The 53417-nt window shown below is 32.8% G+C and overlaps 4 protein-coding genes and 1 pseudogene across 4 annotated transcripts; 1 reads left to right on the top strand and 4 right to left on the bottom strand.

Annotated features, from left to right (window-relative positions):
* Positions 1 to 11447: 11447 nt before the first annotated feature.
* On the bottom strand, positions 11448 to 12968 carry LOC114744020 (receptor-like protein EIX1). Its single transcript, XM_028932202.1, has 2 exons — positions 12274 to 12968; positions 11448 to 11688 (listed from the first exon to the last, which is right to left on the bottom strand). Exon 1 carries the CDS (start codon positions 12920 to 12922, stop codon positions 12281 to 12283), a length of 642 nt encoding a protein of 213 aa, XP_028788035.1. The 5' UTR covers positions 12923 to 12968; the 3' UTR covers positions 11448 to 11688; positions 12274 to 12280.
* A 437-nt stretch (positions 12969 to 13405) lies between these two features.
* On the bottom strand, positions 13406 to 15592 carry LOC114744014 (receptor-like protein EIX1). Its single transcript, XM_028932195.1, has one exon. It carries the CDS (start codon positions 15590 to 15592, stop codon positions 13406 to 13408), a length of 2187 nt encoding a protein of 728 aa, XP_028788028.1.
* An 8210-nt stretch (positions 15593 to 23802) lies between these two features.
* LOC114744012 (uncharacterized) lies at positions 23803 to 24550 on the bottom strand. Its single transcript, XM_028932194.1, has 2 exons — positions 24326 to 24550; positions 23803 to 24242 (listed from the first exon to the last, which is right to left on the bottom strand). The coding sequence occupies exons 1-2, from the start codon at positions 24453 to 24455 to the stop codon at positions 23803 to 23805; spliced, it is 570 nt and encodes a 189-aa protein (XP_028788027.1). The 5' UTR covers positions 24456 to 24550.
* Positions 24551 to 25286: 736 nt separating this feature from the next.
* On the bottom strand, positions 25287 to 25859 carry LOC114744011 (uncharacterized). Its single transcript, XM_028932193.1, has one exon. It carries the CDS (start codon positions 25857 to 25859, stop codon positions 25287 to 25289), a length of 573 nt encoding a protein of 190 aa, XP_028788026.1.
* A 9409-nt stretch (positions 25860 to 35268) lies between these two features.
* On the top strand, positions 35269 to 40943 carry LOC114744010 (uncharacterized; annotated as a pseudogene).
* Positions 40944 to 53417: the final 12474 nt, after the last annotated feature.

The following is a 53417-nucleotide window of genomic DNA, read 5'->3' as shown; positions in this document are numbered from 1 at the left end:
ATTTTTATCACAAAAAAAAAAAACTAATTTTTAAAACTTAGAACGGCTTCATGAAGTTATGTACATTTATAGTGATGGTTATTTATTTCTGGAAAATATCCTTAAAGAACTTCATTAAAACATCATTTCTTGAGACAATTAATTATTTTACAAAAATATCATTTTTTTATGACTATTATGATCTTTACTATGTAAGATTCTGTCTGTTTATTCTCAGATTTAATAAATAATAAATGAGGGAGAGAGAAAAATCATAGAAATAACAATCATCTTAATGAGCACCCAAACTAATTCCTTTTTATTCAAATTCGGATCAAAATATCCTACCTTTAGGGGAATTTTATTATCGATCATTTATCCCAATCACTTAGGAAGGAATTTTATTATAGTGAGAATTAATTATCAAAATGTACAGAGCACTATTTAAGGCTTGTTTGGTATGAAGGAAATGGAGTGAAGGGGAGGGGGCAAAATTTTAAGATTTAAAAAATTAAAAAATTGGGGTTTTAAAGTTTTAATAAAGAAAAGATGTAATATAAAAACAGTAATAAGAATTAATTAAAAGCTTCTAACCCCATTTTTTTTTAAAAAATTGAGCTGATTAAAATTTTTTCTCTCATTTCTTTTTTTTTTTTTATCAAACGCACCCTAAATATATGGAGATCATATTACTAAAACTATTAACTAGGTTTATACGTCTCGACCACTTTTAATTTTGCTAAAACTAAATGCAAGGTTGTCTAACAAGTTTAGCACAGGGAATAGGGCAACCATACCACCAGCATCGAGCTATCTATTCCCTGTTAGTACACAATTTGATATGAAATTTTTATAATGAATGTAATTGTAAGCAAGGTACAACCTCTGTTTCTAAATATAATACTCCTCCGGTCCTTAATATAGGACCCAATTGCTGAGTTAGTTTTGGTCCTAAATATAAGGCCTATTTCTCATATTTATCAATTTTCTCTAAATTACCCTTATGGATACTCCCTCAACCATAATCAAGTAGAAGATGAAGATGGGGTATTAAGAAAGATGATTATGGTATTTTGGGAAAAACATGCCATATTTTTTATAATTAACTAACTTACCTAACTTCCTTAATCTAATCAAATTAGTTAAATGGGTCTTATATTAAGGACCGGAGGAGTATTTAGTTTGCAGTACAAATGATCTGACATAGTATATTTCAAAGCATAACCTAAATTTGTCCAACAAACCCTCATTTCTGGGAACATTAGTTCATCCTAACACCAAATCGAAGGAGTAACAGATCCTGCAAGAAACAAAGTAGCATGTTAAGAGAATTCCATAAATATGATTACTTGATTGTTGTTATCTTAGTTTTCCCATAATAAATTAGTCAAGAGCCTAAAATATCATACTCAAAAAATATTTATACAACTACGAATTGAGATTTTTATGTGGACCTAATTGCTAGTCAAAATGTTTGTCTACATTGACTCTAACTCTTACTATTTTATTATCACGTGGTAATTTATAAATAAGAACATAATGAATTAAAAAAGAGCAAGAGAAATTAAATGTTATCTTTTAACTAGTCTCTCCTGGTAAGGTACCTAGCCACATAAATTGCCATCATGGCATGGACTCTGTTTGTCACTTAGAAACCTACAATAGGTTTGTCTCCAAGTATGGTTGAAGAGCATGGGTCCTACAAACGTCCAAAATCCAACAAAAAATCCTAATCCTATGCTCAAATATAATTCTTGAGAGAATAGTGAAGCATCTTCTTCATTGTGATTATCTTCTTGATATGTAGATGATTTATCTTCTGGGCACTTTTTGCTAAGCAGCAATCCACAAAGATCAAAATTTCCTTAATAACATGAGGCATTAAAACTTTGTAACTGCATTCCTATTGGGATTTTTCCATGAAAAGTATTGTTTGACAAATCTAACACAATGAGGCAATTACTATGAGCAAGACTTGGAGGAATTGGCCCTGATAAATTATTTTTTGACAAATCAAGAAATTTAAGTGATTTTAGATTTCCAATATCCTTGGGTATTTTTCCACTCAATTTGTTACTTGACAAATTCAAGGAAACCAATCCCAACAAAGACACAAGTTATCGTGGTATTTAAGTATTTTTCTTGATAGAGAGCATTGCTAGAGAGATCAATGCTTTTAAGAAGGAATCTTGGCCTCATAAACATGTAATCCTCACCTTTCCACATCAATGTTATATAGAATTCCAAACTATCAAAGATATTATAATACCAAGTTATACTGATGGTGTAATAATGATAGCTCTTACTTAAGTTGATGTGCTCTTGTGCCATAAGAGTAAAATTTTGCAAGCAAGATGGAATTTCATTGGACAAGTTATTACGAGAGAGATCCTAGAGTTGAATTTGTGTCAAGTGACAAAGATGCACAGGTAGATTTGCGTATAAATGATTCATCTGTAACCTTAGAATTTCAAACTATCCAAGGCTTGTCCCAAATGAAGGTACTAGTCCTAACAACTTGAGGTGGAGACATATTATCTTTTGGGCACATTTTGTTGAGTGGCAATCCGCAAAGATCAAGGATTCTTTCATAAGACGAGACATTAAAGCTCTGCAACTGTGTTCCTCTCGGGATATTTCCACAGAGACGATTGTGTCACAATAACTTCAACCACAGCGGCAGCATGCCACATTCCACATGCAACAGCTATTGTTCTTAACACTGACAATGCTTGTACTTCTCTTGGATATGAAACATTCTCCCTATCTCCATGACCTAGGACACCAAATGTTCCATCACCAAATGTGAAGAGTTGCCCAGTTGAAGTTATCAAGGCTGTGTGCCATGGACCACAAGTGACAACAGCAACATGAAGTCCCTCTAGTAGACCTGAAATTCCTTTCGGTATCCAATGACTTACGTCAGTGCCATGACTAAGAAGACTGGCATTATGAGTTCCATCACCCCAAGTATATAGTTCTCCTACCACCATAACAGCGCAGGTGTGAAACTCCCCACAAGCAACAAAACCAACAGTTGTAGAAGCCAAAGCTTCAACTAGACGAGGTTGAACCACTTTCTTTTCAACACCATGGCCTAGACGTCCTCCAGATTCTTCGCCCCAAATAAATACTTCGCCTTGCCTTGTGACTAGTGCAGCATGTTTAACACCACATGCTATACGATGCAAGTCTAAAACTACACTAGACGCTAGTGGCCTGGGCAAAAGCACATCTACCCTTGGACTGAACTGATTGAAAATTTTATCTACACTAACTCCCATAACATTCTCAGTAATAACCTCCCCCCATATGTATACATCACCCAGAGCATCACAGTCATCTGGTGCGGATCCATGACTTGATATGCTGGGAGCAATCCAAACACTAACTGGAAGGGCATCTGCACCAGATCCTCTTGCTTGCATATTTGAAGGGTCTAATGGTGAATTTGATCTTTCAAAATTCACAGACTTCAACAGTCCAAAGGGCTTTGAAGCAGTCTTAGTATTAGAATTCACAGAAGCATCAGGAAATTTAATATCTAGTGTACTAACTGAACTTTCACTTGGACAACTTGATGTCAAGTCTCTGGTATCCTGAAAGTAATTCAGCCAGAAAGAATTATATATAGGTTACCATCTATTACAACATGGAAGCAATAGGCAGACTAATGCCACCAGTAGAAATACATGTAATTTGGTAAGCTTTTAATCACAAAAATTCATATAACTGTAGAAAAGATAAAAGAGACTAATCAGAACAATCAATTGCTCATAAATCATGACAAAGAATTGCATGAGAAAGTGAACAGCATTTGGGTTGAGACAAACCGTCCTGTACATCCTTTCAGAGAATACCAGATAATTCAAAATATGAAGGCAGTATCTTAAAGGAAACAGTACATTCATCTAATCATCACAAAAGTCGTAAGTTCTCTCCCTTCATCCATCTAAGACTTTAATCCCAGGGAAAATGGTGGAATACTCCATCATTTCCAAGAAAAAGATCTATCTTCTCCCCCAGCTTGTAAGTCTTGGTAAAAGAGACGTGACACAAGTAGAATGATATTGAACTACACAAAGGTGGATTTACATCAAAAACTGATTATTGTTTTTTTTCTTTTTAAAAAAATCAACTAAAAACAAATTGTTAAATAAGTTTTTTGTCGTTTTATTTTTAAAAATAAAAAATTGTTTTCAAAACAAAAAACCAAAAAAGTCTATAATTTCTGTTGTCAGACGTCTACTTAATTTCCAATTTGATTCCGATAGTATGAATTTCTTTTCACATCTATCCCAAAGATGGAGTGAAAGACTGGGACGAGGACCGAATTCTTATTTTCGCTGAAAAGGAAAAGATTTTCGAAACCCGGCGGTAGTTTTTTCTTAAATTTTTTTAGAAACTAAATAAATGTTGGGGATGGAAGCACGCAGGCGCGCAGGTGACAATGCAGGGAGGGCGGTTTTAGTAATTTGAGGGGAGCAGGTTAACGCTTTTAATAAAGAGAGAACTATGATGAGATTTTAAAGAATAAATTTAATTTTTAATGAATGTTGTTATTCTTTATTCTTAAAATTTATCATGGCAAACTCTTCAATTTTTAATATACTTCAAGATAATTAAATTTTTTCTTAAAAACTGATTGTAATTTTTCCATTTATATATAATATATACTTAATTTCTTATTTATAATTAATTTTGGTTACAATTTAGAGAAAGTTAGTATCATTTCTATATTTAATCTTTTTTATGATTTAATTAAATATTTAAAAGAAATAGTGATAAAAATATTATGTGTATTTATTATATTTTTTATAAGAGAGATTAACTAATTCGATTCTAATTCAATTCTTAAATTTTAAGTCTTTTCAACTCAATATCTATAATTTTACCTCCATATAATTCAAAGCACAGGTTAAGAGCGTGATTAGCAGCGTGCACACGCACATTGTGTAAGCTGTTACTAGAGTTACCCAATATTTCTAACAAAAAGAAAAGAAAACTTATATAATCTTGAGACACTACTACTTTTTCCATTTTAAATACAAGTCTTAAATTTTACTTGTTTTTTTTCCTCAATATTTGTTATAATACTAACTTTTTTAAGTATAATTAGTGCGTGCTTGTCTCCAAAAGTAACAATTGTAGATATAATTAGTACTAATTTTTAAGCTAATTTAAAATGCAAAAACTAATTTTTACATGATACATTATTGATTTAAGTATTTTTTTAATTAGATGGTGTGTTTTCCAATATTATATAATCCGGAGGGTTAATCTGAAGGAGTGATTGGGACCAAATAAGATACTGGTGTTGCCCTTAGACCCTACAGCTTGGCAGATGACTTGGGATGAACAACACAAGAGGCAGTAAAGGACTACAGGGAGAATAATAAGGGTACAGTAGCTTTGGTTAAAGCATTAATAAATTAAAATACCATCACTTTCTAGTCTTGGTCCTTATTTATTACCCAACCAATTGGTTGTGCTACGTCTTAGACTCTTAGCCACATCCCATCGCCCAATTTATGCTTTAATACATCTGAGTTTGATTTTCTCATCAAAGAATAATTTTGATATTAAATTTTTTTTTCTTGAAATACCCATGTCTTTAACTCCATTGCTTCATCCAGTGTTACTAACAGAGTTGGACGTTAACCCTACGGACTACCGTGTCAGTGTGTGTGTGTATCATTAACTATGGCTGATTAAATGTATACACTTCATATTGCTTATCGTACCCCTCAAACTATTAGTATCCCTCGAATTTTTAATATGAAAGTTAGAAAGGATAGTGAATTTAATCTCACATATATAAAATCTTAATTTATCTTATCTCATATATTTATAATTTTTCCCAAACTAACTTAGTTGATAACTTATAAAATGATATGTAAGATAATAAAATGTAAGTTATCTTAAGTTAAGATGATCATATCACGTTTTCTATAATATACTTAAATTAGTTAAATATTTCTTATGTTAAGAATCAAATGAAGTATATTTCTTATAAAATGCATTTATATAATACTTTTTGGATTTTTAATATAGAATTTAATTGGAGAGTTGATATTTGATCTTATATAAAACTTAATTCATATATTTATTAATTTTTTTCTAAATTAATCTTATTGATATTTTTCTAACAATAATCAAGTCGAAAAAAGAGAGAATAATTAAAAAATATATTTAATTAATTTAACTAATATCTTTAGTCTATTTAAATTAGTTAGTTAGTTTTTATGTTAAAAATTGAAGGAATATATTATATAGCTGATAAAATACACTCAAATCAGCTGTGATTTGACGATGTTGAGGAGAAGTACGTACAGTGGCCTTTATTTCAATATCATTATATCATGATTTAATAATTAATACTACTTCCAGTTTTTAATATAAAATTTTATTTGATTTTTATTTTGGTCCTACATAAAAACCCCAATCTACTTTGTCTCTTGTATTTATATATTTTTTTCAATGCAATCCTTCTAATAGTAATAGTTCCAGTCAATACAATTGATTAGCAATGATATTTTAAAAAAGACAACACATATTTATGATAAATAACTAACTTAACGTATTTTCTTAATCTCCTCAAATTAGTCAACTAGCTTTTATAATTAGGACCAGAGGTAGTACTACTCCCAATCCTTAGTATAAGAGCTTATTTGACTTTTATTTTGTTCCTAATTATAAGACTCCAATCCACTTTATCACTCATATTTATCTATTTTTTAAAGTAATCCTTGTAATAATAATAATTCTAGTCAATATACTTAACTAGCAAGGATATTTTAGAAAAAACACTACATATTCATTACAAATAACTAACTTAACAAGTCTTCTTAATTTATTCAAATTAGTCAACCAGCTCTTATATTAAGAATTGGAGGTAATGTATCTCAATTGAAAAATCCAAATCCATCATATTAAACAATATAGTATTACCTCTGGTCCTTAATATAAGACCTTGTTTGACTTTTATTTGGTTCTAAATAATACCCTAATCCACTTTGTTTCTCATATTTTTATATTTTTTTTCTCAAAGTAGTCCTTCTAACAATGATAGTTCTAGCCAATACAGTTGATTAGTAAAAATATTTTAGGAAAAATAATACCTATTTATTACAAATAACTAACTTAACTTCTTTTTTTAATCTCCTCAAATAAACTAACTAGCTCTTATAATTAAGACGGGAGGTAGTATTATCTTACCTCGGATTTTAAATCATTTGAGGTCAATTGCCAAAAGATCAACCTAACATTCACCTGACTCGGCGCCGGCTTCAATTTTTTCTCCGGAAATGCTTGGGATCACGTCCGAATTATTATTTTGATTATATTTAAATGGTTTCAGTTTTACTCTGTTTTTTTTTTTACATATTTTTTCATTTAATTTTCTAATATCATACTCCTAGACTGGATTTAAGCATTACCAGGGCTAAGTTAGGATAGCTTCCTCGTGGTTGTTCTTATCTTTCTATTTACGATCATCATCGGCATCTTTACTTTGTCTTTAAAAATAGTTTTACAACGAAAATGCACACACACACACAATAAATAATTTAAATTTATAATAGTAAATTGTAGTTTCTTTTATTGTGACTATAAGGTATGGGACTTGTAATCCATCATCCACTAATAATAAAATGCCGACAAATTGAATAAAGAATGTTCAGTCCATAGATGTGGTGTTTTGGACAATGTTAAATGTCTAAAATGACAATCATTTATGATACGGCAATATAGATTTTGGTATTTCTTTATTTATTTTTTTGCATTTATCATCTCATCAGAAAAGGTGTAATGATAAGAATTATATTTATAAGTTTGATATAGACATCAAACAATAATTCTTCCTCCCAGCCAATAGCTTTTTCTTCACTCTAAATTTATTAAATTAAATAAGCCTCAAGCCCCTTTCGAGCTTATCCAACCATTCATATCTTTCCGTTGGGAAATAGTTAGCTACGCTTTATTTCCAATGTTATCATTATTATTGTTATTAAAATGAGGAAAGAAATTTAATCACAGGAAAATGAATATTGTAGATATGATAAGAGAAAATTGATTTTCCAAAAAATAAAAAATAATTGTTAAATAATAATTTAAGTATTATTAATTTCTTATTTAATCTATGTCTTTCTTGATTAAATTAATCAACTTAACGATAGAAATAATGGTGAAAATATCTAAATAGATGAAAATATGAGGCCCGAAACGGGTCAATTAATCAATAAATACGCATTTTTCGTAAAAAAAAAATCCAGAAATGCAAGTTAAAAAAGGCTTGTAATATGAAATAAAGAGGGTATTTCCATACAAAAAAAGTTATGAATACAAGTAAATAATAATGAAGGAAATTGTTAGGAAAAAATAAGAAAAAAATGTAAAAAAAAATCTTAAAGTAAAAAAATTATAAACAAGGACCGTTACAATATTGGTTTTCACAATAATTGGTGATCAAGTGGTAATAATTTTTATGAACAGGTACTTGAATGCGATTTTCTCAAAAGATAATGAAGGAAATAATAATAATAATAATAATAATAATAGTAATAGTAATAATAATAAGGCCACGCAGAATTTGGTATGATATTCGAGGAGTAGGTGGCGAAAAAGTGAGTGAAATTCTCGATACAGGAGGAAAAGAAAAGGAAAAATTTCGATTAAGGATCGCAGTTAAGAATTTATTTCACGTAGCCCCTGAAATATTCTGAAATGTCACTCCAGGACCAAAAGACTAAACTGAAATTAAAATTAAGAATAAGATTACAATAATACCCCTTATTTTTATTTTTTAAAAAATAAATATTAATGGTCGTTGGAGTTCTGGCTACCGGCACTCAGGTGATTGCCATCGGAGGTTGGAGCTCCAGTGGTCGCTACTGTAGCTTAGACGGCTAGAAGATTTTTTTTTTAAAAAATAAGGTGGGCAAAGAAAGATTTGAACCCATGACCCATTGGCACACTAAAAATAATATGACCACTAAGCCAACCAAACCATTTAATCATATAATGCAAATAAAAATATATATAACAAAATAAATGCAAGTGTCCAAGTGCAAGTGAACAAGTGAAATTCGATAATTTACAAGTGAAATTCAGCAATTTACAACAAAAATTTGACGATTTACAAATAACATAATGAAATTTACGACCCCAAATGCAAGTTTTTAAGTATAAATGAGTATGTGAAATTTGAAGATTCACAACAAAAGTTCATGAATTTACAATCCAAATTTGGCGATTCACAAGAAACAAAAAACAACTCACCCAACATGTAAATGTTTGAGTGTGAATGAATAAGTGAAATTTAGCAATTTACAACAACAATTAAGATATTTACAATCCAAATTCAACGATTCATAAGAAACATGAATACTTGTATTTGAAATTGTGAATTCTCTTATTAGTTTTGTCATGTTTATGTTTCTTATGAATCACTAAATTTAGGTTGTAAATAATTGAATTTTATGTGTTCATTTACACTCAAACACTTACATTTGGATTGTAAATTTTCTTATGTTTCTTGTTAATAGACGAACTTATGTTATAAATCCATAAACTTTTGCTGTAAATCTTCAAATTTCACTTACTCATTTACACTTAAACATTTGTATTTGAAGTTATGAATTCCATTATGTTATTTGTAGATCGTCAAATTTTTGTTGTAAATTACTGAATTTCACTTGTAAATTGTCGAATTTTACTTGTTCACTTATACTTGGACACTTGCGTTTGTTTTGTTATATATATTTTTATTTGCATCATATGATTAAATAGTTTGGTTGGCTTGATAGTTACATCAGTTTTGGTGTACCAATAAGTTATTGGTTCAAACCTTCCTTGGCCATCTTATTTAAAAAAAAACATCTTCCGGCCACTGGAGTTACAGTAGTGACCACCAAAGCTCCAACTTTCAACGGCGGCCACCTGAGCACTGGTGGCCAGACCTTTGACTTTCAGTGGCTGAAACTCTGGTGATCATTAATATTTTTTTTTTTAAAAATAAAAATAAAGAGTATTATTATAATTTTATTCTTAATTTTAATTTTAATTTGGTCATTTAGTCTTGTAGCGACATTTCAAAGGCTTGCTTTGCAGAGAAGAAGCCAAAATTGCGTGGAGAACCACACAATCACGATCCTTTCCATGTTTGTGTGCTCCATCCTTTTCTTTTCCTATATAAAAGCACTGCAACACACACATGCAGACACAATCTTAGTGGTTATTAAATCGTTGACAACCATCCTTTTAATTCAATGACATCTTGCACCTTGAGGCGTGGATTTTATACCTCAAAGTAGTAAAAAATGGAGCGTGTGGAACCCTCTTATGAGAAAATGTTTCAAATTGCTCATACCAAAAAAATTTATTGTTGAATTAATGTTATTTAATATTTTATGCATGAGTGTGAATAACAAAACTTGCCATAAATTTTGTTTTTTGATATATTGATGATGATCCTATTATATTAGAATCAATACTTATATCATGGGATTTGGGGTTACTAGGTGTGAATGCGGATTTGAGTAATTCCACTAAATCTCTTTGGTTGTAGCATTAGTGTTAAACATTTTTTAAAAAAAAATTAGCTATTTTTTGAGAACAAATGTTGAGAAAAATCAAACTACTTTTTAAAATTAATAATTTCTTTATGAAGTTATCTATACTTAAGAGTCGAACTTATGTAATTTGGGGGAATATTCTTAAAGAACATGCATTAGAGCATCATCTTTTGAGTTGTGCTAACCTAGAAATTTTAATTTCTATGACTTTGTATGGTGAAATTTCTATGAAATATGGGGTTATCCTTGAATATAATTTTAAAAAATAACAAATAAAACAAGTGAAGAGAGAGAGAAAGCACACGATCATTTATACTGGTTCAGACCAATATGTCTTATGTCCAGTCCCTAAGCACAAAGCAAGGGATTTTTATCATAAGGGGCAATTATTATAACATACAAAGCAGCCTAAACATTGACTTTGTTTATCTATGTCACTTTTTATTGTTGTTTTCTGTAAGCTTCCTAAAGCTAAAAATTCAAGGCTCTCTAACATGTCTAGATCCCAAGTTCTACAACTTTTCTCTTCAATATTATGCGGTTTAAGCAGAGGAAGAGTATCTCAAATACAAAAGAGAACTCACGCGCGCAGAACAATCTGCACATCAAAATATAATAGCTTTGAAATATTTAACTTCATTGTTCTGGATATTCATCCCTTAGAGAGTGTTAAAACTGTTGGACAAGACCTTCCTTTGGATGCACTGATTTGTTCACCGATCAAAGATATCTATCTTCAATGCTTTGCCACAACTCAATCAAACTAATGTATAAGTTCTACTTCATGAAATTATGGACCTCAGATTTTGTTCTTCAGCGGAATTATTTGATCAATAGCTTCACATAATCATACCAATACAAAGCCAACAGATAGAGAATTCAAACGAAATATCATTTCGGAACTTATGATGTTATGCTAGAGTTATATACATATATATATATATCTCCCCAGTTAGCATGCAACAGAAAAGATTTAAAAGGCCACAAGCAAAAACATAACCAGTTTGATAAAATGCTAGCGGAGAACATTATTAGAAGTACGATATCTTTCAAATCATGACATAAATCCGTGCAACAAACCATCATTGCTTGGATCATAACTTCATCTAGTGCCAAATTGTAGGAGAAACAGATCCTGTAAGAAATAGAGTAGCATGTTAAGCATTCCCAAGTAACTCTATAGACAAGATTACTTTATTGTTGTTATCTTGGTTTTCCCAATTTAGTCAAAAGCCCAATGTTTCGTTTGGTAAGAAGCATTAAAAATGAGGGATAAGGATTATGATTAAGATAGGAAAAACTATTAAAGAGTGTTTACTATGAGTACTTTTTTGTTATATAGGATTAAGTAGTCTCATGTAGGTGGTATTAGGGAATATTACCTCTCCTCATGGTATCTCTCAATCCCACATATATAGATTTGTCCAATCTCAAATAACAAGTAATAACTCATGCTAAAGACTCTTTTAACAATTTTTTTCACTTCCAATCATAATTCTTATCTCTCATTTTTAATGCCTCATACCATATGGAACCTAAATATTATAGCTTAAAAATACTTGTACAAGGTCCAAATGTGATTTTGATTTGAGCATCACTACTAAGTGAAAAATGTTTGTCTACATTAACATATAGACTCTAGTAATTTACTATCACATGGTTATTATAAGTAAGAGTTGAATGGGGTAATAACAGGAAGAGGAAAAATATAAATCATTACCTCGTGGCTAGTCTCTAATGGTGAGGTATTTAACCACATAAACTGCAACTATGACATGGACTTTGTCTGTTACTGTGTTCACAAACTTGTAATAGGCTTGTCTCCAAGTTTGGTTGAAGAGCAACGGCCCCACAAAGGCCCAAAATCCAACAATGAATCCCAAACCCATGCTCAGGTAAAATTCTCGAGAGAATAATGAGGCATCTTCTTCTTCATCCTGATTAACTTCTTGAGGTGGCAGCATATTATCTTCTGGGCACTTTTTGCTCAATGGCAATCCACAAAGATCAAGGTTTCCTTCATAACACGAGGCATTAAAGCTTTGCAACTGTGTTCCTGTTGGGATTTTTCCATAGAGATTATTGTTTGACAAATCTAACACACTGAGACGATCAATATGAGCAAGACTTGGAGGAATTGGCCCTGATAAATTATTTTTTGACAAATCAAGAAATTCAAGTGATTTTAGATTTCCAATCTCCTTGGGTATTTTTCCACTCAATTGGTTTCTTGACAAATTCAAGGAAACCAATCCCAACAAAGATACAAGTTCTCTTGGTATTTTTCCTGATAGAGCATTGCTAGAGAGATCAATACTTTTAAGAAGGAATTCTGGCCTCATAAACATGTAATCCTGCCCTTTCCACATCAATGTTATGTAGAATTCCAAACTATCAAAGATATTATAAAACCATGTTGTATTGATGGTATAATAATGATAGCTGTTACTTAAGTTGATGTACTCTTGTGCCATAGTAGTAAAATTTTGAAGGCAGGATGGAATTTCATTGGACAAGTTATTACAAGAAAGATCCAGGAGTCGAATTTGTGTCAAGTGGCAAAGATGCACAGGTAGACTTCCATATAAATGATTCATCCGTAAGCTTAAAATTTTCAATTGTCCAAGGCTTGTCCCAATCCATGAAGGTATTGATCCGAACAACTTATTCATTGACACATCCAATAATAATAGCTTGGAGCAATTCACCAAAGACAAAGGAAGTTCTCCAGTCAAGCTATTGTTTCTTAATACCAAAGCTTCTATATTCATAAGGCATCCTATAGAGGATGGGATCTCTCCCAACAAATTATTGTTGCTCAAATCAACAAATTGTAATGAGTTCAGTCGGCTCTAGCAATTAGGTAGATGCCCCTTTAATTGATTGTTTGATATGTCCAAAATGAGAATGCCTCCATCCTCAGTTTGGCTACATGCAAGCAACATCAAATTTGAGAACTTATTTTTGGAAAGATGAAGTTCTGATGCTTGCCCAAAAAAGGATGGAACTGCACCTTCAAAGTTGTTTGAAGTTAAAATAATGATTGGTCGATGATTGAACTCCAATGGTAAATTCGAGATTTGACCAGAAAAATTGTTGGATGAGATGTTCATGTAATCTAAATCTTTCAATAGTTGCCAAAACCATTCTGGTATAAAACCAGAAAGACTACCATTAGAAATATCCAAAGAGTATAATTCATGTTGATTACGAAGCCAATGTGGAAAATTAGGACCTATCATGCAAGAAGCCATGAGCAAATGATATAATTGGAAAGGAGGAATCCAACTACTGCTAATGTTCAAGGCCAACGGATTGTAAGACAATGATAGAACCAACAAATTAGAAAGATTTCTAAAATGAGATTCGGTAATTGCACCTCCCAAATCATTATCATTCAACCGCAAATATTTCAATTGAGATTGTGATCCTAAGCTTTCAGGTATTTTTCCTTTTAATTTGTTGTGAGAGAGATCCAAATCTTGCAAAAAGAAAAAAGCCGAAAGATCAGGTAACATGCCCGTCAATCGATTTCCTGGAAAATATAAACTTTGCAATGGATGTCTATCACACCGTGATGTATTAGAAATGAAACTTTGAAGGTCCCCACTCAAGTTATTGTAGCCAAGTGTTAAGCTCTTCAATGTGCATATATTCCCTAGTGATGTTGGGACTTCACCTTGGAGATAATTAGAGTTGAGATCAAGAACTTTAAGAGAGTTCATTGTGTTTCCAAAACTCTCAGGAATGGAACTGCCAAGCAAGTTATTATTGAGGTACACTTCATAAAGATTGAAGGTGAAGTTGGAAATCCAATGGAATATGGTTGATGATGTGAAATGATTAAAAGACATGTCAAGATGGAGAAGAGAAGTAAGGTTGGGATCGAAAGATGTGACGATAAGATTATTTGATGAAAGGCTACAATTGATCAAATAAAGCTCTTGAAGAGTGGAGCCAAAGTTCAACTTCATTACTGACATCAAGTCATTATAAGAGAGATCAAGAACAGTGAGGGAAGAAAAATGAAAATGAGAAAATAGAAAGGAAGGATCATTAGTTGAAAGACTACAGTTTCTTAGATAAAGCTCTTGAAGGTTGGAGCTGAAGTTGAAGGGCCACTTAAATAATGATGAGCTCAAGTTGTTAAAGGAGAGATCAAGAACGACCAGAGAAGAAGAATAGTTGGAAGGAAGGTCATGTGCATAAGTGATGCCACATCCTGTTAATTGCAGTTCTCTCAGTTGAGGCAAAAGTTTGCCAATAATTTGGAGCCAGAGATGAGAATAGCCAACATCACTGACATTATTCAACCCAAGATTTGTTATTGAAGAGAGCTTAGATATCCAATCTACATCACGATTGTTTTTGTCGGCCACTGTGAGGTTAGAATCATAACCACCAAGTTGCAGTGTGTGCAGCATGGAGAGATTCCCAAGTTGATAAGGAATCACTCCATCAAGATCATTTCCTCCAAGATGAAGGTACTGCAACTTGGAAAGATTTCCGATTTGCCAAGGGATAGCTCCATCCAAGTAATTGTTACTCAGATCAACATATTGTAAGTTTGAAACCTTTCCCAATTCATTGGGAATACTCCCAACAAAAAGAGAATGAGAGAGGTTGAGATATCTCAAGTTCGTGAATGACTCTATGGACTTAGGGATGTCACTTGGATATAAATAATTGCAACTGAGATCCAAATGTTTCAGATCATGCAAATCATTCAATAAAGTAATATTAATGACACCAACCAAATAAAGTGAGTTTGAACCGTGGAGATCAAGAATTTGAACGTGACCTGTTTCCTTGCTACAATAAACTCTTTCCCAGTTGCAACAATCTTCATCATCTCCGTCCCTCCATGTGGACAGCATAGTAGCAGAGTCAGCATAGATGCCTTGTTTGAACGAGAGAAGAGCCTTCCTCTCCCTCCCTATGCACTTCTTCATTGATTCACTATTAACGGCCTCACTGAGACTTGAACGCAACAACAGCAGCATCAATAATGCATAGAAATATTTCAACATAAAGCCCATCGTATAGATGAAATAGCTTCAATACAATACAAGTTCAAAAGTGAAAAAACTAGAGAGGTTTATGGCACAAAATTCTTTGATAACGGTGGTTCATTGTGGGGGGCTATATGTAGACGTTTTTGGTGAAGAAAAGTCACAATAGAGAGAGAACACGTTAGTTCAACAGCTTTTGTTTTAAAAATAAAAAATCAACACCATTTTGTTTTAAAAATAAAAAAATCAATACCATTATTAGTTCCTTTTAGTTTTATTTTCAAATCATAGGTTTTACTTTCTATAACCTAAAACATTGCTCTTTATATACACATAATTAAAACGAATATTTTAGAAAAGAGAACATGTACTTATTATATATAACCAATCTAACTAATTTTCCTAATATTCACAAATTAGTTATCTAGCTTTTATATTAAGCATTGGAGGTAGTATTAGACTGAATCTATATATATGATCTGTGTGTGTGTAGAACATATATTTAGACTTATTAGTAGTTGAGTAATGTTTGAGAGGAAATCACTCACATTTTGACAAAGTCCATAGATTTAAAAGAGGCAGATGAACAGTTGCTATCAATTTAGCGTATGCTTAACTCCTGTAATACATCAACATTATATTGAATGACCGTAAAAGTTGTTATTATTATCAATGGCAGAAAAAGGTTATTATCATTATCGCAGCGTTGAACATTTTAATGGTACAGTTTCATTTGGACTAATGAAGAGCATTAATTTGTCACGCGTAATAAACACAAAGTAGACTTTAGGTGCTAGAGTTGTCATCAATTTATCATCTCGTCAGCCATCTTGTATTAGAAAAATATATTAGATTTATTAGTGATAGTGTTTCATATGGGCTAATTAGTCAATGAGAGGCAAAGTCTGTAAACTAGAAAAAGTGATAGCGTTTCTATCATTTTTTTGTCTCCAACGTACAGGATGCATTAAACTTGCGTTGATTAATTAGTTTTAAACTCTCATGTACATGTAAAAGGACTATGTTTGTCAACGGCAATATCACTTGTGTGTTTGAATGAATTTCCTAATTTGAGCTCGGTATTGATATGTTTGTGTGCATGTATATGTTTAAATAATGTTTAAAATAAAAAAAAAAAGTATGGTCTACGGCAAGTTGCTCAAGCGCCAAGACCATCCGTCACTCTTGGATGGGTTTTTGTAACATTTTGGACCGTCAGATTATGCCTTAGTTTTCTAAACCATTATTTATTGATCTAGTTCAATTTTAACAATAATTTGCGTCAAATCAGTATAAATGAACATTAATCATAGGGTTTAAATAAATTTCACTATTATCATAACACTTCTCATAGTTTATAATATATTTTTTAAATTTTTTTCAGCATTCTCTACAAATTTCATTAGACTACGTAATCAACATAAGATCTGAAGAGTATTAAAAAAAAAATCAGTATAATTTAAAGCAGTTTCCAAGTTATTATCTCTTTTATGCGTCGAATGAGCTTAAAAAAGAATCCAGTGAAAATAAATTGGCACTCAACTTTTTCAATTTTCAAAGAGGTCCCAGTGAAGTCATGAGTCCTCCAGTGCATTTATTGGGGAAATATATAGGGAGAATTATAATAAGGTCTGAAAAAAGAGATAATTACAAAACAAGCATAACAAGTTATCATTTTCTATTTTTAAACTTTGTCATTAAAAACTGTTGATGCTGTTATTAAAATTTTTGAATAATTTTTTTTGAAACTTTATTGTAATTCTACCGATTATATAGGTTTTGGGTCTGAAATCAAAGGTCTAAGAATATGGTGGGCCTAATATTAAGTTCATAACATATATAATTGGACATACTAAAGGGTCAATTGTTACTGGGCTATCCAATTGACATCCATTGGGCCAGAAAGAATTAACCAGTGAGCCTTATAATATGACACAAGGAGTAACACGGTATGATCCGGTAAGACCATAACGTCTATATTTACACCGGTCAAACCATTCCATTAATCTCAAGTCTCAACTTACTTCAACTTTTAACACTGCCCCATCTTTCCATCAAGTAGGCGGCACCGCATCAAATCAGCATCCACAATGAGTCTTTTAAATTGACTATTTCTATCCGTAACATAACAACTATATTTATGTCTTTTTTTAAAATCAAATTTCACTTCGTTTTAGTTTTCATTCTTATAAAAATATTTCAAAAACGCCCTATGTTGGAATACACAATACAAGCTGTCAGTAGAACTCTTCAAAGTTTTTTATCAGCATGTTCTAAGATATCCACCATAGTCCATATACAATTAAAAAAAAAAAAGCTTAATTCTTGGGATTGCTTATTTTATAATCTTCAGTCATGTGTTTAAAGCATTCATTGCCTTCCCATGCCCTACCTCAGGCTGCGAGAATGGTATCAAAAGAAAGGGAATTAAATTTTGACGGAGAGTTCTCGTTAAATTTTTTTAATGAATATTTGAAGGAAAAAAAAGAGTATGTTGATAAGTTAAGAATATCAACGTTTGAATAATTTTCTTGGATAGGTTTTTTTCCTCCTATACATATGAAAAAAAAAAGACTCATTTTACCAATAGGATTCGAATCTTCACTCATAAAAGTATTCATATTGAGTACCACTCTGTTCCTTATTATAGGTTATTTGTACCCCAAAAGTTTGTTTTAAAATATAAGTCACTTGTAGTATAATTAATAATCTTTTTCCAATTTTACTCCTATTAATTTAATTAAAAATTTATTAATCTCTCTCTCAACTTTTCATTTCCTATGTAATTAAGTAAATCTTAATTTAAGACCAGAGGTAATATTATTTTGACAAGTTTTTGATAAATTATGTTCTTAGTGTTAGAAATATTAAAGGGAAAGGAATATTAAGTACAAATATGATGGAAGCCCATTTTGATCATTTACAAATGATGGAATATAAATAGAAACAAAAAATGTGTACCGCACCAGCATTCACGCAGAGTGGTACAACGGTGTGGAGAGGAAGTCAGAAAACTTGATGATTGGGGTGTAGAAAAATAAACTGAGACACCTCCTATTTATAGAACTACAGTAACCACTATTTTAGAAAAATTGCAATTTCACTCATTTATTATAGGATAATATTTTGATTTACAGTCAACAATTAATATCTGATTGATTTTTTTTTTCAGTCAATCAATCAAATCCATAATGTGTGATTGAATATTCTTTAATCAATCATTACTTTTGATTGGTGATTAATTTTCTTTTAATCAAAGAGATTCTCCTCTTATGAATCCAATAGTCCAGCCAATCAAGCCCAAACTAGTTTCTGTTTCTTGTTCATTTTGATGATGTTTGCGATCGTACGTGGTGTGCATGCAGCCGACACAGCTAATTAACACAAATCAAACTGCACCCACAACTCAGCGATCGACGACATGACTTATTTAATTAGGCCCCAAAGCTCCTCCTAAATTTAGAGCTGGAAAACGGGCCGAGCCCGTCAGGCCGGCCTTTTTAGGCCCTGAAATTATGAGGGTCGGGTTTGATATTTTTCTCTTAAAATGAGAAATAAGCCCTGGAGGGCCGAGGGCTTAAAAGGGCCAGCCCTGGAGGGCCGCGGGCCGGCCCTTTTAAGTCCTTTTATAAATTTTTTTATTTTTTAAATTTTTTTATATAATATTAATGTTATTAATTTTTTACATTGTTAATAATATTTCAAATATTTAGTTATTATTATCATTTTAAAATTAAATTTAGTTTTAGACAATAATTTATCCAATTAAATTTTTAAAAAATGGGTTAATTTGAACTTTAATAATAATTTGATTTATATTATATGCGTTGATATTTTTAAACTATATATATTTGATAATAGAATATTTTTATACTTATATAACTTGTGATTCTATAATTTGAATTAGAAATTCATGAGTTTCAACAATAATGTTTCTCACATTAAAGTAAAATAATAGTTAGATTGCAAAATTTAAAAATAAAATTCTTATAAAGAAGAAAAACTTGATATTTTTGTTATGAAAGAAAAGCATACTTATGAAGAAAAATAATTAATTATAGTGATAATGAAGTTTCAAAAGATTAATGATAGTGTTTATTTATTGCACAATTGCATTATAGATAAAACTTTTAGATGTTGATATCTTGTTAATGAATGTTTTAGATGTTCTCAGATGTTGATGAATATTTATATATGATAATATTTTATATTTGTGACTTAATTTTATTCATATTTATATCTTTTATTAATAATTTTATTGGTTTATTTTTATATTTTTATAAAAAAAATATGATAAATATAAAAAATAATATTTTTTCTAAACGGGCCAAAAGCCCGCAGGCCGGCCCTGGCCCTGTAGTTTAAGGGCCGGGCCTAGCAAATTGGGGTATTTTTAAAATTTCAGCCCTGGAGGGCCGGCCCTTTTAAGCCCGCCAGCCCTGAAGGGCCGGCCCTGATTCCCGGCTCTACTCCTAATATTCTAGTACTAATATTATTTTAACATTAACACAAATTATTTATTATTTGATCCAACGATTGAGATGAAATTCTGATAAGAAAATGAAAAAGAATGATTTTGAGAGGATCCAAACGCCTCTCTCGGGTGATCATTGGTGGTCTTCTCCTTTGAAACTCCGATTGCTCCCTTCAGGTTCCTCATTGTTCTCTCCCACCCATACTTTTTTGTTTTTGGTAGTTTCTATCATGATAATGATGATCAAGAATAAAAATTCTATGAGGCATTTAGGTGATTTTGAAAACCTTCGCTGGTTTGGGTTGTTCATTTCTATCCTAGATATCATAATTCATTGTGGGATTTGCTTTGTTGGTCTCATTTTATTTCCTTTGCTAAACAATGGTTCTTACGGTTATTTCATTAATGATCCAACAGTAGTAATTTTCTTCCGGGGATGTTTCAATTGTGAATTTGAAATCAATTACTCCTACATTTGGTGAGTTGTTGTAATTCAAAAATATAAAATTCCTTAGCTGTAAAAACTTCATTGGCGTCATATATGCATTTACACGTCGCTCACTAGTGAAATACAGAACTTGGGCAGCTAGCAACATGTTGAGAATCTGTAATGCCTCCCAAGAGTAAGAACTTGATCTTTGGCTTTATGCAGAGGATATTTAATAACTGCTCTAAAAGTTTAGGAACCTGAGTTTCAAATTAGCCAAAGTCCTTTGGAGTGGAGCTGGACAATTTGGTTAGCCTTCAAATCTTGTGAGTACTAAACTTTGAAATGTTTTTAAGACTCAGAGCTTAGCTAAGACACTACCAAAAAAATATCTGATTAGTGACGGAATTTACTGACGGAATTTTTATTTAGCGACGGAATCAAATTACCGGTGGAATTGGTTCCGTTGCTAATTTTTTCGTCACTAATTGGATTACAAATTCTATAGGTAATTGCCGACGAAATTCGGTAATTACTGATGGAATTTTTCCGTCGATAATTATTGACGGAATTTCAATTCCGTCGCTAATATATTTTTTTTAAAAAAAGTTAAAATGCCACCTCACCTTAGCCGCCACATGTCACCACTTCATTTTCACGTGTCGCTGCCTCTTCACCTCCTCCGCCACGTGTCAGTGCCCCCTCACCTTCTTTGCCACGTGCCATTGCCACCTCATCTCCACATGTCGCTGCCACCTCAACTCTGCCGTCACGTGTCACGACCTCATCTCCAGGTGTCCCTACCACCTCACTTCTGCCGTCACGTGTTACGCTATCTCACATGCCACCTTGTATTGCCACATGTCGCCATCATATAATTCCTCTTCAAAGTGACTTCTCCACGGCTCAAACCAAAGACCTCGCTTGTACACGCGCGCAACTTCACCAGTTGAGCTGCAATGAACTTACTAACTTATTATGCAAAATTAAATATATATATATAATATTCGCTTACACAAATAATTATTTATACATATATATATATTATTAGAAACTAAAAATAAACTATATGATAATTTTAATTGTAACTATTTTTGTAACAAAATAATTTTTAGATATTCGTTTTACTATTTATTTTATAATGCTTTATTTTTTAAAAAAATTATTTTAAATATAATATTAATTTCCAATGACACTAATTTTGAATTTTAAATAGTCAATAATTTTTCATAAATATATTTTTTAAATTTAATTCTTTTATTTAATATTTATAAGATATATAATTTAATTATATATTTATTATATTATATTATATTATAGCCACGAAATTAGCCATGGAAATTAGATTAGCGACGGAATAATTTTCCATGGCTAATTCCATGACTAAATTAGCCATGGATAAGTATTCTGTCGTAAATCATAATTATAAAACTTTAGTCACTGAATTAGCCACGGAATTTTCTGACGGAAAAAATTCCGTGGCTAATTTTAATTATAAAAGTTTAGCCATAGAATTTTCTGACGGAAAAAATTCTGTGGCTAATTAGTTATGGATTAAATTTCATCACTAATTCCGTGGCTAAGTTACGTTTAGCGACGGAATTTTCGTGGCTAATCCATCAAAAATTAGCGACGGAAATTATTCTATCACTAATTCCGTCACTAATTCCGTCGGTAATTAGCTGTTTTTTTGTAGTGATAATACAGAAGCTTGAACTCTAGAATAATCATACTGTTATGATTATAAGCTTAAATTGTTAAGTGAAGTTCTTGGTTTGAAGGTTTAAGAAACGAAGTTAAAGTCCATTAATAGTTCCAGGAATAATATACTTTTAACTATAATATTCTCTTGTCAAAATATTCTATCTCAAAAATGATATTGCAGATGCAAAGTGATATATTAATCTTACATTCATTTTCTTTTTCACTGCATGAGCACAAACTTGCAAAACAATAGGCTCCAGGGATTGTTCCTGGTAGCTTGGGAGGGTTAGAATACCTCCACTTTCTACATGTTTAATTAGCATCAGAAAAGAAACATGTCATAAAATCATATGACAGTACTTTTATTTCTATCTGTTTTTCTGTGCATCATTCTTTGCTTCGCACAATATATTAATTTCGATTGGCAAAAAGATAATTTTTTATTTTCCGGATATGTTCTCAGTTTTATTAAAAAAAAAGTATGCAACTATAATTTCAAAATAGGCTGAAAAACCATTTTATAAATTTAAATTCTATTTGGCCAAAATACATAAGAAGTATAAAATTAATTATCCTTAAGAGACTTCTACAACAATAATTGTTTCACATATAACGGTAGAGAATCGAATTCCGAACTGCTTACCTAAGGCACAGAAAAAGTCTTCACCACTCATATGTTAAGTTGAGTTATCCAAGTTTATTTTACGGACCAACCTGTATTTTCTCACTTACTTTTTATAATGAATAAAAAGTATGTGTAATTAAACTTGCACTTTCAAGAGAATAGAATAATGCATTTTATACAATTTTTCTAGGGATTCAAAACATCATCAATGTTGCTCAAAGGATCAATTTTTTACATAAGCTTTAAAAACTAATTTTAAAAAGTAAAACATATATCTAATTTTTTATGCATGTTGTGTTGCTAGAAAACATATAAACTTTTAACTGTTTTTCGCTTTTTCGCCTATAAATAATATGAATGCTAGTTCATAAAATCAAACTTTAAAGTTGGATCTTGATTTTCTTAAGACCATAGTTTTATGTCATGGTCCTTTAGGGGGTGTTTGGATGAGGCAAAACTATGGTTTGGAGAATAGCTTCTGGAGAATAGATTTTGAAAGAATAGCTTTTCTGAAAAAGTGATTCTGATAAAGTGAGAGTGTTTGGATAATTATTGTCAGAAGTGCTTTTTGATATGTAGAAATTATTAAAAAGAACATAAGTTTAAATGATAATTACATATAAGATATATTTCATGATATATGTTTATTTGAAGTAATAAATTTGTTAATAATATATATTTTGGCAACATAATAAATAAGACATAAATAATATAAATAGTAAAAAATTAATGTGTATATATATTAATAATATAATTAAATATGTTTTGAGGAAAATGATTTATTTTGCCAAAAAAAATATTATTATTTCTTAAAGATGAAATCCCATAATTTTTTTTTCACAAAATTAAATAAGCACACAAAAAAATTTCATATGAATTGTCTTAATAATAAAGGTTGCAACGAAATATATTTGTCCAAGTAGTTTTTTTTTAACAACACATTACATTATCTAAAAAGAAAAAAGGAAATAAGAAAGACATGGCTATTCTTGTATATAGTGAACAATTTAATCTCTTATGGAGTCACGAAGTCGAGCCATGTGAGATGAAGATTCTATTGATGAAGGTATATGTGAAGACCCAACTCCATCATCATCATTATTTTCTTCTGCATAAGAACCTTCTTGTTCAAACTGAATGAAACCAGGATCAGAAATGGATGTTGATCTAATGAAGTTATTTATGGCCATCGTTGCACAAACAATTTGAACCTGTGTTGGAAAGTCATAGCTCGGCATGTTTCCTAAAATTGCAAACTTACTCTTCCAAACTCCAAAAGTTCTTTCAATAGTGCTCCGTAGACTTGAGTGCAAATAATTGAACGCCTCATTCTCATTTTCAAATGCAGATGACCTTCGAAAATCAGGGAGATGGTAGCGTTCACGTCTGTAGGGACCAAGATATCCCATGGGTGTCGGATAGCCAGCATCGACCAAATAATATTTGCCTACATGAAATATATGATTGGTGTTAATAAACTTTGTTTTCTAACAGTTAAGCATAAATAAATTGTAGCAATTTAAAATATACCTTGAGGCGGATGGGGGAAGTTCATGGAAGGAGTTATGAGGGCGTGGTCAAATATACGAGCATCATGCGCACTACCTTCCCATCCAGCCAATACAAAAGTGAAGCACATGTCCCAATCACAAACCGCCATTACATTTTGCGTCACTCTTCCTTTTCGGTTAATAAATTTTGTTTGCTCAGTTGCATCAACAATGCATGAAATATGTGTTCCATCAATTGCTCCAATAGCATGTTTAAAAAAGGGCCAGTATCGACCACCGGGCCGTATTTTTGTATGCAAATGCTGAAATGTTGGATCTTTTGGTTTGATATTGGACATAGCAAGTCTACAGCATGCCAATAAGACATTATGGAAATGTCTACTAATTGTCTCCCCTGAATGTTGGAATCTTTCTTGCTGCATCCTACTACTAAGCGCATGGCCAACGGTATTTAAAAACATTGCAACCATTTCATGTATCCCAACATTTCTAGTTTCCCTTAGACCGTGTTGTTGCAATTTTGTGCAAAGACTAAAGAACACTTCCCTTTCCATCCTAAACATGTTATAACAACGGGTGGAATGGCCTTGTAAAACATCCCTTACCCATGCCTTGCTTGTATAAATACTTGTATGCTGGGGCTCTTTACACAAATGAAGAGAAGCATATCCACCAACCGCTACTGCAACTTGATTAACCCGTTTGTTCCGTCGTTTACGATACTTTTCCGCAATTTTAATTTCATCAGCCATTTTTTGTCTTGTCCTGTGCACATAGACATAAAATTTAGAAACCCTGATATGAAATTACTAAACATTTAACAAGAAAATAAGTTCTTTAATTCCTACAGAAATTTGGAAGTCACATAATACAATAGTGCTGGTTACATAATTCCTAAAAATATACATAAATTATCACAGTCATCTTCTAAGCAACACAAAAAGTAGTCAAATACTATAATAAGCAACACAAATGAAGTCTCAATCCTTGGTTGCATGCTTCAAGAAGATCAGGAGTTTTTCCCTCTTGTTCTTCAGAGCCACATACATCTCCCTTGCAGCTGGCTTGTCCATGAGGAGTGTTGTGCACCGGCCAAACAGATCAGGATCATCAGTAACTTCATCAACTTCATTAAGGTGCTCCATGACTCCAGCAATTGACGTCTCATAAGCACGTGCTTCTTCTTCTAGCTTCCTAGCACGTGCTTCTGAAATCTCTTCATGTTCACGCTGAGAGTCATTTTCATTTGCTTGAGCTATCCTGCTTAGTGCATCTGCTATTTTCATAGTGGTAGTGGGTTTCTTCTTCATAGATTCACCTTTTTTTCTAACCCCTAATGAGTTACTAGGTCGACTGCCCCCTGTGCTTCTACCCCCACGAATGGTTTCCTGTCTCATCCCAGTGTTGCCTCCACTTCCTCCACTATTGTCATTGAATGTGACCGAATTAAACTCCCCGCTTATGCCAGTTGGTGCTCCTAAAAGTTCATCACTATCTCCAGACCCTTCTTCCATATCATCTTCAGGAACTCCTTCGCTTGGACGAAGTGTCATGGAAGAAGGTGCCCATGAATGTGGTCCAGTTGCAGCTATAGACCCAAAGAGTTGAGTCAATTCAGCCCGAAACTGAAGCCCTCTTTCTCTAAATTTCTCGTAGCCAGGAACTTCCTGCGCATTCAACACCAAAAATATAATACATTATACAAAAAACGTTAACATGTGAGAAAATACAAGCTCAAATAAAGTTAAACCATTACCACTATTTTCTTCTCCCACCAATCATCAGGGGCACTAACAGTATTCCTTTCGGCATCCCATCCCAAACCTGTCTCACGGAGCAGCCTATCCCATAACTGCCACTCCTTTCGCAGGATATCATATTTGTTTTTCAATTGGATTCTCGTATAGACTCTCCCAGTCTTTGCAGTGAAGCTGTCCACAACACTTGTCCAAACAGGTTTTGTCAAGCTAGTTCCTTTTCTTCCCCCTTTTTCAACTTCTTCAATGCACAGGTCAATAAAAACTTTTGTGGTTCTTATATCCCATGAAGCTTTTCCAGTTTGTTTACTCATTATACTATAGACCAATTATAATACTTCAGTCATCACAAGGTCAACCCAAAAAGCATGCCATTCAATCCAGGAGATATGATATAATAGGTATAGTATTTAACAAGTATAGTCGCATGTTCTTTTGCCATTCACAAACAAAAACACAGAAGCATAACTTAAATTATGAAGTAAAGAGACTAGCCAAGAATTTTGGTATACCGCTACTTCTACTTCCTCAATACTAATTTCTTTCAAGCAAACCTATAATATCTCAAGAGTGGCATTAATTACTTTCGGAATAGAAATGGCGTTTCATATTTAGCTACATTATTTTCTAACAGAGAGGGGAACCAAAATATCTTTGACCATAAAAATAATCCTCATGTTCTCATTTCAAAAATATCATTATAAAAGGTAAATAGACAATTTCAAGGTTGAGTTTTGATCATCATAATTGACATGTTAACACTAGAGATGTACTGATCATTTCCTACTTGAAAAATAATAACAAATTAGATATCACCATATTCATAGTATAATTTAGTGTTTGTTTTGTGTAATCGATCACTCTCTTTTCCTTTGGGCATGAGTTTATGATTTTGTTCATTATTGCAGAAAAACGAGGCCCAAGATGACTCTTCCCATATTCTTGACGACATTGGTGCTTGGTTTCCTTGAGTAAGCCCTGTTCATTGTTCATACTGCACCCCTACTTCTTTCTAATTAACTTTGTTTTTTGTTAAATTTCTCTTCAAATACATGCATGCATGCCCACACACTCTCTCGGCTTGTGGCTCCAACTTTTGATCGACACCCTAATGATGCTCCCTACATGATTCATTCCTCGGTTTTATTTTTTAATTAATAAGGAGAATATATTCTGATTAATTAATCCATCACATGCATACTCTAGACGAAATTTATCATCACCATACGTATTTATTACATGCATACTCTAAACGAAATAAGTGATTTTTAGGATCATTGAAGCATGTTTAGCCCGTACAAAAATGGATCAAAGAAAAAGCTTGCGAATGGTGAGGTTTTCCTCAAGAATTACAATTTGTACCTTCTGAATATGCTTTACCCAAAACAAATCCAAGTTCTGCAGCCACCAAACTTGGCATAATTCCATCATAGAACTAAGAAAGAATCAGATGAAGATACAATGGGGTTTTAAAACTATTGACTTGTAAAGTTAGAAACTTGAATATCCAATACAGGGGATCCCATTCTACTCTCACATACCCACGCAAGCAAAGATGGATTCAGAGGGCAATATGGATGACTTCTATCGGTGTTATTTGCGAGTGAAGAAAGAAAAAAAGAAAATTTTCATTTTTAGATCGAGCTCAACTGAAACTCAACATTGTTTCTGGTTTCTCAATAACATCATTTTCTGTCATAGCTGATCGGTGTCAAGCAAGCAACCAACAAAATCAGTAGCTATAAGTGAACGTAGCATAGGCAACCGGTGAAACCAACATCTGTGTCGGAAAAAAAAAAAACGACGCTGGACGGAACCTCTGTTTCGGGGAAAAAAAACGACGCTAGACGGAATTTCATAATGCACCACATCTTCAGCCACCTCCAACAAGGAAGAAGACAGCTCACCTGAAACGTTGGATCTAACTGACGGAAGAAGACACGGCGACCAGAGCAATCGATGACCCGACGAACTGAACACCGGAGATAGCAAAAATCTGTGAATGGATCTTCTATTGGCAAGCCTCACCAGCGCTGAAAGTCACGGCTCAACGACCTCATCGGTGGCAAGAAGACCCGTCGAGCTTCAGAAGGGGCGACGGCGGAAGAATGATATGCGCTTGTGTTCTTGGCTGAGTGATGGAACCGAACATAGCGACTTGAGATGGACTAACTGGCGACGATACCGGATATGGAAGGCTTGGATCAGGCAACCCAATACGCAATCTTCTTCTCAAAGGCCGAGAAACACCTCGCCGGCACTGAAATTCCTTAGCAGTTCACGATCTCACCGGTGGGATGAAGAGGCGACGGCACAAGAGAAGACAAATCTTTAGAAGCGGCGACGGCACAGGAGAACTGAATTCTTCAGCAAGGGCGACGGCATAGGAGAAGGGAAATCTTCAGAGAAATGGGAGAAGGGGCGACGGAATGGGAGAGAAGATTCTTCTGAAGGGGCGACGAAACGGGAGAACTTCAGAGAAACTGGAGGCTCGCCTTCGAACGAGAGAAGAGGGATTTTCACCGTTGGAAGCTACTGAGGGACCAATAATTACTCCAACGACTATTTTGACTCCTCAGAAGACTCCTCAGAAGCGGGTGGCGTGCAACTTCAACCGAAACCAAGGTTTCCAGCTCAAAACCATGGTTTTGCTGGAAACCATGGTTTTTAAAATTTTAAGGGTGCTTGGCAAATTTTTTGCCAAACCATGGTTTGGCAAAAAACCCAAACACCCCCTAATCTATTCTTTGAAGAACTTATATGACCCATGCTATGCACAGAAATTGAAGCAGAGTTATTAAAATATCTCTTCATTATTTTAATGTATTTTTAGGCCATTCTCTCCTCTCATCTTCACGGATTATGTTGATATAAATGGCTTACACAGATGATAAAGAGAAAAGGATATTGGGACTATTAATTATGCGCCCAACTTCTCGTTTAACTAATTTTGAACGAAACAACATTTTAATTTTTTTTTATTTTCAACTTGTAAATTAAAATCATCCCTGAACATTTCTCAACTATGGCTTTCACTCTATTGAGAAATCTTGTAGGAAAAGATGGCAAAGAAGAGTATAGTATGATCCCTCAAAATGAATGGCCAAATCTCCATGGTGAACATTCAACAACAAACCACCATTTTCACTCTAATTTAATTTCCACGCGTCAGACAAAAGTATCCGTCCCAGGCTTCAGGATGCAGTTTCGTGGAAAGCTCCATTCAATTACTATAAGAAAAAATTTATGGAGAATAAAAAATTTATGAGACCTTAATGCCAGAAACGAAACAAAATGGATTCAAGAAAAAAGAAAAAAATCATTGAAAAAAATAGTTATTGTCATCAAGAAATTAAATACCTTTGTCCAATTATTGGTTTCACAAAGGAGACCCTTAAAGAGTTTAACGAAGGAAATTCGAACAAAGAAAACGTATCTCAGAAAAGGATTCATAACAACTCACTAACTATTTCCTAGCAATTTCTTGAGACGTTTAAATTAAACCAACTTATTTTCAAGTGTCAAAACCACTCCCATAAATATAAAATATAAATTTTATAACAACTTTACATTTTCAATATCTTTATGTCTCACTATGAATTAATTGCATGTGGATGGACTAGAAATATTGATATATGCATATTTCGAGTTGTAACGGAGTGTCAACACTCAAGCTTGTTGTTTAATTTACAATGATATATTAAAGTTTTAAATATTTGTCTATAACAGTAAAAATAAATTGCTAGGGGAAAAACAGATTGTGTTGGCGGGAAAAAGCAAGGTACCTGCCATTACTTAGCAAATTTTTCACAGGAGCTTTGATCCCTTTAGTTTCAGAGGGGAGACTTTGACTTTTGTTGTGAAGAAAAAATGAATAGGGAAAATTTATTTGATCATAAGCCTTACGGTTATTATATTATAGAGTTATGAGTCAATTAAAGTCTTTCTCTCACATTTTCCAGATCTCCCTCAATAAGGCAGAATATATTCCCATCCATGGGTCAAGCTTCACAATTATTAATACATATTTTATATTATATCTAGTCTTTAATATAAAAACTAATTGATTAATTTGAGTAGATTAAAAAAACTAGTTAAGTTAATTATTTGTAATAAATATGTGTTTTTTTCCTAAAATATTCTTACTAATTAAATGTATTAGTCAGAATTATCATTATTATGAGGGCTATATTGAGAAAAATAAATATTTGAGGGGGAAGGGGAATAGATTGGGTTGGTGGGGAAAAATTAGCAAAATTTTCACAGAGCTTCGATCCCTTTGGTTTGAAAAAGGAGACTTTGACGTTTGTTGTCAAGAGAAAACGAGTGGAGAAAAATTATTGAGTAAAATACCTGAAATCTCTTGTATTTTGTTCTAATTATATCAGCCTCCCATTTGTTTTGAAAATATATACTCAAATTTAAACTGTTGACTCCGTTAAAATATTTTAAAAAGTACTTTTTTAATTAAAATTTATATTAAGATACTTTTATTTACTAATCTAAATATTGACTAAAATTCTTTTGAGGAATTTAAAATTTTTTCCTTAATTTTATTTTTTATTTTTACAAATAGTTAAAACCTTAAATGAAAATTTGATTAATTCTTTAAATAAATATATAATAGATTAAATACGTTATAATGTTTCTAACAAAGTTTTTATTTCAAAATTTTAAATTATAAATTTAAATAATTTTTATAGTCTATCAAACTTAGACAATTTATACTATAAGATCAAAAAAATATTTATTTAATATATTTTCTAGTCATTTAAAAGAAATCTAAATAAATAAGTTTCATTATGCAGTGAAAAATTAAAATTATAAAATTTTATTGCATATTAAAAATTTGAAAATACGTGTTAAAATTGTTTTATATTGTATCAAAAATTGTTTTTTGACAAATACAAATGTTTCAATAACTTTTCTATTAATGACAAGTATTTTAGTCAAAATAGAAGTTTAAAGTCAAATTTAACAGTTACCTAATGTTGGATGAATATAAATGAAATCTTAAATATATAAAGAAGGTCTGTGTAATATGCATTTTAATTTTAAGGAAGGTTTATATACATTTTTATAATAGAAAAAATTTCTGTAATTTAAATAAAATAGAAGGGTAGTTAGAGTATTTTATTTAAAATTATTTGAACATAAGCCCTATGGGTATTAAATTGTAGAGTTATGAGTCAACTAAAATCTTACTATAAAGTCTGCTCATATGTATCATTTCTGGTTATTGTTTTCTTGCTTTGGAGATAAGGGCATAAAACTGAAGTAGAATTATTAAAATATCTTTTCATTATTTTAATGTATTTTAGGCCACTCTCTCCTCACATCGTCACGGATTATGTTGACATAAATGGCTTACACAAGTGATAAAGAGAAAAGGATATTTAGACTATTAATTATGCGCCAAACTTCTTGTTTAACTATTGTATCTTAGTTGTTTTGAACGAAACAACATTTTAATTTTTTTTATTTTCAACTTGTAAATTAAAATTTCGTTTTAAATAAATTAAACTTGTGGATGATGGTTTCTTGTCAATCACACCCGTCGTCTTTGGCGAAAATAAAAATCATCCCTGGACTTTTCTCAACTATTGCTTTCACTCTATTCAGAAATCTTGCAGGAAAAGATGGCAAAGAAAAGTATAATCTGATCCCTCAAAATGAATGGCCTAGGCTCCATGGTGAACGTTCAATAAGGAGCCACCATTTTCACTCTAATTTAATTTCCACACGTCAGACAAAAGTATCCATCACGGGCTTCAGGATTAACTATCATCTATGCTTTAATTTCAAATTGATGCAGTTTCATGGAAAGCTCCATTCAACTACTATAAGAAAATATTTATGAAGAATAAAAAATTTTCTATGAGAACTTAATGCCAGAAACGAAGCAAAATGCATTCAAGAAAAAAAAATCATTGGAAACAATTAGTATTTGTCATCAAGAAATTAAATACCTTTGTCCAATTGTTGATGTCATAAGACCCTTAAAGAGTTTATCAAAGTAAATTCGAGCAAAGAAAAGGTATCACAGAAAAGGATGGATTGATAACAACTCTCTAACTATTTCCTAGCAATTTCTTGAGATGTTTAAATTAAACCAACTTATTTTCAAGTATCAAAACCACTCCCATAAATTTAAAATATAAATTTTATAACAACTTTACATTTACAGTATCTTTATGTCTCACTATGAATTAATTGTATGTGGATGGACCAGAAATATTGATATATGCATATTTCGAGTTGTAACGGAGTGTGAACGCTCAAGCTTGTTGTTTAAATGATACACTAAAGTTTTAAATATTTGTCTATAGCATTTAAAATAAATTATTGGGGGGAAAGCAGATTGGGCTGGTGGGGAAAAACAAGGTAGCTGACATTACTTAGCAAATTTTTCACAGGAGCTTTGATCCCTTTAGTTTCAGAGGGGAGACTTTGACTTTTGCTGTGAAGAAAAAATGAATGGGGGAAAATTTATTTCAACATAAGCCTTATGGCTATTATATTATAGAGTCACGAGTCAACTATAGTCTTTCTTGTTTTGGTCTCAAATGTTCCAGATCTCCCTCAACAAGGAAGAATATATTCCCATCCATGGGTCAAGCTTCACAATTATTAATAAATTATTTTTTTGACAAATCAAGAAATTCAAGTGATTTTAGATTTCCAATCTCCTTGGGTATTTCTCCACTCAATAGGTTCCTTGACAAATTCAAGGAAACCAATCCCAACAAGGATACAAGTTCTCTTGGTATTTCTCTTGATAGAGCATTGCTAGAGAGATCAATGCTTTTAAGAAGGAATTCTGACCTCATAACCATGTAGTCCTCCTCTTTCCAAGTCAAAGTTATGTAGAATTCCAAACTATCAAAGATATTATAATACCATGTTGTATTGATGGTATAATAATGATACTCTTACTTAAGTTGATGTGCTTTTGTTCCGTAATAGTAAAATTTTGAAGGTAGGATGGAATTTAATTGGATAAGTTATTATGAGAAAGATTCAAGAGTCGAATTTGTGTAAAGTGGCAAAGATGCATAGGTGGACTTCCATATAAATTATTCATCCATAAGCTTAGAATTTCCAACTGTCCAAGGTTTATCCCAATCTATGAAGGTATTAGTCTTGACAACTAATTCATTGACACATCCAATAATAATAAATTGGAGCAATCCACCAAAGACAAAGGAAGTTCTCTGGTCAAGCTATTGTTTCTTAATACCAAAGCTTCCATATTCACAAGGAGGCCTACAGAAGATGGGATCTCTCCCCACAAATTATTATTGCTCAAATCAACAAATTGTAATGAGTCTAGTTGGCTCTAGCAATTAGGTAGATGCCCCTTTAATTGATTGTTTGATATGTCCAAAATGAGAATGCCTCCATCTTCAGTTTGGCTACATACAAGTGGCATCAAATTTGAGAATTTATTTTTAGAAAGATGAAGTTTTGATGCTTGCCCAAAAAAGGATGGAACCACACCTTTAAAGTTCTTCGAAATCAAACCCTTGGTTGGCCGATGATTGAACTTGAGTGGTAAATTTAAGATTTGACCACAAAATTGTTGAATGAGATGTTCATGTAATCTAAATCTTTCAATAGTTGCCAAAACCATTCTGGTGTAAAATCAAAAAGACTACCATTAGAAATATCTAAAGAGTATAATTCATGTTGATTACCAAGCCAATATGAAAAATTAGGACCTATCATGCAAGAAACCATAAGCCTATCTTGTAATTGGAAAGGAGGAATCCAACTATTGCTAATTTTCAAGGTAATGGATTGCGAGAAAATGATAGAACCCACAAATTAGAAAGATTTTTGAAATGAGATCTAGTAATTGTCGATCCCAAGTCATTATCATTGAACCGCAAATATTTCAATTGAGATTGTGATCCTAAGCTTTTGGGTATTTTTCCTTTTAATTCATTGTAAGAGAGATTCAAATGTTGCAAAAAGGAAAAAGCCGAAAGATTAGGTAACATGCCCGTCAATCAATTTCCTGGAAAATACAAACTTTGTAATGAATGTCTATCACGCCATAATGTATTAGAAATCAAATTTAAAGGTCCCCACTCAAGTTATTGTAGCCAAGTGTTAAGCTCTTCAATGCACATATATTCCCTAGTGATGTTGGGACTTCACCTTGGAGATCATTAGAGTTGAGATCAAGAATTTTAAGAGAGTTCATTGTGTTTCCAAAACTTTGAGGAAGGGAACCGCCAAGCAAGTTACTATTTAGGTGCACTTCATGAAGATTAAAGGTAAAGTTGGAAATCCAATAGAATATGGTTGATGATGTGAAATGATTAAGAGACATATCAAGATGGATAAGAGAAGTAAGGTTGGGATTGAAAGATGTGAAGATAAGATTATTTGATGAAAGGCTACAATTTGTCAAATAATGTTATTGAAGAGTGAAGCCAAAGTTCAGTTTTATTACTGACATCAAGTCATTATAAGACAAATCAAAAACAATGAGGGAAGAAAAACGAGAATGAGAAAATAGATAGTAAGGATCATTAGCTGAAAGACTGCAATTTCTTAGATAAAGCTCTTGAAGGTTGGAGCTGAAGTTGAGGCGCCATTGAAATAATGATGAGCTCAAGTTGTTAAAGGAGAGATCAGGAATGACAAGAGAAGAAGAATAGTTGGAAGGAAGGTTATGGGCATAAGTGATGCCACATTCTGTTAATCATAGTTCTCTTGGTTGTGGCAAAAGTTTGCCAATCATTTAGAGCCAAAGATGAGAATAAGGTACTTTCCTAATAACTTGTCTTTCCCTTTACTCTTCTCCCCAACCAAGTCATCCCAAGCATAATATTTGATTTAGGGGAGGCAAAGTTTTAATAAACTTGAAACCGAATGGAGTCGTGCAGTCTTTATCTACTATCGGATTAAAAATAACTTTGTAAATTTTCCCAATATTTTCATTCTATCCTTCAAGTCTAATAACTAAGTCGGCACTGGCCACTGATTTATCTACAGTCATCGTCACTGGCTGCTGCGAATACATTAACCACTCGCATTTTTTGGCGGTCCCAATGATCACTTGTCTTCTCGGCCATGTCTTCCTCTTTATAAAAACCTAACCTCGTTACCAATTTTCAACGCTCTCTTAACCCAATAAAAACTATAACAAAACCACCTCATACTGCTTTGTTGATATAATCTTCTTCATTTAAGCATGCCTGCCACTGGTGGTTCCAAAGCTTTATGGCGACGGTGTTTGGCCTCAGCAATCCGAACCGCCTTAGCCTGTACCATCGTTGGTGGCATCACCCTTTTCGGTCCTTTCTCAATTCAACAGACGATCACCTTCCCTGCATTCTCCTACATCACAGTTATTCTCATTGTAAACGATGCCACCTTGGGTGACACCTTGCGTGGTTGCTGGCTTGCGCTTTACACCACAGTTCAAAGCTTAGGTCCTGCGATATTGAGCTTGTGGTTTATAGGGCCGAGCCGACTGACGAAGGAAACTACATCGTTGGCGGTGGCGCTGGCCGCATTTATGGTGGTGGCTTTGTCGGCTGAGTGGACTCATTTGATTGCTACACGCATAGCACTGGGCGAGATAGTGATTGTGTACGTCATGGCTTATGTTAATGGTGCCCATGCCGATCCTGTCATGCACCCTCTCCGCCTGGCTGCCAGTTGCGCCATTGGAGTCTTGGCTTGTATTCTCGCATTGCTCATACCCTTCCCACGTCTTGCGTGTCTTGAGGTAAATTCTCTGTGACTATTTGCTTTAACCTAGTGTTTTATAGAGTATTTTGAAGATAGGATGAACGTCCAGAAAATTTATCATTCACTATAGTACAAAAAAATTGATTTTCAGCGGTGATAAAAACCACCACTAAAAGTTTTTGACGGTAACAAAAAGTCGTCACTGAGTCCTTACCGTAGCAACTGTGGTTGATATTTGTCAGTGGGAACAAAAAAATTCACTGTTGAAAGTATAGTTTCAGGGATGACTTTTGTCATTACTATAACTAAAAAATGTTGACACTAAAAATTAAGTCGCTATAAAAAAATATACGTTCAGCAGCTGAAGGTAACAATTAAGTTGATTTGAAATTTGATTATATAATTTATCATTTTAATGCCAAGTATGATTTTTTACAATAACAGTTTTCTTTATTATTTATTACAGGGGTGACTTTTGTCACTACTATAACTAAAAAAGTCAGCCACTGAAGGAAGCAATTAAGTGGATTTGAAATTTGATTATATAATTTAATTTATCAGCATATGTCAAAAATAAATAATAAACAAAACTGTTATTGTAAAAAATCATACTTAGCATTAAAATGATAAATTATATAATCAAATTTCAAATCAACTTAATTATGGCCATATAATATATAAAATAAAATTCAGCAAAAATATATATATAATAAAATAAATCGAAAAAATTGCAAATAAAGACCCCAATACCTAAAATTGCGATTTGTTATTCTAAATTTGAAAAATAGCAAATACGGACTCGGTCTCATTTTTGTAAATATGAAATATGGGTGAAATGTTTGAAATGCCCTCAGCCAAATTGTGATTTGGTCTACTGAAGTTGTCATTCGCTAAAGTGAACTTGTTATTTCTCATAGTCAACTCATCATTTGGCATACTCTTAGCTAAATTATGATTTGGTCTACTGAAGTTGTCATTCGTTAAAGTGAACTTGTCATTTCTTATAGTCAACTTGTCATTTGGCTGAGAGGCATTTTAGACATTTTACCACGATTTCATATTTGCAAAAATGAGACTGAGCTCTTATTTGCTATTTTCCAAATTGAAGGTCCCAAATCACAATTTTACATATTTGGGGGGTCTTTATTTATAATTTTTCCAAATAAATATCTAAATTTTAAATCGTTGGCAAAATATATATAAATATATAATCTATGGTTAAATGAGATATATTTGAGATATAGTAGTATTTTACTATTTCTGGTCCTTAATATAAGAACTAGTTGACTAATTTGAATAGATTAAGAAAATTCGTTAAGTTGGTTATTTGTAATAAATATGTGTTGTCTTTCATAAAATATCCTTGCTAATTAAGTGTATTGACTAGAACTACTGTTATTACAAGGACTATCTTGAAAAAAAATGAATAAATATAGAAGACCAAGTGAATTGGGGTCTTATATTTAAAACCAAAATAAAAGTTAAATGAGTTCTTATATTAAGGACCGAATGTGGTATTTTACTAAGATTAGAAAAGGTGAAATTTTTTATTATGTATTTGATAATTTTTTATTAAGTAGCTGCGTTGATTTTAGTTACTTAGAGTTAATCATCATCAATCAACAAGTCATAATATTTGAAGGAGCAAAATGAATAGTTTATTCGAATTCATTTATATATTTATACTATATTGATTCATATATCTAAGCTATAACATTTTTTATTACCTTTTCAAATTATTTTAAATGGGATCACATGATCATGATCTTTTAATAACAATAAGAAATCAAGTTTACCTACAGGCTGTTGATTGAGATGATAGCGGCCTCACTCCAATAAGAAAGAGAACACAAGTTCGAATATCAGGAAGCGCACTTGTTAAGAGAACTATCCTTTAACCACTCCAGACCTGAAAGGGATTAGTTTCAAGCCCAATGTGACTTGGGGATACCCTTCTTTCATCTAAAAAAGAAAAAAGAAATCAAGTTTAAATTTGTTCATTTGAAATTTGTACTCATCTAATTATATTAACCCCTTTGATTATATTATTTTCCGCTCATCTTTCTCATGCAAATCTTCATCATCAAATATTATCACTCATTTAAGTACACTCACACTAGTTTAACTATAATCATCTCTCCCTCATAAACTTAACTATGCTATCCCTTTCAATTATAATGCATTTCTCTCGGGCACACCATCTCACTTTCAATTATATTTTAATTACATATTACCTCTCTCTCAACACACTCTATTTCTCACTACCTTCTCATCTTTCATTATCTCTCAAACGTACATGTCTCTCTCATGTATGCTTGCACCCCATTCCTCGCACACATTCTTAATTCTATTTTACATGTGTAATCATAACATCTCTATCTCATACACACCCCCACCCATTCTACCTCCTCCTTTCTCTCTCACTCACTACATTATCTCTCTCTGCTAACTCTCCCCCTAACACAATAATACATAAAAAGCTTTAGTTATTTAGAGTTACTTATATCAATAAAAACAATTATGATATAAATATAATAACTTTTAATAAAAATAATAAAGGAAATTTGAAAAACACTTTCAGCGGCGACTAAAATGTTGCCATTTAAACATACTTTCAGTGGTGACCTACTATCTGTGTTGCCACTAAAGATACTGCGGTGACAGAAAGTCATACTTTTAGAGGTGGCATTATTTGTCGCCACTGAATGTTGTAACGTTTAGGGGCGACCACATGCAGTCGCCGCAAAAAGTCCTACATTGGGTGGCAACTTTCATGTCATCACTAAAAAGTCCCACTTTCGGCGGTGACTTTATTGTGGCCGCTGAAAATCGTTGCTGAAAGTGATTTTTTTTTATAGTGGTAATTGGCATCAAACTCTGTAAAGTAGGACGCATACAAGAGTACTGTAGCTTCTCACACGATCACATTTGTGTGCGTTCCAAAAGCCCCATGATCATAATTCGCGCACCATCACCACTGGTACCACTATGGAGAAGAGATGCTCCATAGAATAAATGCTACGTGTGCTCTGTCTGCTATCCATGTACATGTGAACTACAAGGCTCAATATTAACAGTCGAGCGTGGCAAAAGAACAAAAATTGGTTCGTTTTCATTCCTTACATAATCGCATGCTGACATTAATGATATTCTATATTGGTGTTTTGTGGCAGTTGAAACAGAACAACAAGCTGCTGGCTCAGAATACCTTTGAGAGACTGAAAATTCTTGTGAAGGCAATATGTGAAGAGGACAAGATAGCTGCAGTTGCATTGATATCTCGTGCCAACTCTTTGGCAAAAGGCCGAACAGAGCTCCTTCATAATATCGCACGTTGCCAGGTGCATCTTTCTCTTCGCTATGAATAAAAATTAGTTATATGCGAATTTGGCATATGTTCGTTGATAATAAATATTAAATGTTTTCTATTCAAATTTTTAATCTTTAATTTTCTTTAATTAACAGGAGGGCATGAAATGGGAGAGGCCTGCCTTTTTGAGACCCCTTGACTTGAGCTCGAGAGATAGGCTTGAAGAGGTAGATACAAATTGAGAGGCATGGAAATGGCTTTAAGGACCATTAATTCATTCCCCGTTACAATTCTTGATAAGGATCTTCAACACAACCTTAACAGACTTGAGGATTACGTTAGCTTAACCATAAAGAATCCTAAACACAACATGAATGGATGCTCCCTGACCGTTTCTGAACCCAGTACAAAAAGTATGACACACTTTCTCCAATCCCTTCAAACCATTCCAATAGCGAACCAAGACCTGCCCAGCTTTTTCTTCTTATTTTGCGCCAAACTCCTTAATAAAAAATCGATGGCCAAATCCCCATCTCCCATTGAAGAAAAGAAAATTGAAAATCCCACCAAGTCTAAAAAAGAGTGGGCTGACTGGGCAAGGACATTAATAGTCCCAAAGCTTGTTCCAGCATTTAAATGCTCCCTCTCTTTGGGCCTTGCAGTGTCGTTGGGTATGATTTACAGCAAACAGAATGGGATCTGGTCTGGACTCCCAATGGCCATAAGCTTCGTATCAACCAGAGAAGCAACACTGGCAGTAGCAAACGTTAAATTCCAAGGGACTATGATAGGGATCACGTATGGAGTATTAGGTTACTTCGTGTTCGAGAAGTTCTTGCCTATAAGATTCCTCTCTCTTCTTCCTTGGTTCATTTTCACGAGTTTCCTTCAAGAAAGCCGAATGTATGGAAAAGCTGGTGGGATTTCCGCAATCATTGGGGCTGTACTTGTATTGGGCAGGAAAATTTTTGGGCCATTAAGTGAATTTGCTTCGGCTAGAATCATGGAGACCTTCATCGGGCTATCTTGTTCTATCCTGGTGGATCTCATCTTCGTCCCCAGACGAGCTTCTTCGTGCGCGAAAATTGAAATCGCTCAATGTCTAGCCTCACTTCGCGAGTCCTTTGGATCTCTGAGTCTTGTGGGGAAAACAAGCTTGGAAGATGGCGTAGAGAAGTTGAGAAATCATGTTAACGAATTGAAAAAATTTGTTGCAGAAGCAAACCAAGAACCAAACTTATGGTTTACGCCTTTTCACAGTGATTGCTACAATAAGCTTTTGAAGTTGCTATCAGAATTGACGGATCTCTCGCATTTTGAAGCTCACGCGTTAAAGATCCTCCGGCATGAATTCCAGAGAAATGAAACTTGCTGGAAAGAGACCGCAGAGGCTACGCTAGAAGGCGACATTGGAAACATAAGGGAAGTAATTTGTTCGTCTGTAAAAAGTCTTGAGGAATCTGTAAGATCAAATCACTCAGATTTCTTGAGAAAGAGTTTGAGAAGAATAACATAAACTATGATCTTGAATTGGGGAAGTCTCCAAAATCTAAAATCCGATTGGCTTCTGGTTTGAGCGAAGATGACGTGAAAAGAGCCATTGGGTCATATCTCCAGCACTCGAGGAGCGCTGTTGACACCATATATGGGGGCGAAGAAGGTGAGAGGGAGCGGAAGAGTGAAGTTGTTCTGAGTTTGAGCGCTTTGGGGTTAATCTGTTTGAATGCATATATGCTTAAGACAGTGGAGATTGAAGACGCAATAAAAGAGCTAGTCCAATGGGAGAATCCTTCAAGGGAGGTTAATTTGTATCACATAACTTGTAAAATCCACGCTCTACCCAAATGACAAGTCCAGATACATAATTGCAATATCATTGCGTACTTCAAATTTTAGGAAAAAGCTCCTCACTGACTTTGGATTGCATGAAGTCTCACCTTACTTAGCAAGAGTTTGTTATCAAGAGTATAATCATTTTTATGCATTAACTTATAATCTAAATCTACCGATACAATAATATGTTACAAGTCTTTAGAATAGATCTGCGAACACGACTGTACCCAAGACTGGGAAGCAGGCTTCTGGTAACAATTCAACGGCAATTGTGTGTACATCATTAAAGAGCCTGTTTAGTTAATTGGTAGGAATTCAAATAAAGTCGTTTAAATCCAAATAGGTTATTATGAAAAATATTTGTCTTGTTTGTGTAATTTTTATAAAATCTTGATAAATTGTGATTTTACCCTTCTATCGCACTTTTAGGAGATAAGCAACAAGGAGTAGCTTATACGTTTGAAAAATCCCGATTAATTTTCAGCAACTAAATTTTCTCCTATCTATCCTTCCATACTCTTCCAAAAATCTCTTCTCAATTATTAACTTCATGCCTTTTTTAGTAATTATACATCTATAAGTGATTTTAATAAATGAAAACCAAACATAATCATAATTCTTAAAATCACTTAAAAAAATCTAAACAGAAATCACGATTAACCAGTGTCACTTATAGAATTTACAATTATCTAAAATCACACTTATATATCTATGGATATTCATGTTCTTCATTCGGGCACGTCATTATTCACCATGTCAAAAAACAAAATTATTCAACAGATTGGAATAAGATATCACTGACACTAAGATTAAATCTCCTCCTATTAAGGTAAATTTTCAATAGAAGATTAATCAATAAAATCCATACTTTCACTGCTAAAGTTAAAGGGCAAAAAAAAAAAAAAGCACAGCGCAGTTAAAACTCAAGTACTGTTTTATTATTTTCTACAGGTACTTGTCATTGCACCAAAATCTTATTCACTCAAAAGTTTACCCATATTACATGTCAGCTCCTAAACTAACAACATTGTGTACAAACAAAGATAATACGTAGATTATTGCAGGATGAATGTTAAATTTGTCAACAAAAACAATTTAAAGTCATTTGGAGCTAACTCGTGCAGTAAATATAGAGGCAGATTCTTTTGAGTAGCTATCAATAGTTTAAATCCTCTTGAAATAATAAAAAAAATATTAAAAGAAAATCTAAATCGAAAGCAGAATATTAATCAATTATCTGCGCTACTTTTTTTCCCCCCGCCAGCATCAGTGCTGTCTTATTTACCGCTAATGTACCGCGGACTTCAAATCCTTTCAACTCCGTGCAAGAATATTAAATATCACTCTCATTTTAAATACGAATCATTCGTGGGAAGAAATTTTAGTTAAAAAATTGAAAATACTCCCTCAGGTACTTTTTATAAGATTTTATTAATTAAATTATACGGTTTAAAAAAACAGTTAAAAACATTAAATATGTAAAAATCAAAACTTTTTTTTAAAAAATATTCTTATTTAATGAGGGAGCAAATAAAATTAAAAAATATCAGTCATGAGATAAATGATGAAAGAGAATTAAAAAATTAATTAGGAATAAAATTGATAAAAAATATTTTCTAATAAAATTTATAAAAAGACGAAACCAATTCAAATTTTGAGATTTTATAAATAGAAGGAGTATGAAGTCCACGTGTCTTACTTTTCCAAGGGAAAATGACAAATTAAGAAGGTGAAATATCTGAAATTCCAATTTAGGAAGCTAAGGAAATATAATGACAATGAGGGAAGTCCTTCCCAAATTAGAATTTTGAAATTCAGTGAAATGACAAAAATACCCTTTATCTTTTTTTTAAAAAAAAAATAAGCCCCTCACTGGTGGCCAGCGGCGGCGGTGGCGGACGGTGAGGGGCTTAGTTTTTTTATAAAAAAAATATATAAAGGGCATTTTTGTTATTTTACTGAATTTCAAAATTTCAATTTAGGAAGAACTTCCCTCATTGTCATTACATTTCCTTAACTTCTCAAATTGGAATTTCAGATATTCCACCTTCTTTATTTGTTATTTTCCCCTTTTCCAATTAATTATTAATTAATAACTTAAAAGTTGCAACGGTATACGTACGGAATTTAATATTATCTAAAATTCTTAATATAAAAACTTATTTGACTTTTATTTTGGTATTAAATATAAGACTCCAATCAAATTTGTCTTTCATGTTTATTCATTTTTTCTCCAGATAGTTCTTGTGATAATAGTTGTTCTAGTTAATATACTTAACTAGTAAAAATATTTTAGGAAAGATAACACCTGTTCATTTTAAATAACTAATTTAACTAATTTATTTAATTTACTCAAATTAGTTAACTAGATCTTATATTAAGGACAGAAAATGGTAAAATAATTTATTAATTTAGCCAGTAAGGTCTTATCCAAATGACGTGGCAACGTAAGCAAGGTATCGTTCAACACAACCCGCGCAGTAGCCGCACATGTAGTCTGTTTTTGTAGAGCGATAAGAGACCGGAGACTCGAATTCAAGCAACCTTCGTCCCTCCAACAGAATCAGCTTTTCTACAATTCTTAAATTTAATCGGTCCCTAAGCGTGTTATGGCTTCTCAATCTGCCCTTCTCCGGATCTCAATCCTCGTCACTTTTTCTCCTTAAATTATCTTTTCCAAAACGCTGCACTCATCTTCTGCACCCAACCAAATAGATAATCAACTGTGCCCAAGGCGATCAAAGATTTATCGCTAGGATGGTCGAATTGTGGTTTGAAATTTCTTCTTCCCGTTTCTTAATTTGTTCTTCACTATTCCTGAGCCATTATTGACTCTGCATCTAGTTGTTTGAGGTCACTTGATTTAACATAAAATTCTAGCAACCAATTTACTTTTTATGTGTAGAACCACTAGATTATTCACCATAGCGTCATTTATCGAAGTAACACCTCATTCCTTTTTTTGCTGTCTGTCGTTGCCACTTTCATGGTAATGGTCTTCTCCTTTTCATGAATTCGAAGCCTCCGAAGTCGAATTAAGTTAATTCTTCATTTTTCGGCTGGTTTTTTCAAATTAGTTCAGCGTTTGTTGGGAGACATTTAATTTTCCGGATACCTGTTATTCTATATAATGGCTCGCTGGTCATGGTTGTTTGGATCACAACTGTGGTTGGGGATTTTGGTTGACCCTTGGTTAAACGCCAGATCAGGTCTATCACCAGCTTTCTCTTTCTCTTTTATTCTGCTTGTCGCCGAAGTCGCTCTTCACTATATCTGAGCCATTAACTCTGCATTGAATTGTTTTAAGTCAGTTGATTGACTTGTTAAAATTTTCACGATCCGTTTGATTTTGTGTCGAAATACTCAGATATAACGAGTGTAAGGAATTGACTCCTCGCAAATTCGTGCAGGAATTAGATTTTAGAGGTTTGGACAATGGCAGCGAACTCTTCAAATGGAGATCAACAAAAGGCAACAAAATGACCTCCCCTGCCATCCCCTTTGCGTTTGTCAAAGTTTTATCAGGTGGAAGTATCGCATATCATTTTTTGTTATGAGAATTTCGTATCAATTCGATCCGGTTGTTGTCACGTTTTTCTCTGCTAGTAGCTCTCAAGTGTCAACTTTTTTTTGGTAAGGAAAGGGGCTTAAAGCCCAAAACAAACAAAAATTACAGCAAAAGACAAAGAATACTATCTACCCCTCTCATAAACCATTCCTGTACGATCCGCAAAATGCTACCAGCGAACCTTTTCTTGAACTTGAGGCCATATCCGAATATCATCATCAAGAGACATGCCCAAGTTAGCCAAGGCATCAGCACATTTATTGCACTCACGTGGGACGTGAACCACTCTCACTTGCCAATCCTTCCTGCACCAGTTCCATATTCTCAGCAGCAACCGACTCTCCATTCCTCTCTCGCCTTCCCTCCATTTCTCCACCTGCGATAAGACTGTAGAAGAATCAGTTTCAATCAAGATCTGCCTCAAATTTAACTCCCAACAAATCTTCAAACCCTCCAAGACCCCCCACAGTTCTGCTGTCAAGGCTGAAGAGAACCCCACTTTCTTTGCAAATCCTACAATCCACCTTCCTCTACAGTCCCTCACAACACCACCACAACTACTTAGTCCTGGGTTTCCCCTGCTAGCTCCGTCAGTATTCAACTTGACCCAACCATCCGGAGGTGGTGACCATCGGAACCAACCAGTCAACTTGCGAGATCCCTGATTAAGCAAAGTATCCTCACTTGTTGCTGCTACAGTAGAAGCAAAACGCATAACAGATCTGCAAATGTCAGAATTTGGCCGCCTAAAACTATCAGTAATGAAAACTCCCCTATTTCTTTCTTTCCAAAGGTTCCAGCAAAACACTTAATCGAGAACTCTCAAAATTGGAGTTTTCTACATCTTAATGACACCACATTCCTGAGTTTACATGCATTGAATTTTTTTTTTTGGGTCTATTATAAACTAAACGGGGCACTCTCTTGTCAATATTTATGTTTCAGCCTGTGATTTGATTTTTACTACTGATCGGAGGGGTTTCCCCCTGCGGGGATCAGGAATAGGTCTGTTGGACTTTGCTGGGAGTGGGAGGACCTTAGACTTACTGATCCTGCTATGTCGCTAAATTAAAGAATCTTCCGTTTCCATAACTATACTTCGCTTTACATATTAAATTATTTTAAATTATTTATATTTATTATTTTTTCTTTAAACTAATTTACCTTACTTATGAATTGATATATAATCTAGTAATCCAAGTAAGTATTTTACAAAGATCAGATAATATATGTTATAATTAAATAAATCTTATATTTAAAACTTTAGATAATTTTTTGATAAATTATGTTCTCAATGTTAGGAAGACTAAATGGAAAAGAATATTAACTACGAATATGATGAAAACCCATTTTGATCATTTACAAATGACGGAATATAAATATAAACAGAAAATATGTATCGGGTTATTCTTAAACTCCATGAGTTTTTCTACCAGTAGGTGAAAAGAAATGAGCTAAGACACCTCTTATTTATAGGGTCAGGGTGACCACCATTTTAGAAATATGTAATTTCACTCATTTATTATAAGATAACAATCGACAATTAATATCTGATTGATTTTTTTTAATCAATTAATCAAGTCTTAATATTTGATTGTATATTTCCTAATCAATCGTTACTCCTGATTAGTGATTAATTTCCTTTAATTAAAGAGATTCTCCTTTCTTAAATCAAATAGTCCAACCAATCATGTCTTTACTAGTTTTTGTTTCTTTTGTTCATTTTGATGATTAACACAAATCAGACTGCACCCCCAACTCAGAGATCGACGACATTACTTGTTTAATTTGGCCCCAAAGCTCCTCCTAATATTCTGGTAATAATATTAAAATACAACCCCAGCATGTCTAGCTAAGTTAGCTTCGCCTTTGACACAAGACACATTTAAACGTCCTTCTATCTCGCGAAGTTCTCTGTCTATTGGGAATAGAATCAATCTAACGACGTCAATCATAGGTTGTTTTGTCCATAGTTAAGTCACTGAGAAGCAACATCTCAAGGTAATACTCCTTTTACCTCGTGGAAGATATGTTGACGTTAACGTGACACTAGTCCAAGCCCATATATAGTTATGCTCCTTCAGTCCCGATAAGCTCACAACTTGCTCCTATTTTCCAATCATCTTTGGTGTTTTTTTTTGTTTGTTAATATCTATAGATTTTTTTAATTGATAATGCAATATATTCCTATTTGTACTTCATAGTATTTATCTATATTTTCTAGATCAAAATCAATTTAAATTTGTATCTAAAAATGCTTGATGGCCTATATACCTTGAGAGAACATAAAACATTTTTCTGTTTTAGTTGTTATTTGTTAATATTATTTTTTTAATGTCCATAATTCTTTTGCCGATCGCATATTTGTACTTCAAATTATTTATTTATATTTTCTCTAACGACATGTATTAAACTGTAGTTTAAATTTACCTTTTGAAAACTGCTCAAGGACCATATATTTAGGAAGAGCTTAAAACCTTTTTCTTTTTTCATTGGTCTTTGACGATTTTTTAAATCATCTCTCTCTCTCACACACACAATTTGTTCATTCAAACGCGCTATGTGAAAATTAATATTCTATTATTGCTTGACCTTTTCTTCTTGGTTTAAGTAGGTTTCATCAGCCAGGCTTTACAAGTGCCAACGCGTGGTCGTATGCAAAAATAGTTTCAGACACTTGCAATACATGTTCCTTATATCTTTACACAGAGGCGTGTCTATTCTAGAGGACAAAATGGACCTTTTACAGCGCTTTGAGGTACAATATAACGTAGTTGTTAATTATTACTTACAATATTTTTCAGCTTTATATTAAAATATCCATAAGCCAATCTGCAGTTGTTACCTTCCGATCCTTAGTATAAGACTTATTTAAGTAATTTGGTTAGATTAAGGAAGTTAGGGAAGTTAGGTAAGTTAGTTAATCATAAAAAATATGGCATGTTTTTCCTAAAATATCATAATCATCTTTCTTAATATCCTTCCTCTATCACTTACTTGATTATGATTGAGAGAGTATTTAGGGGGTAATTTAGAAAAAATTAAAAAATATGAAAAATAAGTATTATATTTAGAATCAAAATTAACTTAATAATTAGATCCTATATTAAAGACTGGGGAGTATATATTCTTCTTCGCTAGAGACAATGAGTAAGAATCAACTAGTCTTATATTTAGAATCAAAATTAACTTAATAATTACATCCTATATTAAAGATTGAGGAGTATATATTCTTCTTCGCTAGAGACAATGAGTAAGAATGCTATAAAGATGACTACAATGAAGATATGCGCAAGACATTTGCCTGCGTCATCAATCGTCATATTGTGGGGCGAAAAAAAGAAATTTGACGTTAATAAACGCAGCTAGCCCTAGCCCATTATTTTGATACTTTCATATGTGAGAGTTCTCATCATTGTACTTTAATACTAACCTCCGGTCCTGATTATTATAAAAATTAGTAAATTAATTTGAGTATATTAAAAAAATTTAATTATTTATAATAAATAGGTATTGTCTTTTCTAAAATGTCCTTACTAATCATGTGTATTAGTTAGAATTATTTAATATGTGTAACTATTATAAGGATTACTTTTAAGAAAATGATAAATAAATATAATAACCAAAGTAAATTGGAGTCTTTTATCTAAGACAAAATTAAATGTCAAACTAATTCGTTAAAGATTGGAGGTAGCATTATTCTAAGATGCTTTCCACAGAATGACCAAATTTATTACCTAGAAACAACCAAGTCGCATTAGAGGGGAATCACAATTTCACTTATGATCGACGATCTTGTTCCCTCGCATGGTCCTAGGACCATTGGCAACAAAGCGTCATGCGTAAATCGAGGCAGTATGTATATAATTAATTAATGAGAGAATTACAATGAGGTTCTAAGAAAGAAAAATAACTACTAACAAGTTTTAATAAGTTATAAATTGTCAATTTCTACTCTGAAACTTGTCATTATAGATTCAGGTTATTATTGAGATTTTTTAATAATTAAGTTTCTTCTTTGGAATTTGATTGCAGTTCTCCCTTAACTAATTTGATATCCGTACAACCCCAATTCTTTCTAATAATGAATCTGGTTTTAATATATTAGATTGTGCGCAAATTGTGACAACAAAAATGTATGGAATGGAACCATTAAACAAGTTATCACTGAGGTGCAGTTCATGAAGATCGAAGGTGAAGATGGAAATCCAATAGAATATGGTTGATGATGTCAAATGATCATAGATACAGAGATGGACAAGAGAGGAAAGGTTGGGATTGAAAAATGTAAAGATAAGATTATTTGATGAAAGGCTACTGTTTATCAAATGAAGTTCTTGAACGTCTGAAGTTCAATGTTGTTGCTAACGTCAAGTTGTTAAAAGAGATATCAAAAACAATGGGGGAAGGAAAATGAAAATGAGAAAATAGAAAGTGAAGATTATGAGATGAAAAATTGCAATTTTATAAATAGAGCTGTTGAAGGCTGGAGCTGAAGTTGAAGGGCTATTGAAATGTTAATGAGGTCAGGTTATTAACAGAGAGATTACAGGTGACAACAGAAGAAGAATGGTTGGAAGGAGAAGCAGGCAGCGGAAGGTTATGGTCATAAGAAACATCACATCATCAACTGCAGCCACATCTTAGAGTTGCCAACATCACTCAAGTCAGGATTTGTTCATAAAGTAATATTAATTGTGCCTCTCAAAATAAGTGAATCTGAACTACGAAGATTAAGAATTTGAACGTGACCTGTTTGCTTGCTGCAAAAAAAGACTCACATTTTCATTGAAGTAATATTAATAATGACAATGTCCATAAACTTCAAAAAGCCGAAGATCGGTAATATCAATAATTTTGCGTTATGATATGTGTGTTGACTTGACTATAGACTTGAAAAGTTGTGGTGTTCGGAATATAATTACTTCTCTGTCACATCACAGGATGACAGTATTATTGAACATTTTAATGTGTGTTTGGAATATAACTAGGAAAGCTTAAAAATCAATTGGAACAAAAAAAAAAGTGAATTGAATGAAAAATGTAGGCTTCAGATAGCTTTTGGGAAAACAAGAGATTTTTGGGCCAAAAAATCATAAAATTGAAGCAATTTTTTCTTATTTCTGATTCTTTTTTTATTTTTCTCGTGTCATTCAAATTAGTTTATGTTCAACTGATTTTTTTTCTACGAAGACCTATTTAAACATAGATTAGATTATATTAATAAAATTTTATCTCAATTTTAATTTGCAAAAGTCAGTTAAATAAAATTTATTTTTATAAATATTAATCCAAACAAGCCGTTAATGGCCCAATTTTGTTTGATAGGACTAATTAAGCGTTTATTACACGTTATAAAGACAAAAGGGACTTTACTAGCTTCGGAGTTTGGTTTGGGCTAAGCAACGAAAGCCCAATTAAAATCTATAAACCTGAAAAAGTGACAGATTTGCTTCTTCTTTTTTGCGTAAATTGTGTCAACGTACAAGTACTAAACATACGTTAACTGGTCAGACTTTTATGCAGACTAATCAAAGATTATTCCACACGGTACAAAGACGAAATTTGCATATTGGAAAAGATGTGGAGTTTCTGTAGCAATTCGGACCACCATATTATGGTTTAATTTTTCAACCTACTCTTATTTATATATTGATCTACTTCAATTTTAACAATAATTTTGTGCAAGTGTTTGGAAAAGAAACAACATAAATGAATATAAATTATAAGGTCCGTACAACATTTCACTATTATCATAACATTTCTCTCATGCTCTGTAATTTCTTTTTATTCTTTCGATTCAATATAATCTCTCTCTCTCCAGATCTCATTAGACTGTTCTATGTAATCAACATAAGATATTAGTAGACAAATCAGTATAATTTTAAGCATTTTCCAAGATATTATCTCTTTCATTCGTCGAATGAGAGGGGGGGAAAAGAATCTAGTTGTGACTGAAAATAAATGAATCACTCAACTTTTGGCATTTTGAAAGAGACCCTCATGGAATCCTGAGTTCTCAAGTGCTTATAGAGTAGAGGAAATTACATAATTGGACATTCTTTTTTGTTGTTTGTCAGATACATAATTGGATATTCTAAAGGACTCAATTGTTACTGGGCTGACCAATTCACATCTATTGGGCCCAAGAGCATATCCCTAAGATCTGGTAAGCCCATAAGGTCTGTATTTACCACTTACGACGGTCAAATCATTCAATTAATCTCAACTCCCTTCAATTGTCAACATTCGTAAATAAATTGTAGTTTTTTTTTTTAATAGTTGTGACTATAAGATAAGACATCAATCTTCCATCAATAATAAAATGCGGACATGTTGAATGAAGAATATTAATTTGGAGTCCAAAGATGCGTGGTGTTTTGAATAATGTTAAATGTTTAAAACGACAATCATTTATGATGCAGCAACAGATAATCTGAAGAAAATTATAAATTTTGATATTTCTTTTCTCTAGTTATCATCTCATCAGAAAGGGAACAATGATGAGAATAATATTTATAAGCTTGGGCTAGACATTAAACTATAATGCTTCCTTCCAGCCAATAGCTTTTTCTTCACTCTAATTTTACTGAACTAAATAAAACCACATATTAAAATATGTTGAAAACTTTCTTTCTCAAAAATATAAGTACGGAAACTAAAAGCCATGGATTTATATTTAAAAATATTAGACACTTTCTGGTTGCTTTTTGTTTGAGTTCTTTTATTAAAATTCTCTGGGTCGAGTATAAGTAATAAATAAATTATTTTCAGTCCTTTTCTTTTAATGATGATAGGCTCTCATGCGATGGTAAAAAAAAAAAAAAAGAGCAATCTCTTGATATGCGTTAGCCTATAAATCCTTTAAAAAAAAGTAATTACGTCACAAAAATATTTTTCTGTTTCTATAACTATAGTAATGTATCATAAAATTCCTATGAAATACAGTATAAATTTATTCTTGGATATAATTTAAAATATAAAAAATAAAACAACCGCGAATAGAAAGAGAGAAAACACAAGATCATTTGTCTTGATTCAAATTAATATGTCCCATGTCCAGTCCCCTGGCACAAAGCAAGGGATTTTTATTATAACGGGTAACTATTATAACAGACAAAGCGACCCAAACATAGACTTTGATTACTAAACACAATCTATAAGCTATGTTTAGCCATACCACTTTATATTTCTGTTTTCTATAAGCTTCCTGAAACAAAGAATGCAAGGCTCTCTAAGCATCCTTACTTGGATCATAACTTCATCCGATGCCAAACTGTAGGAGGAACAGATCCTATAAAAAACAGAGTAGCATGTTAAGCTTTCCCAAGTAATTCCATAGATAAGATTACTTGATTGTTGTTATTTTATTTTTCCCACAAGTTAGTTGAAAGCCTAAAATATTATAGCTTAATATATAATACTTGTACAACGTCCAAATGTGATTTTTATTTGAACATCATTACCAAGTTAAAAATGTTTGTCTACATTAACATACAGACTCTAGTAATTTACCATTACATGGTTATTATAAGCAAGAGTTGAATGGGAGTAAGAATAGCAAGAGGAAAGATATAAATCATTACCTCATGGCTAGTCTCTGATGGTGAGGTATTTAACCACATAAACTGCGACCATGACATGAACTTTGTCTGCTATTGTGTTCACAAACCTGTAGTAGGCTTGTCTCCAAGTTCAGTTGAAGAGTAACGGCCCTACGAAGGCCCAGAACCCAACAACGAATCCCAATCCCATGCTCAAGTAAAATTCTTGACAGAAAAATGAGGCATCTTCTTCTTCATCATGATTACCTTCTTGACATGGAGGCATATTATCTTCTGGCCACTTTTTTCTCAGTGGCAATCCATAAAGATCAAGGTTTCCTTCATAACACAAGGCATTAAAGCTCTGCAATTGTGTTCCTATCGGGATTTTTCCAAAGAGATTGTTGTTTGACAAGTCTAATACACTAAGACGATCAATATGAACAAGGCTTGAAGGAATTGGGCCTGATAGTTTATTGTTTGACAAATCGAGAAATTCTAGAGATTCTAGATTACCAATCTTCATAGGTATCTCTCCACTTAGCTGATTTCTTGACAAATTTAGGGAAACCAATCCCAACAAAGAGACGAGTTGGTTTGATATTTTTCCTGTTAAAGCATTACTAGAGAGATCAATACTTTTAAGAAAAAATTCTGGCCTCTTAAACGCCTGATCCTGACCTTTCCACACTAATCTTATATAGAATTCAAAAGATATAGTGAGATTGGGAGATATTGGGCTATTGATCTTATATGTATGGCCACTATCAGCTAGGCTGATGTCCTTTTATGCCATAAGAACAAAATTTTGAAGACAATATGGAATTTCACCTGATAACATATTATGAGAGAGATCCAAGAGCCGAATCTGCTTTAAGTGACAAAGATGCAGAGGTAAACTACCATTTAAATAGTTCATTCGCAGGCTTAGAACTTCTAACTGCCTAAGACCCTCCCCAAGCCATGAGGGTATTGAACCAAACAACTTATTCTCTGACACATCCAACAATAATAACTTGAAGCAATTCACTAAAGAGAAAGGAAGTTCTCCAGTCAAACTATTGTTTCTTAAAATCAAAGCCTCCATATTCAGAAGGAGTCCTAAAGATGATGGGATCTCTCCTGATAAATTATTGTTGCTCAAATCAACAAGCTCCAGTGCATTTAGTTGGCTCCAACAATTAGGTATGTGCCCCTTTAATTGATTGTTTGATAGGTCTAAAATGACAATGCCTCCATCCTCCGTTTGCTCACAAACAAGTGTAATCAAATTTGAGAATTTATTTTCAAAAAGATGAAGTTCTTATGCTTGCCAAAGAAATGATGGAATTACACCTTCAAAGTTATTTGAATTCAAAATAATTTCTAGTTTATAATTGAACTTGAGTGGT

The sequence above is a fragment of the Neltuma alba genome, unplaced genomic scaffold, assembly GCF_004799145.2.
Source record: "Neltuma alba isolate B1F8T4 unplaced genomic scaffold, ASM479914v2 tig00004229_pilon, whole genome shotgun sequence".
Lineage (NCBI taxonomy): Eukaryota > Viridiplantae > Streptophyta > Magnoliopsida > Fabales > Fabaceae > Neltuma > Neltuma alba.
This window is presented reverse-complemented; position numbering and strand designations above follow the sequence as displayed.

What these genes read in the sequence shown, in the direction of transcription:
- LOC114744020 (XM_028932202.1), bottom strand. Translation starts at nt 12,922, where the DNA reads ATGTGGAAAGGGCAGGATTACATGTTTATGAGGCCAGAATTCCTTCTT.
- LOC114744014 (XM_028932195.1), bottom strand. Translation starts at nt 15,592, where the DNA reads ATGGGCTTTATGTTGAAATATTTCTATGCATTATTGATGCTGCTGTTG.
- LOC114744012 (XM_028932194.1), bottom strand. Translation starts at nt 24,455, where the DNA reads ATGGCGGTTTGTGATTGGGACATGTGCTTCACTTTTGTATTGGCTGGA. An exon ending in CTTCCCCCATCCGCCTCAAG is followed by an intron (nt 24,243 to 24,325) that starts GTATATTTTAAA and finishes TATTTCATGTAG; the next exon opens with GCAAATATTATTTGGTCGAT.
- LOC114744011 (XM_028932193.1), bottom strand. Translation starts at nt 25,859, where the DNA reads ATGACACTTCGTCCAAGCGAAGGAGTTCCTGAAGATGATATGGAAGAA.